Genomic DNA, 60,948 nt, shown 5'->3' with positions numbered 1-60,948 from the left:
AGAAATTTTACTTAAATCGATAAAAAAATTATAACGTGGCCAAAATATTTTTTTGCTATACATATAGATAGATATTGGCAAGAAAAATACTAAGACAGTAAAATCAAAAGTAGCATAAATCTCTAGCAACAAAAGTTAGGTTTTTTTAAGCATGTTAAAGCAAAAGTTTCCAACGTTAATCTCGTGATTTCTTTTGTGAGTGATGTTACCTCCCACCAATTTTTGTAATTTTCCTTCTTAACTTTCAGAGTTTATTGTCATGAATTTAAGTATGCAGTCCCGTGTGCTGTTGTTGTGCTAACGTATTAAAAATGTATTTTTTTGTAGAAGTGGTATTCAGAGTCAGAAAATTTATTGTGCTAATTGGGGTAAGTTACCTATTTAACAAATCATTGTAATTCGTTTTACCATAAGAAAATTTTGCCATTTAAGCCAAATGCGATTCATTTCAGTATTCAATTATTTTTTAATTATTTTAAATAAAACTCAAAGTAATGATTTACAGTTTTTTCCACAGTTGTTCTTTGTATATAACCAAACTTCAATTAGAGAGAAGAATCCCGTGGGAATCATTCGAAAGTGATTTCTGGAACAGGGCCGATAACTAAATATCTTAAGAGTTCTATATTCGTCGGTAGTTGACTAATACCTTAAATTCAGGCTTTCCCTGCATGTTAGCTCTTTATTACAATCGATAGTAATAAGTACAATCGATAGTAGAGTCGATGAATATGCGGATCGAGGAAAGGCAGAACATTTAACGTACTAGTAAATAGTACATTTAAGAGAAAAGGAAAAGGTTGCACAGTATAATTTGAGAGTGGAAAAAAGGTATTTACGGTATTTCTTATGGTGAACTGTCTAATTTCGCCGGCCTCTAGGGATTCGTTGTTCTTATCATTACCACTTTCAATTTCATTGGAGCTGGAGGTGGAGCTGCCAATGGCCAATGTCTTTTTCATGGAATTTTCGAGTACCTTGGGTACTTTGGATTTCGATATTGTGGGTGCATTAGGTGGCTCCTTACGCTTGCCTGTATTATTTTTAGGCACAAGCATTTGCCAACCGCCAAAGCCACTTTATCCACTTTATAGCCAAACAGATCGCTCGGCGTAGGTGAGAGATAGGCGGTGCTCCGGTACACAAGTAGTCGTCGTGAATTTGTCCGCTGGCACATCTGCACACTGCGAGAGTTCGATCGCGACTGACCCGGCAGATAACCATAAATTCCGAAACCCAGAAGCAGATTAACAAGTTAAATGACACCATCAATAAGGTCATCAGTGCCCGTAAAAACGACTTGGTTGACACTCCACATTTATATGAAGCATTATTGGCAAGAAATAGGATGCTTTTTACAGAAATTTAATTCTTACTATTACTTTGGCCAAATCAAACATTGCAAATCCCACCATTCTTGACCATGCCGACTTGAAGTCTCTTGTAGAACAGGACACCCCTATTGTCAGCTTAATAGAAGCATCCAAGATGAGGGTCCTCCAGTCCGAGAACAGCATTCATATTATAATTGCCTATCCCAGAGTCAAGTTCGGTTGCAAGAAAGTCGCCGTCTACCCTGTATCTCACCAACATCATCATCTTACGCCTCGACGAGGATACGCTGGCCGAATGCAAGCATGACACCTTTGCGGTCACCGAATGCACAGATACCACACACTACACGTTCTGCGAGCGGTCCCGGCGCGAATCTTGTGCGCGCTCGCTCCACGCAGGAAGCGCAGCCCAATGCCACATTCAACCCAGCTACTTGCAAGAAGTACCTCCCGTAGATGACTGCGTTGTGATTATCAACGAAGCAGCAGCTCGTGTTAGCACCAATGGCAGCCCAGAAATACTAGTCGAGGGAACCCACCTGGTGACCTTCGAGCGAACGGCAACCATCAATGGCTCCGAGTTCGTAAACCTACGAAAAGCAAGCAAGCAGCCAGGCATTGTGCGCTCCCCATTACTTAACATACTTAACACCCTGTACTCAGCATCCCTCTGCTTCACCGGATGAATAACGAGAACCTACTCTCCATCCAAAGCTTTAAGGACGACATGGAATCTGAAGGTTCGCCTAAACTCTGGTTCGTAGCTGGTGTGGTCCTAAACGTTGGGTTAATTGGCTCCTTCGCACTTTATCTGGCATTAAGGAGAAGACGAGCCTCCAGGGAGATACAGCGAACCATCGACACTTTTAACATGACCGAGGACGGTCATAAGCCTGAAGGGGGAGTAGTTAGCAACTGATAATGTAATACTTCACAGCTACTAAGAAGCTTTGTATAAACAATGCTGACGCGCTTCATTCTGCCTAACAACTTTTCAACGAATCTAGTATATCCTTTTACTCTAAGAATAACGGGCATCACAAGCAGATAGTAGTGTATATGGATGATAAAGTCGTAGCTACCACAACTGTAGAGGAATTATTTAATTATTAGATCGTATTAGTGAGAACAACAAACAGATTAACCTAAATAAATTTGAAATTTTTAAACCTGAATGAGAATTCCTTGGTTATGAAATGAACCGTACTGGTAGTGAAGCACATCTTGATGCGTTAAAAATAATGTCCTGTATCTCAAAATTTAAGCACCCTTCACTCGTTTCGAATTTCCACCTATTAAAACTAAATGTTTACATATGTATGTAATAACTGTAAGTTGTGGTGCCAATTCACATATTTTAGGATCGGCGGACACAAGCACTCACTTACAAAAGCACAGTTATTTACGTTGCATACAGTATGTCAAGAAACTGTTTACGCACTGTGAAAAAAATTAAACTTTTAACTTTAAAGGTAAAAATTAAGAGTTCTTTGCATACGTAAACTCAATTTTTTATGAAATATAATTAAACAATATTTATTTTACTTATAAATCAAAAAACAAATTAAAAATATTAAATATACAAAAAAAAATAAACAAAAAACACAGAACACTAAATACTTGGGACGACTCGATTCACGATTACATGGTCTTCAAGAAAATAAGCCCTTCTGAGCATCGTGGGTTTTATTTTTTTGTTTTCCAGATTTTTTCCAATATATATATTATTATGATTTAATTGTATTTATTTCCCATGATATCACATTTTTGTTCCAGCCTTTCTCGTTTCAAATTCTTGTCATCTTCTTTTCGCCGTTCCCTCCTTTGATGACTTGGATTCCGGGTCCGCCGTGTGTCTCCTCCAAGTTGTCCTTCTTTCGTTTCTCCTGGTCTCGGCCGGTCTGGATAAGGCGTCACACGATGGTCTGTATCTCAGTAAATTTTCTTCTGCGAAATTGTCGCACATTTATTCACAAATTTGCCTTTACTCATTGGCTTCTGCTCCCAAACACCTTTTTCTTTCTTTTTGCTTCACAAAACTTTTCGCTGAGTTTTGGACTTCTTCCAGAAGTTTCTGTCGCTATCGTTCCCACTCTGTCCCCCTATGGGCGCTTTCAATTTTCGGTTTTAGTTTTGTTAATTATCGTATGTGGCTTTCGTAGCCTTAAATCTAATTCTAAATGCTAACATGCATGCTCGGGTCGCCTAGCCTCGGCCTAAGATAATGCGAACGGGTTCGGTTACATGCAGACACGCAGGCATCGTCGCGGCAACATTGCTAACAAACTCTACAAAAATGATCGGAGTACCTCTCCTTAAACCTTAAATATAAAAAAGAGAGAATACTATAGACAAGTTCCCCGTCTATCAAATACCCGTTACACTGCTAGTGTGAATGCGAACTCTAATTTCATTATTTTTCTGGGATATCGATAGATATTGGGGGAAAAAATGAGAAAAAAATTAAAAATTGTTAAAAAATTTGGCGTGACTGGTATGGCGGCTTTAGGGCGTTAAAGTGGGCGTGGCAAAAATCGATAGAAATTTAAGCGACATATACAATTATGAAAAAATATCCAACAATTTTTTTAAAAATGTGGGCGTAGCAGTTTAAACAGTATATTTAAAACTAACTTGTATTATATGTATCTTCTCCTGGAAGTATGTATGTCTGTATGTATAACTAAAATATGAAGCAATGCATGTAGCCAATTGAAATTTGACAGGGTGCTGTAGCTGATGAAACTTCTGTTGCTTTTGGAGCTTCAGCTGAAGAAAAAATGTCGAAAAAAGTAACTAAAACAGCATCAGCTCATTTCTTTTCTAGTAGTGCAAAGTAGAAATTTTACTTAAATCGATAAAAAAATTATAACGTGGCCAAAATATTTTTTTGCTATACATATAGATAGATATTGGCAAGAAAAATACTAAGACAGTAAAATCAAAAGTAGCATAAATCTCTAGCAACAAAAGTTAGGTTTTTTTAAGCATGTTAAAGCAAAAGTTTCCAACGTTAATCTCGTGATTTCTTTTGTGAGTGATGTTACCTCCCACCAATTTTTGTAATTTTCCTTCTTAACTTTCAGAGTTTATTGTCATGAATTTAAGTATGCAGTCCCGTGTGCTGTTGTTGTGCTAACGTATTAAAAATGTATTTTTTTGTAGAAGTGGTATTCAGAGTCAGAAAATTTATTGTGCTAATTGGGGTAAGTTACCTATTTAACAAATCATTGTAATTCGTTTTACCATAAGAAAATTTTGCCATTTAAGCCAAATGCGATTCATTTCAGTATTCAATTATTTTTTAATTATTTTAAATAAAACTCAAAGTAATGATTTACAGTTTTTTCCACAGTTGTTCTTTGTATATAACCAAACTTCAATTAGAGAGAAGAATCCCGTGGGAATCATTCGAAAGTGATTTCTGGAACAGGGCCGATAACTAAATATCTTAAGAGTTCTATATTCGTCGGTAGTTGACTAATACCTTAAATTCAGGCTTTCCCTGCATGTTAGCTCTTTATTACAATCGATAGTAATAAGTACAATCGATAGTAGAGTCGATGAATATGCGGATCGAGGAAAGGCAGAACATTTAACGTACTAGTAAATAGTACATTTAAGAGAAAAGGAAAAGGTTGCACAGTATAATTTGAGAGTGGAAAAAAGGTATTTACGGTATTTCTTATGGTGAACTGTCTAATTTCGCCGGCCTCTAGGGATTCGTTGTTCTTATCATTACCACTTTCAATTTCATTGGAGCTGGAGGTGGAGCTGCCAATGGCCAATGTCTTTTTCATGGAATTTTCGAGTACCTTGGGTACTTTGGATTTCGATATTGTGGGTGCATTAGGTGGCTCCTTACGCTTGCCTGTATTATTTTTAGGCACAAGCATTTGCCAACCGCCAAAGCCACTTTATCCACTTTATAGCCAAACAGATCGCTCGGCGTAGGTGAGAGATAGGCGGTGCTCCGGTACACAAGTAGTCGTCGTGAATTTGTCCGCTGGCACATCTGCACACTGCGAGAGTTCGATCGCGACTGACCCGGCAGATAACCATAAATTCCGAAACCCAGAAGCAGATTAACAAGTTAAATGACACCATCAATAAGGTCATCAGTGCCCGTAAAAACGACTTGGTTGACACTCCACATTTATATGAAGCATTATTGGCAAGAAATAGGATGCTTTTTACAGAAATTTAATTCTTACTATTACTTTGGCCAAATCAAACATTGCAAATCCCACCATTCTTGACCATGCCGACTTGAAGTCTCTTGTAGAACAGGACACCCCTATTGTCAGCTTAATAGAAGCATCCAAGATGAGGGTCCTCCAGTCCGAGAACAGCATTCATATTATAATTGCCTATCCCAGAGTCAAGTTCGGTTGCAAGAAAGTCGCCGTCTACCCTGTATCTCACCAACATCATCATCTTACGCCTCGACGAGGATACGCTGGCCGAATGCAAGCATGACACCTTTGCGGTCACCGAATGCACAGATACCACACACTACACGTTCTGCGAGCGGTCCCGGCGCGAATCTTGTGCGCGCTCGCTCCACGCAGGAAGCGCAGCCCAATGCCACATTCAACCCAGCTACTTGCAAGAAGTACCTCCCGTAGATGACTGCGTTGTGATTATCAACGAAGCAGCAGCTCGTGTTAGCACCAATGGCAGCCCAGAAATACTAGTCGAGGGAACCCACCTGGTGACCTTCGAGCGAACGGCAACCATCAATGGCTCCGAGTTCGTAAACCTACGAAAAGCAAGCAAGCAGCCAGGCATTGTGCGCTCCCCATTACTTAACATACTTAACACCCTGTACTCAGCATCCCTCTGCTTCACCGGATGAATAACGAGAACCTACTCTCCATCCAAAGCTTTAAGGACGACATGGAATCTGAAGGTTCGCCTAAACTCTGGTTCGTAGCTGGTGTGGTCCTAAACGTTGGGTTAAGTGGCTCCTTCGCACTTTATCTGGCATTAAGGAGAAGACGAGCCTCCAGGGAGATACAGCGAACCATCGACACTTTTAACATGACCGAGGACGGTCATAAGCCTGAAGGGGGAGTAGTTAGCAACTGATAATGTAATACTTCACAGCTACTAAGAAGCTTTGTATAAACAATGCTGACGCGCTTCATTCTGCCTAACAACTTTTCAACGAATCTAGTATATCCTTTTACTCTAAGAATAACGGGCATCACAAGCAGATAGTAGTGTATATGGATGATAAAGTCGTAGCTACCACAACTGTAGAGGAATTATTTAATTATTAGATCGTATTAGTGAGAACAACAAACAGATTAACCTAAATAAATTTGAAATTTTTAAACCTGAATGAGAATTCCTTGGTTATGAAATGAACCGTACTGGTAGTGAAGCACATCTTGATGCGTTAAAAATAATGTCCTGTATCTCAAAATTTAAGCACCCTTCACTCGTTTCGAATTTCCACCTATTAAAACTAAATGTTTACATATGTATGTAATAACTGTAAGTTGTGGTGCCAATTCACATATTTTAGGATCGGCGGACACAAGCACTCACTTACAAAAGCACAGTTATTTACGTTGCATACAGTATGTCAAGAAACTGTTTACGCACTGTGAAAAAAATTAAACTTTTAACTTTAAAGGTAAAAATTAAGAGTTCTTTGCATACGTAAACTCAATTTTTTATGAAATATAATTAAACAATATTTATTTTACTTATAAATCAAAAAACAAATTAAAAATATTAAATATACAAAAAAAATAAACAAAAAACACAGAACACTAAATACTTGGGACGACTCGATTCACGATTACATGGTCTTCAAGAAAATAAGCCCTTCTGAGCATCGTGGGTTTTATTTTTTTGTTTTCCAGATTTTTTCCAATATATATATTATTATGATTTAATTGTATTTATTTCCCATGATATCACATTTTTGTTCCAGCCTTTCTCGTTTCAAATTCTTGTCATCTTCTTTTCGCCGTTCCCTCCTTTGATGACTTGGATTCCGGGTCCGCCGTGTGTCTCCTCCAAGTTGTCCTTCTTTCGTTTCTCCTGGTCTCGGCCGGTCTGGATAAGGCGTCACACGATGGTCTGTATCCCAGTAAATTTTCTTCTGCGAAATTGTCGCACATTTATTCACAAATTTGCCTTTACTCATTGGCTTCTGCTCCCAAACACCTTTTTCGTTCTTTTTGCTTCACAAAACTTTTCGCTGAGTTTTGGACTTCTTCCAGAAGTTTCTGTCGCTATCGTTCCCACTCTGTCCCCCTATGGGCGCTTTCAATTTTCGGTTTTAGTTTTGTTAATTATCGTATGTGGCTTTCGTAGCCTTAAATCTAATTCTAAATGCTAACATGCATGCTCGGGTCGCCTAGCCTCGGCCTAAGATAATGCGAACGGGTTCGGTTACATGCAGACACGCAGGCATCGTCGCGGCAACATTGCTAACAAACTCTACAAAAATGATCGGAGTACCTCTCCTTAAACCTTAAATATAAAAAAGAGAGAATACTATAGACAAGTTCCCCGTCTATCAAATACCCGTTACACTGCTAGTGTGAATGCGAACTCTAATTTCATTATTTTTCTGGGATATCGATAGATATTGGGGGAAAAAATGAGAAAAAAATTAAAAATTGTTAAAAAATTTGGCGTGACTGGTATGGCGGCTTTAGGGCGTTAAAGTGGGCGTGGCAAAAATCGATAGAAATTTAAGCGACATATACAATTATGAAAAAATATCCAACAATTTTTTTAAAAATGTGGGCGTAGCAGTTTAAACAGTATATTTAAAACTAACTTGTATTATATGTATCTTCTCCTGGAAGTATGTATGTCTGTATGTATAACTAAAATATGAAGCAATGCATGTAGCCAATTGAAATTTGACAGGTGGCTGTAGCTGATGAAACTTCTGTTGCTTTTGGAGCTTCAGCTGAAGAAAAAATGTCGAAAAAAGTAACTAAAACAGCATCAGCTCATTTCTTTTCTAGTAGTGCAAAGTAGAAATTTTACTTAAATCGATAAAAAAATTATAACGTGGCCAAAATATTTTTTTGCTATACATATAGATAGATATTGGCAAGAAAAATACTAAGACAGTAAAATCAAAAGTAGCATAAATCTCTAGCAACAAAAGTTAGGTTTTTTTAAGCATGTTAAAGCAAAAGTTTCCAACGTTAATCTCGTGATTTCTTTTGTGAGTGATGTTACCTCCCACCAATTTTTGTAATTTTCCTTCTTAACTTTCAGAGTTTATTGTCATGAATTTAAGTATGCAGTCCCGTGTGCTGTTGTTGTGCTAACGTATTAAAAATGTATTTTTTTGTAGAAGTGGTATTCAGAGTCAGAAAATTTATTGTGCTAATTGGGGTAAGTTACCTATTTAACAAATCATTGTAATTCGTTTTACCATAAGAAAATTTTGCCATTTAAGCCAAATGCGATTCATTTCAGTATTCAATTATTTTTTAATTATTTTAAATAAAACTCAAAGTAATGATTTACAGTTTTTTCCACAGTTGTTCTTTGTATATAACCAAACTTCAATTAGAGAGAAGAATCCAGTGGGAATCATTCGAAAGTGACATCTGGAACAGGGCCGATAACTAAATATCTTAAGAGTTCTATATTCGTCGGTAGTTGACTAATACCTTAAATTCAGGCTTTCCCTGCATGTTAGCTCTTTATTACAATCGATAGTAATAAGTACAATCGATAGTAGAGTCGATGAATATGCGGATCGAGGAAAGGCAGAACATTTAACGTACTAGTAAATAGTACATTTAAGAGAAAAGGAAAAGGTTGCACAGTATAATTTGAGAGTGGAAAAAAGGTATTTACGGAACTTGCAAAATGCAACTAATTTAGTGCTCTTGGAATCTGTCTTCTAACATTATTTATTAAAAACATTCTCTCATTCTAATAGACAGTTTTTCCAGTAAATATAAAAGTGGTAGTGACAGATGCCAATAAAATACTCCCAGGAGAGAAGTATGAAAAATCGTAATCAGTGCATACACATGTGTGAAATACACACTAAATGGGCTGAACTCCTAAAATACACCGGTAAAATTAGTTTCTTTAATAAGTGGATACGACTTATTGTTTTTTTAATCCTAGAAGATTACAGCCCAACACGGTTGAATATTATAAACTTAATAGACAGAGTATATATATTGCTCTGTTCGATTAAAATGAACACATATTTCATATCATTTATTACAATAATTATTTTCGCCAACGGTATAAATGGAACTTCTGTGGATACAAGTAATAAATTATTGCTGCAGAAAGCGAATGACTTCAACTTATCACAAAACTTATCAAGGCAAGTTTTCGCATTAAAACAATGTACTCATTATAACCTCATATCATAATTTCTTTAAAATATCAAAATACCATATCTCTTACATATATCGCTACATTTTTTAAGAAGCGTTCAATATGTTCATATGTATGTATATATTTCTTATATTTTGATAGCTATCCAGATATATCTGGCTGTAAACTGCTTATACCTAGACCTGAGAAACATCCATACAGTCACCAATGTTTTTATAAATCGATTACATAAGCGGTTTAATATTTTTCGTTTTCTTCACTATCAGTTGTAAATAATTTTCAATAGAAATTTGGAAAAGGCTGCAAAGAAAAGCGAAGAAATGCATACATACATATGTACTTATGTATTCTTAACTAGCCAGATATTTCTGGTTGCGAACCGCTTATTTCTAGACCTGTTCGGAATGCCGACAACCGCTTAAAATGTTAAATCGATTACATAAGTATAGTACTTATTGGTTTCTTTACTGTCAGTAAGATATAATTTTCAATATAAATTTAGAAAACGCTGCAAACAAACAAGCAAAGACGTTCGAATGCAACAAGTGTAACAGAGGAGGGGCCTGTAATTCGCAAAGGAGTAGCTGAGTTAGGAGTATCCGATAGTTGGGGAACTCGACTATAGCATTCTTTCTTTTTTTCACTCTTCCAAAAAGCGGTTAAACCTTTTTTACGGCCCATTATACAAAAAAACTTATAAAGAATGCCAAATCCGACTTTTAAAGTTAATTTACTTTAAACTGTTGATTTAAATTACATTAAAGAAATAAATACGAGTACCTTACTATTTAAAAATAATAATACCCGGTATCTTTACATTTGTTTAATTTTTACCTGTACACATATTAAGTGAGACATTTGACATTTGAATCTATTATTTTATTGCAAGGTGAAGATCGGACCAAATTACTGAAGATATACAATTTTTTTTAGCTTGTTTCTCGCGAAAACAATATCGAAACAAAACAAAATTCGAAAATTAAAGGTCTCATGGTCTCAAATTGTTCGTTTTGGTGTAAAACTTAAATTTGTAAAGTTTTAGCCCGGTCGGATAAGGTTTAGACAAAGACACTAGAATAAAAAGATGTAACTGCCATACATTGGTTTGGCACTATGCAGCCACTTTTTAGTGACGGCCAAAATTGATCTCTTTCCGCTGAGAGCGTAAGAAATCTAAAAATAGAATTTGCTTGCTTGTGTAAGTAAAAACAAGAGACGAGAACGTGTATATGTGTGCGTGTTGTGCTAGAAGATTTTCGGACCGAAATCAATTCTGATCGAAGAAACGAATTTACATTGACATATTAGGGTAGTTTTTGCCAATTTCGTAGCAATATGATAAAATAAAATAATTTTTAAAAATTCGAGCCCTGACTATTATAATTTTAAAGCCTTTTAAGCTACCGTTTACACATTTATATTTATGTTTAATTCTAATTTATCTCTCATCTGACAATTTTTTAAAGCGAAATTTTTTTTTTTATAAACACTTTTAATGTTAAATGACTTAATAAATATACTAAATAATTAAAGGAAGTACAATAGAAATTATTATAACTACTGTAATTTCATAAATTTCATAAAAATATGAGAACTGTTTATTGCAAAAGTCATATCAAAGACACTAGAATTATTCTAGTGTCTTTGCTTTGTTCATATCTTGAGGCACGAAGTGCGGACACAAGCACTCAACAATCATTGCCTTATTAATTTTTCACATGCCGCAAGATGAATATTCTAATGACAAATATTCTTATATAAAGTCATTTTTGAAATTTATTTTTGTGATAATATGTACATAGATTTGTGAACGAATTGTGAACGCTAAGAGCGTAAGAAATATAAAAATAGAATTTTCTTGCTTGTGTGCGTAAAAAAAGAGAAGAGAACGCCTATATGTGTGCGTGTTGTGCTAAAATACGATTTTCGGGACGAAATCAATTCTGATCGAAGAAACGAATTTACATATTTGGTGAGTTTTGGCCAATTTCGTAGCAATATAAAGAAATTGCGCGCTTTTTAAAAATATCAAATTGGAATATACAAAAAAAGAACTGAAACTGAAAAACAACTGAATCTAATGTGCATTTCAAATAATAAAAATTGTTCATTTACATAAGTCAAATGACTTAATAAATATACTTAATAGTTAAAGCAAATACAAAGGAAATTATTATAATTACTTTAATTTAAAACATAAATTTTTCAAAAAGAAGAGATTACATTAAGAAATAAATATTTCATAAAAATAATACGTAAAAGAAAATAAAAATTTATAAAATAAATAAAAATATGAAAACTGTTTATTGCAAAAGTCATATCTTGAGGCACGAAGTGCGGACACAAGCAATCAACAATCATTGCCTGGTTAATTTTCACACGCCGCAAGCTGAATACTCAATGACAAATATTTTAATATAGTCATTTTTGAAATTTATTTTTGTGGATATATGTACCTAGATTTGGCTATTTCTAATCTATTTTCAATTAATAATAACGTTAAGGCAATGCAAAACAAGAATCTTTGCGCATGGTGTTAATTGATCAAAAATAATATAGATTTAAAGTCAAAGAACTTCTAAGGTGAATGGCATATTTTGTCAAATTAACAATGCATGAGCATACGTGTGCAGACATACAGTTGTCTGCTATCACTGTATGCGTAGAAAAGAGCTGTTCGCTGTAGCGCTCTCCGCTCTCGAATAAAAATTCGAGAGAGCCTGGAGCCACCTCTAGAGCGACGGCGAAAAAATCGTGTGCCAAAAAATCGTATGGCGTTACGCATCTTGTTATTCTAGTGTCTTTGCTTTTACTCTACTCGGTAACGGGTATTTGGGAATGAGAAGGCTCTGTGCAAAGTGGGTGCCGCGCGAGTTTTGACCAATCACAACTAAGCGTTGATGATTCGAAGCAGTTTCTGAAGATGATCGATTTGTGACAATGGATGAAACATGACCATCACTTCACTCCGTAATTCGTCATTCGTCACGCGTTAGAGTGAGCGTGGCACATTTTTTTGCAAATCGATAGAAATATACAAGACAAATAAAAATGTCAACATATGTATTTCAAAATTGTGGGCGTAGCAGTTTTTTGCGGAATCTCTAACGCTGAATCTCAACCATCTAGCTTTTATAGTTCCTGAGATCTCAACGTACAGACGGAAATTTTTTATAGAGGAGGAGCAGTATCTTTCACATCATTAGAAAAAAGAAGAAAAGAAAATACTTTTAAAAAAATTTCATAAAAATAATACGAACATACATAGATGAAAACAAGAGAGTTCCTCGACTATCAGATACCCGTTACTCAGATGGTGTGCGTGCGAATGCGATTTCTTTCATCAATTTTCTGGGATATCGATAGATATTGGGGAATAAAATAGGAAAACATTTAAAACTTTTTCCAAATTGGCAAAAAGTTTTTTTTTTTTGCAAAACGATAGAAATTTACAAAACTAATACATATGTGAAAGAATATCAACATGTTTTTCAAAAGTGTGGGCGTGGCAGTTTTGTGCGGTTTGTGGGCGTTAGAGTGGCAAAATGGGCCAAAAAACTTGCGCTGCGCCTTTGTCAGTAAAATCTGGCTAGAATATGTATACTTTATATAGCCGGAAACGTTTCCTTCTGCCTGTTACATTATATACAACGAATCTAGTATAGCCTATAAACGAATATAGCTAAAAAAAATTATTTTTACTATGGTAGGCCGAAATCTTTTCAATTGACCCGTTTTGCCAGCTGCAATGTATCTGCTAGCTATTGCAATAATTTTGTTCAGAGATGTCATTTTGGACCTTCCTAAAGGGTGTTTATCTCGAGAAGAACTAGAAGACTTAACAGCTGTCAAGTGAATAACTTCTAGGTTCAGGTTGGTTATTCATCTTGTTTAGACTCACGTCTTATAAGCGCAATTTAATAGTTAATAGTGCAATTTTATTTCGAAATAAAAGGAAAACAATTATAAAAACTATAACAATACCATTAAGCACATAATTGTTAACAACTCAAAATATAATTTTATTATTTCAGTTCACGGACACGGCGAACCATTGCGAATTCTTTTCGTATAGTTGGAATTCGTTTGGAGGACGAAACAGTAGAAACTAAAAACGGAATACCAACTGTGTTAGTAGACAAGGAACAACAATTTCGAGTGTTTGGTAGCGGATTAGAAGAAAATACAGCTATTACGTTTACAAATGAAAAAAACGATTATGGCGGTCCATGTCTAAAGCCAGCTACTGATCTGTTTACACCGATAGAAGTATCAAGCAACGGATTTTCAGCACTTTACTCAGTAAAGTTTCCATCATTTATAAATGAATTTTTTATTTGTGCCAAAACAGCTGAGAAAACGACAAATGTAAGTTTTTAAGTTTATTTTTCTATAAGGTGGTGTAGAACTCCTATTGCCTTATATTTAATAAAAAAGAAAGCTAGCTTATACACACGCCTTAATTAAACAATTAAAATAATAAAATATACCGAAGAAGAACAAAACAAGAAAACTATGATTTGATTTCTTATTAATTCAAATATAATAATTATACCAGTTGCTTAAAAAGTAGAAGGTATACCCTATTTTTGATTCCTTGAAAAGTATGTAACAGGCCGAAGGAACCGTTTCCGACCATATAATTATATATTTATATTCTTGATCAGGATCAAAAGCCTTTCTTTTCTTTCTTTCTGGTCATATCCGTCTGTCAGTACGAACGTTTCGATCTTAGTAACAATAAAAGCTAGAAGGTTGAGATTAAACATACAGATTCTAGAGACAGACAAAGCGCAAGTTTGTTGAGCCATGCTGCCACACCCACCTTTTTGAAACATATTTAGATTTTTCTTCGTCTTATTGTTTGTCTACCAAAAACACTGGCCACGCCCTTCCTTTCACCTACAAAACGGTAAAACTCACACTTAAACAATTTTTATATTTTTTATCATTTTATTCCCAAAATTTATCGATATCAGAAAAATTATTAAAGTTTGCGTTCGCATTCCCACTTGCTGAGTGTTCACTCTATAAACTTGTGCGTACACTTAATGAGTTCAATTCGGGTGTTTGAATCTAACTGACTCGCTGCTGCGAGGGTTTCGCCTTTTATTCATTCTTACATAGGTTCTTATTATCTAATTGTATAATGCAGCGCTTGTAAGACGCCGCATTCTGCGTTGGTAAATGCAGCTGAGTTTTATTCTTAAATCTATGTTTGAGGCCTATGACACTCTTGACACTTCGGCAATAGGCCGCTGCAATCGTACTTATCTGTAGTTGCCACTTATGCTGTCCAGTGACATGTTTATTGCAGCCCATAATTAGAACATATTTATAGTTTGCCTACTTATCATGTCTAAACACATACCATATATACCATTACTCAGTGTCTAAAGTAATGGGTATCTGATAGTGAGGGAACTCGTCTATAACATTTTCCTGTTTTTTTGTAGTTTCTTTTGACCATTTTAAGAAATTGAAGACTTCGGACTAACTCAGACACAGTTTATATTCTCTTTATGGGAAGAATACTCAGCTATTCAAAATTTCTATACATGTTCTTCAAGCGCTAAGAAGCAGTAGGCGTAGTAAAATAAGCTTCAAGTACCTACAGATTTTTGAATCAGTCAATCGAGACAATAAAGCAATTTTAACTATTGCTAAACTAAAGTGGGATATTAAGAGCTATCTTCTATCTATTGTTTTTTTCTGTTTTTTCATTAATCCAATCAAATGATTTCCCGGCCTCAAATACCGTACAAAAAAAGAAATAGACAAAGGAATATTTTTCTCCACAAATTCTTGTTTTAGAGATATGTACTGAGCAGCGGATTAAAACAAATTAGGGATACGGATTTCTCGGATATATATAGATATTGGGGATTGTTTAAAACTGTGGGCGTGTTCGGCGGCTATAGGGCGTAAGCGTAGGCGTGGCAAGTTTTTGACACATCGATAGAATTTTACAAGACTAATAATATTTAAAAAACAATTTTCTATTTTTCTATATATTTTTTTTGGTCGCGGTAGTTTTGGTTGTAACGGATATACAAATATTTTGAAATTTTGTTATTTTTGTATTGATTGTTTTGACTTACTTTCGTTTTATTGTTTTTTTTTTTTTGCCAATTCCTATCGGTACTCCAAAAGCACTTTGGCCACACCCTTGTTAACACCTACAACAAGCCCAAAACGGTCACTTCTATACTCTTTAAAAATTTTTTCATGTATTCTCATTTTATTTCTCACGTTCTCATTTCCACTAATTGGTTAACTAATATTTATTATTATTGTGTTATGTTTCTTAATTCATACCGACAATTTTATGAAGAGGGATTGCAAAGGACTCCTTCCATATATGAGGGAACTGTTCCCGAGATTCCAGAGATAAGGTAAACGGTTTCAGTGGGGATTTCACAAGCCTTCCAAACACAATCTGAGCACACAGCCTGGCGAATAGACCGGTTTAACACGCTGAAGATCGTTAAGCAGTAAGCTTTCTTTTATAGTGGGTCAAAAAGTTAGATTCGACTTAGATACCGCACAAGAGTATGGCTGTTCAGAATAAGGTAAAGTTGAATATGTTGTTTGAAAAAACTTGGCGAATATATCGGCTATTGCCTAATCCGATGTTACCGTAGTGTTTAAAAAAAAATAGCGAAGAAGGGTAAGAAATTGTTTTTCGCTTAGTGTTAAAGAAATTATAAAACTGTTTCGGATTCTGTGCGAACTGGAACTTGAAACGGTTTAAATAATTCCTGTGGCGCTGAGCATTGAGCATATTTAGAAAGAAAGGACTAAGAACAGGTATTTTTAATATTTAAATTATATATATTATATTATATAATATTAAATTATTTTTAAATTAAAATCACCAGGTATATTAAAATCACCCAGAACTACCAATTGGTCCCTGTCAGATATTTTATTTAAGATGGATTGGATAGCGGACAGATGATTCAGATATTCTGGGAATTCCGAAGATGGTGGATTATACAAGCACGTAATATAAACTGATCTGTCGAAAAAAGACAGCCTTACGCATATGAATTCAGAGTTACGGGACTCGTCAAAAAGAAACTCCTCCGACGCGAGGGCAGATTTAACCGCAATTAAGACTCCACCTCACATTCTGGAGGGACGGTTATACCTATATATTGTGTACATACCTGGGAAGACTTCGGAGTTAAGTATTTCTGGCTTTAACCAAGTCTCTGTGAACACTATTATGGGATGCAAATAAAGGACTATCACAATACAATTTGGTTAATTTGCTACGCAAGCCTCTAACATTTTGATAGGAGATAGTAAGATTCGTTGTTAGTTTTTTGAAGAGGAAGAAGATGAAGAGGCGGATGGTGCAGTGGTCTGGCCACGTGAGGAAAGCTTAATTCCCACGGGCCCCTTTTTCCTATTTTTTAACCTTAGCTTAGAACTCTTTTACCACCATACTATCCGGCCAAAAATCACCCGAACATATGGTCGAAAAAAGCTCGTTTGGGACAAATATCTTGAAAGATGATATGTCCCTAGCGTTAAAGGAGGTTAAATTTTTCCACTTTCATATTATCGGCTTTTGTTTTGTCTTCTATATAAGACAATAAATCAGACGATGTTTGATCAGGGGAAAGCCGAGAAACGAAAATTTGTTTCCTTAGTGGAACCACCGCGAGGGGTTTTGGCCCTGCAGATTGTATTTCTGAAGTGCCACCTTGTGCCGGTAGTCCGGACTCAATGCTCCCTTGTGGTAAACTAATCGGGACAGGTGGAATCACTGCTTGAGAAACCAGTGCAGAAAATTCGGAATCTTTAGTAATCCCAGGGGGGGGGGGGGTCCCTCCCAAGCGGATTGATCGGATTTCTCCGAATCTTTTTTAGCAACATATGCGGATTTGCTGCGATTGACAGTGGATTCCTGTTGATCATTTGCCCGTCGTTGCGGGGCGTTCGCCTTAGGCAGCCTACCACCAGCGGCTTTTTTGCGCTTTGGAGATTTCGATTTTGACCTCTTGCTAGGTCATCACTGGTTCGGCCAATAAAACCAGCGCACTTAGTATGCACCATTCTATCACATAGCCAACAAATCATTTTTGGCTGCTCAGGTTTTATAACGTGGCAGCAATTTTTATAAAAACAGACAACATTTATTATTTGTAATAAATAATTGTGTAAAATCAGACCACGGTGCAAGAAGCTCAAAACATTCAATCGAGCTATTAAAAGAACCGCAAGACAGTCTGCACGCTCAGAAATTTTAGATTTTGTGTGGGAGAGCGAAAGAGTGAGAGAGTAAGAGCGAGAGAATAGATGCACAGTGCAGTTTATGTGCATACAAAAACAACACCAAACAACAAAGAGAACAACGCACGAAAGGGAGAGTAAACAAAACAGAAAGACAAAATATGCGAGAGTTAGTTTCTTTGTTTAAACTACTGCACAAATCACAAAGAATCACCCGCGAAGCGCACGGCTATTAAATAATTATGTTAACAATATATGATAATAAAAGAAAATTATTAAAAACCTCGGCTTGTTTGACAAACACAAAATAAATTCGGAGTCCAAAAAAAAACACGACCGTTCGCTTTGAAGCTAGGAAGCTATTTTAAACAAGAGAGATACCCGTTGAAATGAAAACCGTTTTTCAGAATTTTCGGCGTTTGTGGTCGTGCCCAAAATGCTTTTAGTATACCGATAGAAATAGATAAATAATAGAACGAAAAAAAACGGAAAACATAATTCAAAAGTGTTGGCCTTGCAGTTTTGGGATTAAAATTCCACTTTACTCTCATGTTCCCAATGTTGGACTCCTAGCCTAACACGTCTGTGTCATCGGTATATGTTGCTAAGCATATTGTCATAGTACACTTTCGTACAGCTACAGAAGTCAGGAATATCTTATGTATAATATTAGTTAAGTCTCGGCCCAAAGCACTTAATCAAGCGAAAATTGAACGTCATGACGAGTTTTTACCATAAGGAGAAAAGGTTGCGATGTCAGAAGGATATTCCGTTTCCCTAGGAGGACGTTGAGCTAATATGTTCGTTTCATAATGTAATTTATATGTTCCTACTACGCAAGCTAAGCTTATTGCAAAAAAAATGTTTTGAGAAATTCCCAATGAGAAATATAATAAAATATATGATGTACTGAGCTATGTGATTTCAAACAGATCCTTTAGAAATAATCAACAAATAAATAAGAGATACTCGCACTTCTACATAGAATGATGGGAAAAACGTGACTTTTTCCGTGAGTGATCACAAGCCTCACCTAATTGCTTACAGATAAAAATATTTGTATTATAACAGTTTTTTTTTGTAATCATGTGCAGCGCTGAAAGCATTATAGTCGTTTTTGGGAATTAGAGGGGGAGTGACCAAATTATTTTTTAGGATCGGTTGATATTGGCAAGAAGAATAAAATCCGAATGAAAACTTTTTATATTTTAGCACAGCAAAGCTGCAACGACGACGCCTCTGGAACATCAAGGAAACTCAGATTTTTTAAAAATAAAAACATTCGAACCGTTAATACCTGTATGGCTGGCCATAATCATCATCGTAACATGTTTGGGCTTTTCGGCTTTGTTTTCAGGCCTTAACTTGGGTTTAATGTCAATGGACCGCACAGAATTAAAGGTAATATCAGAATATATAATTAAATCTTTTAATATTTAAAAACTTTAGATCTTGCGGAACACTGGTACGGAAAAAGAAAAAAAATATGCGTCAAAGATTGCACCTGTCCGTGATCAAGGTAATTATCTTTTGTGCAGTATCCTCTTGGGTAATGTGTTGGTAAACTCAACTTTTACCATTCTGCTGGATGGTTTAACTTCTGGACTCTTTGCTGTTATATTTTCCACATTGGCCATCGTACTTTTCGGTGAAATAACTCCACAGGTAAGTTTTCATTAACAATAGTAATAAATATACATGCTAACGGGAAAATAAGTCAATTTGTATAGAAGAGAAAATGTTATAGTCGAGTTTCTCGACTATCAGATACCCGTTACTCAGAAAATGGGATCGCAAACTACAAATTTCACAATATATTTGGCAAATCGATAGAAAAAGTCATAAAAAGTAATATAATTAAAATAAACGAAATAAATTTTTTAAAGTGAGCGTTGCAGTAGGTTGTGAGCGATATAGTGTGCGTGTCAATATGGGTCAACAAGTCTTGCGCTGCTTTTATATTCTAGCTTTTATAGTTTCTGATATCTGAAATCAGAAGATACGGACGGAGAAACTAACATGGCCAGAATGACTAAGCTATTTATAAAATATGTTTATATAAATATCATATATTATATCAATATATGTTAAGGTAAACGATAATACTTACTCCATGCTTTAGGTTTTTAGAATATCAAAAATGAATACTTTGACATGCTTCGAACTCTTAGTTTGATTTATTTCTTTAATTAAGTACTAGTTTTTGATTTGATAATTAGCACCGCTCAGCTGACGAACTCGTCTAACTGGCCAGGGTTGTGCCGGCCGCTCCTAAGCTCAGCGGCCCAACGCTTAGCCAAATCCCACGGTGTCAGCGCATTTCGCTGCACACAAGCGTAGCGTATGATACTTCGTCAGCGCTATGCTGCAGAGCTTTTAGTCGTTGGTCTGTCGTCCGGTGAAAACGCTGCGTTTTGTCGCACTTGCCTGAATGTAGTGACCCATGTAAAAATTGATTTGCGGTCTGGGACGGGAGCCACCGGGGCTCAATTAAAGCGATTCCTAAATGACGCTATGTTTTAATAACCGAACATCCGCTTGAAAATTAGGCCTCAAAGGCAAAGGCACGTTCCTTACTATTCCAATGCATGATGGCGACTGAACTGTGTCGGGACAAAACTTTACAGTAGTCCCTCTTGAATGGGACCACTAGCGCTCCGCTATGACATCAACTAACTGAATGGCGCGCACTTTAAAATAGGAAGTTATGCTGCCGCATCCTGTATATAAATATATATGTAATATAGAAGCGTGTGATATTGTTAAGATTTCTTCAGTTCTGGAATTTTTTACTCTCATTAATTTTCTTTTGTTTTTCAAATATTGATTTATGGTAACTTATTTTGATAATAAGATCATATTATTGTATTACTGCGGTTCGTTTCTTCAAAGTGCTTATCGTTTAGCTGTTCAATTCTTCGTGGATACATTTTGTGTCGACTGGAGAATCATTTCTTTTCTCATTAAGCTGGTCGATTTTGTCTATTTTCTTTTGATATATTAGATATTCGCTGGAGATCTTTTGGTTGTGTTGTTTTGTGAGTGTACACATATAAGATTGTTTCAAATCTTGTACATCTGTCTTCTAATGATGATCAGTTTCTCGTCTGCTGTCTGATTCTGATTCTTACCAATTCTGCAAAGCTATGCACATGAAGGCTGAATCCTTCTCTGCTTTCATCTTCTGTGGTTTTCCCATGCTGTTTAATATTTTTGTTATTGCCCTTTTTGCCTCTAACCAATCTCTACTTTTTACATCAACTAGTGATGCAAATTTCGAATAGATGTCAATGCATGATAGAAATATTTGGTTTCCGGTGAGATAGAAGTCTATCACGTATGTACTTTTCTCTTACGTTGGATACCTCCGGAGTTGTTTCGAATGTCAATTTCGCATTTCTATGTTCCGTTTTCGCTATATTAAAGATTTCATACTGATTAATGATATTCTGGATTAGTTTTTGATTGTCTGGGAAATAGTAATCTTAGCGTTTAACTAATGCTAAAAGCTAATGGTTTTTTCTATTACTGTATTAAAAACTTATTTATGCTTTTTTAGTACTATGTCCTTACATTCGGCTATCGCATATCGGTTAACTTTTCGATACATTTTAATAATTTGGTATAACTTTTTAGGGCTTATGATTTAAATAAACAAGAATAATCTGAAATATTTCGTTGCCCAGACCCAATCAATGGATAACAATTCTTTTACAATTATAGCATCTGATCTCATGTTCATTCAGCGTTCTGCTCGCGTAACAGACGGGTTTATCACTTTGAGATAACACAGCACCAATGGCTAAATCACTTGTGTCAGTTGTCAAGGAGAATGTTTTAGAGATGTCTGGGTAGATCAAAATCGGATCCGAAGTTATCAAAACGTTTAAACTTCCAAACGACTCAATGTAATCTTTACATTTAGTATTAATTACTGTGCCTTTTATTCAGTTTAAGTGTCATAGGTTTAACTACCTTGGCAAAGTTAGGAATGAACTTTCGATTGAACCCACATAATCCCAAAAATAATTTTATTTGTTTTGATGTCTTGAGTAACAGGAAATTTATAAATTTGTGATTCCATTAGTTTTGTTTGGATGTTGTTTACTGTAACTTTAAAATCCCTGAGTTTTGTAAGACCTTTCTTAGGAACAGAATATATTTCTCCAATGAAGTGGAGTATATTATAATGTCGTTTAAGTATACTATGAAATCTGGGTAGATTGTCTTCCAAAACATCTTTAGAATGTTGCAGGGGAATTTTTCAAACCGAAAGGCATGCGTGTATATTCGTAATGCCCATGTTTAGTTCAAAAGGCTGTTTTCGCAATGGAATTTTTATCCATCTGAATTTGGTGAAAATTTTTAGCTAAATCTAATGTTGCAAATATTGGCATCGCCCAAGTTTATCCAATATTTCATCGATTCTGTGGGAATGGTTCATCCATTCTGTGGAAATGGGGAAGTTGTCGTCGACTGTTATTTCATTGACATTCCTATAATCCATTACCATTCTAAACTTTTGTTTCTCAAAGGCATCTGTCATCCAAATAGGAGAACAATATGTTGATTTCGATTTACGAATTATACCTTGTTCTTACATTTCCTTAATTTGTTTGATAACCTCCTGATCAATGCATTGGGGATATTTATAAGGTTTTTTGTAGACTGGATCTTCATGCTGAGTTTGGATGACATTTTTAATGGTACATGTGAAGGTCAAATTTTCTCCTATTTTGTACTGAATGTATTCAGTACACTATATACTATACTATTCAGTACACTACACTATACTATATAGGATCATCTTTAAACACTCAACTTCCTCTACACTTAAATGTTCAAGTCTACACTCGTTACACTCGCGTAATTCATTATTTTCGCGACGTTAACTAACATCATCGTCGATTGATTTGAGATCGAGATGTAAAGTGACAGTTTCCTTCTCATAATCTATCTTAGCTTTTCTATCATATCGACATATCGAAGTGAGGTTCATCATAAAACTCTTCTTTAATTTAATTGGAACTTTTATAGTGTACCAAAATCGTGATGTCTGTTATTATAGTATCTTAGATTATTATTTTGATATATTTTTCAGTGGTTCCTTTGCTTATGCCTTGTCGATCTATTAAAATATTGGCTTTCGACGTATACATTCTATCTGCCAATTTTCGATCGATTGTAGTCTTAATTGTTCTTTTCAGCATTTCTGTGTAATTAGTCTTGTCAATAGGATCGCTCTCTAGTTCTAGTTTTTTTTTAAATGTTCTAGTATTGTAATTTTAATTTTTCTATAAACTTACTTATGCTTCCAGGATAGGGGTCACGTATGGTCTACGGTCCTTAAATTATGTAGCTAGTGTAGTTTATTGAAATCCATGTTGTTGCTTTTGATTGGACTACGACTTTAAACGCTGAGCCTGGGATCAGGCGTTCCACTGCTCCATATATTACGTGTGCTTGCCCGGCATCATGGGTAGGGTAAAGGTCAGGCAGTTGCTCGACCTGGTTGACAAATCCTGTTAATTGGCTAGTGTGCCCTCATAGTCATATAGCTCTTTAATCTGACCCAATTCAAATGCATCTCTGAAAGTTGTGGGACTGCCATGTTGTAAGTTTTGGTATGTTTATAAGTATACACAGTTAAGGATGTTTTTTTTTAGTTTTATTAAAGTTCACAGAATTTCCGACCGCACAGGATTTTTTTTTTTAATCTAAAAAAAAATCCACTTCCACATAGATTCTTTTGCTGATCAATTCTTATTAGAAATCACTGATTTTAATTGGCTGATAAGGATTGCTGGTTGTATAGCATATCCAATAATTAATCAGTACCGTACTAAATTGCTTTTTTGTTGATCCTACCGACTGCGCCAATTATAAGTTTGAAATTTTCATAAGTCAAACACATGTAATTTTATTTAACTGAATAATTACAATTTTTTTCGAGCTTGTGAGTCTGGGCTTGGAAAAAGGGAACATGCTGAATTGACAAAATTATTCAACGGATGTTTGGTCTACTAGAGGGTGATTTGTTTAGGGTTTTCGGTTACAGCCCAGCCAATTTAGAGTTTATTCCATTAAGCCGTGCTTTGGGTTTATTCTATGGACAGACTTTGAACTTATGGATGTCACTATATATATATGTATTATATAATAGTTAACCCGGCAATCGTTGTTTTGCTAATAAATAATTCCCTAGTAATTTCTAGTGCAGACAAAATTAGCTTACTTATTGTAAGTATGTATGTATGTTAGAATGTGTATATTGTTTGTGTGTAAGAATGACGTATATGCGTGAAATAAGCATTGAGGGCTGTGAACGATGAGGGAATATAAAAATAACAAAAGGCAAACATAATTTTTAAGTTGTTATAATTTATTCCTTAAAATTATATTTCATTAATTAAACAATTAAAACATAAGCACTATTAAACAATATCAATCTCTTAATGCTATAGCGTGAACAATATTATTTGTTCGTCCATCTTTAGCTAACACAAACAACTCGAGAGCAAACCACGTATAATTGTTCGTGTGAGAAACATGGTGTTCTCTAGTCTAATCCACAAACAGACATCGTTTAACCTTGGGATTTGTTGATAATCATTGCAAATGCCAATCTAATCGGAAACTGAATACGTTTGAATTGAATTGGCACATCTCTAGGTATAACAGGAATTCGTGGTATGAGTATATTTTCACCTCTGAACTTGCCATTTAAAATCCTGGCTTCGATGACGGTTTTCATTAATTTTTGAATGCCTAATGGTGTACCGTTGCACAGCCGGGTCGTGTTCAAATTGCGAAGCAGATAATTGGAGATCTAACCATTAAATTATTATTATGCGGTGGCATGCCTGGCAAATCCAGTGAGCTCAAAAACTCTGTGGAATAATTAAGTGCTTCGCTGCCGTCGCAAACTGTATCAATAGATTTATACGATACCAAGTTCCCTGGCACCTTTGTATCTTCAAATTTAAATTGTCAACGTTTACATTTTTTGCCGCTAAAATCGCTTTTTCTGAAACCAAACATGATTTATGTACTGTGTGTGAACATCGGCAAATATTTGTTCAATGAGAGTATCTTGCGAATCAACGATTGTGCAGAAATTGGTAGTTAATTGTACGTATCCAGTTTCATCTATAGCAACTTTTCAATCACCAATATCTAAGAGTACTTTTGAAAAGGTTTCAAGCGGAGGGATCTTGAAGCATTTGAACGAATTTTTCAACATTACTCCACAATGTAGATGATTTTAAGAAATCGTTGATCTCATCAGCGTATGTTGAACGTGGAATGGCTGAAAGTGTTTGTCTGAAATCACTTGAAAGGACCAACAGAGTTTTGCCAAATAGTTTGTCACTGTTTTTAATATTTTTCTATGTCCTGTTCAACGCTTCAACTGAATGTTGTCCCAGCTGGCTCATTTTTGAATTTCTCAGTATGACAATGCGGACATTCCTTGTCCATATCACCAATTATCACTTTTGAATGAGCATAATATTCAATATCGGGCTCATACTGGAATGCTCGACGCAGGAATGAATCAGATATAAATGATGTACCTGTTGTTGTTAGTCATTGTTCGTTTATTGTCTGTGAAACGGCGTAATTGTCGTTGTTCTCAATCTTCTGACTTCATTGCGTTCAGTATGTTCTGGCTCTTAATTCTTTCGTATCTCCTATTTTGTAAGTTTCGAGCATAACTTGTACTGCGACTCTAATTAGCCTTTTGCGTTTTCTTGGCATTGCTCACTTTCACTTTTTCAAATAAAATTAAAGAATTAAATTTTATGAAAACATTGTCTGTTATAATTTTTTCATACAACAAATATATCCATTGTCATGCTCTGAAATTCAAAAAACAGATGTATGGGCTCGCGCCAAAATAACGAACATAGCGAAGTTGTTTTCTACATTCGTACACAAATATTCAGAAATGCCATTGCTGCTGGAGACGCAATTCAGCGGAGAATATCGAGCAGCTCCGCGATCGCAAGAAACGCAGGCAGGAATCATTTCACGAATGAAGATGAAAAAGATTGCTTCACTTGGCAAGATTGAAGAACACTCGGTGATCCGCTATGTTGTGTACGGCCTAAACATGAGGAGTGATTTTAGATACTCTCTCTACCGTTGTAAGTCCTCTAAAGAGCTATAAGAGTAGAATGAGGTTGCAACAAGAAGGGGCACATTTCAAGAGATTGTTATGAGGCCGTTGCTGGCGTCCAAGTTGTACGTAGCACAAGTCGCTTGAAAAAGGTCACCATCAACTACGTGGCAGTGGGAACTGATGTATCCATTATGCGGAAGTACTTCTTCAACAAAATACCAAATGTATTAGAGAAATGTGTGCCGAAGCTTCGTAGGTTGTGAAAGAAGATCACATACCCAGTTCGCTGAGGTTGCAGTTGATAAGGAGATGATGCCACACAAGTTCGTCGTAGTTGGGGAAAGGACATCGAGTATGACGCACTGCTTGTCACTGATTTCCTCTCAAAGTTTGACTTTTCGCTGTCGGTCGACGGTTTCAAGTTTTCTTCCCCACTGGGGGAGATGGCTTTTAAGGTACCAAACCAGATGAGTATATGTAACATAAGTAATACAGATGATGAAATCGATGTTCCTCCGCAGTATGCTGAAAAGATTTCGCAGCTGATCCAGAACCACAAGGCGGTGGATTCGGTAGCAGAAGTAACAGTCAAACTGAGAATCGTCCCGGATGGTGAAATCTTCCCATTACATCAATCACCATGCATATGCATATCCAGCACATCGCTGCAGAAGTGCAATATTTATTCGTCTATATCTTTTAACTATAATCATATCAATACTAAAACTATATAATATATATGTATATATATATATATATATATATATATATAAATTAAACCAAATACGTTTGTATTATTAAATGGTTCTGTTATTAGAGCCAACTGATCTTAATTCTGGTTCTGTTACGAACTGACTACAAATCAAATTTATTAAGGCCGCCAAGTCTTCGGTTGGATGCAGCGGTCTCAGCAGAGCGCTTAGTCGGCGCCTCGTGCCGTCTGGAGTTACATGCCTTCGACGGTCACCCAACGCGCACATGCCCTTCTCGCGTCACGCTGACCCCTGCACATCGCTTTCGCTAAAGCGAAATGCGTTCCTGGCCTGACTCAGCGTCGTCGATGTTGTTGTTGGCACATCCGGTCTTGGATGGCATTTCGGCGGGTCGTTGCAACTCTCTGACTTGGTCGTGTTAACTCCTCCTTGTCTTAAGATGAAGACGTCCCCGGATTCAATGGTCTTAGACGGTTGTTGACCTTCGGCTTTCAGACGGTAGATAAGGAAGATGATGACCACGGTTATCGAGGCTGTGGAGGAGACAGAGCAAAAAATCCAGGTGTTGTCTGATGGCAGTCGGGATTGAAGGTGGTTGATGTGCTGCAGATTTTTAACGCTCATTCCGTGAATTGATGACAGACTAAGGCGCTCTAGATGTCTCAGAACGTTTACTTGGGCCATGGCTGAAACTGCAGTTTTCTTCTTTGATTTTCCGATATTGTTGAAGTAAAGGGTGCCGTTTATTTTAATTTTTTCGGTATATGATACCATGTAAATTCTGATATCATCCCGCTTTTCCCTTTCCATCGGTGAGATTTATTCTATTTTCATGCTGTACCGGGAATATTCTTATTTTTCTACTTTGTTAAGGCTTCGGAAATTTTATTAAAAAGTACATTAGGTCTCGATTTTGAAAAGTTTTTATGCTAGCTACCTCTAAAATATCTGACACGCTAAAGTTTGTGGGATGTTTACTTTCAATCTCCCTTACGTCAACGTCTTTCAAGACGTACCTTTAGTGTGTCCATTCGTGTGTCTCTATTCGTTCCAAGTCCGTTTTAAGTACCCGTCTCATGTGCTCCTTCACGAAGAAATCCATCGAGTGTTTCGTCTCGTCCGCGTACGTCTCGTACGACGTAACGTTCGTCCCATGTAACCGTACTCGTCCCATAACGTAATGTCTCCGTCCATTATTGCGTCTGTTGGTTTTTAACCAGACTTTTTCGCCTACTTGGTACTGCTTATTGCCTTTGTGTGCATTTGAGTACCTAAGTGTTTTCTCTTGAGCCTCTTTGGAATAGCGTGAACTATTTCATGAGGCTTTTTATTTGTAACCGATTGGACAGTTCTGTTATATTCTATTGTTGCGAATAGAATAAGGTCGCTCGTCTCGGTTATGTTTTGATCTATCTTGATGCACCGTGTGATTTCACCTAGGGTCCTATGAAATTTATCAACTCGGCCATTAGATGTGATGTGCAACGGGGGCGCATTTGAGACCTGTATACCATACCTATTTTCTAGGATGGTTCGTATTGTTTGTGAGTTAGGCTGTGATTGTCGCAGTAAACTGTTTTTATTTTGGGGAACAGATTTATTAGTTGTAGTATCGATGTTTTGATATCTAAGATTGCTCTTGAATCGATTGGTTGAACTATAGCGAATTTTAAAAACAAGTAAGAAAATGCTTTTTATCAGTTGAATAATTTCCCCAGTATAACCGGGAATTGGTGTTTCCGCTATGGTTTGTTGCACTGGGTGACGATTGTATTTTTTGGAACACGTTCTGCAGCTTGCGGTGATTTCCGCCGCTAGCTGGCCCATTTTGGGAAAAAAGTAGTCTCGAAGCACCTGTTTTACGTTTTCCTGTCCTGCTCAATGGGCTCTATTGCGTGGTCATAATTTCCCTTTGTTCGGTACTGTTTGTTATATCAATAACCAAGTTGTAACAATGCCTAAATGTCGGCTGAGCGAAAAAGCTGTCTTTTCTCGATCGCGCTCCGCCAGCTAAGTTCGATGGAAGCCCGACTTCAGATCAAGAGTCGTGAAGTACTGAGCTTTTCCAATGTTCGACAGTATGGTCGATATGGATGGTATAGGATACTTGTCATCAATTGTTTTCTGATTCAGTTTCCTGAAGTAAATAACGAGACGTTTCTTCCTATGACCTTCTTCGTCAAAACCCTTCTTATCAACAACCCAATTTGTGTTATTGTAAGGCGACCGGGATGGCCATATTATTGTATTGTAGTATTGACGAAATCGGCTACACCCATCGGATATTGGGTAAAGTTTTGAATATACAGGTTCCCCGTCAGTGCGGAAGAGAATTAGTATGACTTAACATTGAATAGATGGATCAGACACTTTTGTTCTATTTTTGTATGACCACCAGTTTCCACCGGTTTGAAGTGATTTAATTCTGTTAGAGGTTTATGTAATTTTTGGAGGCTCCTGTAACCAACAGTAACCTAATTTCCCGCCCCGCTATCGTACGAATAATGTACGGGAGCAGGGACGTTCCCCTAAGAAAGTACATGATTCGGAATCGTACGTGTTATCTGCATCGATTTCCGCTGCTTCGTAGGATGACTTTACCCTATACCCCTGGTCATTTGACTGCTCTTAACCCTGGGAGTTGTGGTTATTACCTTGTGGGGTCTTATGAAAAACCCTGGCGGCGGTTTTCCGAATTGTAAGATTTTTCTTCTAAATTTTTATTAAAGCTTGCAGGCTTGTTCATTGCAAGACTCTGCCCGTTGAGCCACGGCCAATGCTGATGGCAAATCTTTGGGCGCAGCTGAGAGAACTACATGTCGGACTGATTTTTTTAACCCGGTCACAAAAGCGTTTAAAGCGTCGTGCCGTGATCTATTATTTAAGAAAGCGGCAGTATTTGTGTCATAAGACAACAAAGTCTCACTAATAACAAGAGTTAGCTTTCTCTCGATTTCATTATAAAAAGTCATTAGAGGAAGCTCTCCCTGACGCATAGTAAGCATTTGCTGCTGCGTTACCTCGATTGAAGTTTGTTCTGCATATGCGCAGTCCATTTTAGCTATTATAGCATCGAAATTTAGTACTGTTATATGTGACGTAAGCATTACTCCCGCGGGGCCTATTACCTTATTACGTATGATTCCTACAGCCTGGTAGGTTCTAGAGCTACCCAAATATGGTTTGTAGATTTCGTAGGCGTTACCTACCTGCTGCTGTTTGCCATGCCACATACTCATCTTGTTTTCCGTCAAAACTTGGTATACTTGGTACCAATTCTAGTGATTCATTACAAGGGATAGCTGCGTTATGTGGTATTTGCTCGTATACTACTAAGTGTCCACCCTCGTTTATTCCTCTTCCTCTTTAAGCTTGTCTGCGAATATTTTTTGTGGATGCTCTAGTGCGCCATTTACTTCCATGAGTCTAATTACATCTTTTTTACTAATGGTACCTGAGGTTTGTGTTGTTGTTGCCTCTTGTTGAAGGTCTTGAGGTTGATTTTGAAATTCTTGATCGTTAACAATTTTTACTTTGTCTGTAAAGCCGTCTATTAAGTTTTTTAATTCTATATCTTCGTCGGTCTCAGTACCGTCAATGTAACCCCCTTGTTGGTTATTATTTCTTGTCTTTATAGCTCTGTTTTAAGTCCTCGTCACTGTCGTTGTTTTCGTTACTGTTTCTATACATCGGATAATGATACGTTTGTGATTTTATATTTTATAATTTGTATGAGAAAGAATTACTTTTTAGGAAAGACTTTAATTTTCATTCTTCATTTTTTTTCTTCTAAACAATTTGTATATGAAAATCACTATACTTGAACTTTTAAGTGTAATCACTCTTTTTATTTGTTTTATTCGTTATTTATTATGAGTTTTTTTTTTTTTTTTTAAATGGCACACATGTGTGGTTGACGTTAAAAGAGGTAAATTGAAAATAAAGATCAAGCTATTAAAGCTATTTCACTTTGGATTAAATTTGTCAGGGGTTTTGCAACCGTAACATAGTCTTTTTTTTAGAGATTAAATCATTTATTATTATTCATTAGTCAGTAGGAATCGTTCAGCTTATAAGATATTATGGATTCTGTTCCTTAATTATAGTGTATACAAATGTACCGTGGGGAGATTATGCTATCTTACGTGTAAGGACTTCATGGGGATGTATGCTCTTCAGACGTCCTTGATAAATTTTCTATAATAGCACGTCATACCCAGGAAACGCTTTTGCTAAGGTCGTTTACGTTGCTAAGGGGCTTCATTTTTATGTCGCCGTGTACCCTTTTTTTGGGTCTTATTCCGTCCGCGGCTACTACATACCCTAAGAATACCCTAAAAAATGGCACGGTAAGGCGGTAAGTGATTTTATGGCGCCCGCTGTGGATGGGACGGATTACGTTGTTTCTGGGGCTTATGCAATTCTTGTGAGCTCCAGTGTTGCACCTCTGAGGATACGATGATTTTAATACGATTCATAATAAAGGAAACATGGTTGTTAAAATGAAGTCCTCAAGTGGTTGGTTCCCTTGAATTTTGTTTAGATTGGGAATTTTGCTGTTTCTGTGTGTCGGGCCACGCAGCTGCCAGTAATTCCTAAAATTACTTTGCTTATTGTGATTCCAGTTTATGAGAAACAATTTAGCGGCACTTCCTTATCGAAGCTCCCATCTCTTGGGAGCTCTTTCTCCTCTACTCTCGCAGTTATACTTTTGGCTTAGCGGTCTGCTGATTGCTCTGCAATTAAGTCGCTCATTCGCTTTCGTTATCTTGTACATATCGTATCAATGTGATTGTGACTACCAGCAGCTTTCACTCAAGAGTAGGGCACCGTCGCTGCCCCTTATTGACCTTCCAAAATTCGCTGGAGGCTATTCTAACTTAGTCAACTTGGGTCTATCCACCGCTAAGCTAACGCAATCCCAAATGCTTCAGGACGGCCAGGGTCAGGGACAGGGTGCAGTGGCGCACCGGAAAACGGTGGACCGGAGCAAATATCGCAAGACAACGGAATAAGCTTCTGGGGACCAGGCCACGGTATGCCGTCCCAGCAGCAGCAACAACAAGGAGGAGTTCAGCAACCACCGCCGCAAATAGCATCCCACATGGGCGTTCCATCTCAAAAATTGTCACAAGTATGACCTGGTGTAATGGTCAAACTGCCTTACGCCTTGCACCTTCACAGGGTATGGGTCAAAAAGTGAGCCAGGACCACTCAGCGGCATGATGTCCGATGTTTGATGGTTCATTCTATGGTCCAGTTCTTTGACTCTTTAAGCCTGCACGGCCTGTTGACTTGCTCCTGGAATACCTTTTTGCCGATATTTTCAACGGCAAGCATGTACCCGAATTGCTACGGGGCGGTCGCTATGTACATAGCTGTAGCATCTAGTCCGGGGCGGTTGTCTGGCGTATCCATACACATGCATCATATGCTCAATTGTGGGTGTCGTTGTTGTAATCTCTTCAATGTGGAACACGCCACGTAAAACCAGTTCAGAGGGATCCGAAAGTCATACATTGCCACCTAACGTGTGTTTCAATAAATCGATTGCGGCACGAGCTAAGTGGTATGTTCCGACGTCTTGTTGAAACTCTCACTCCTAGACCAAAGACATTAGAATAACAAGATGCGTAACGGACATACATTGGTTTGGCCAAAGACACTAGACTAACAAGATGCGTAACGCCATACGATTTTTTGGCACACGATTTTTTCGCCATGGCTCTAGAGGTGGCTCCAGGCTCTCTCGAATTTTTGTTCGAGAGCGGAGAGCGCTACAGCGAACAGCTCTTTTCTACGCATACAGTGATAGCAGACAACTGTATGTGTGCAAACAAATTTGACAAAATATGCCCTTCAGCTTAGAAGTTCTTAGACTGAAAATCTATATTATTTTTTAACACCAATTAACACCATGCGCAAAGATTCTTGTTTTGCATTGCCTTAACGTTATTATTAATTGAAAATAGATTAGAAATAGCCAAATCTAGGTACATATATCCACAAAAATAAATTTCAAAAATGACTATATTAAAATATTTGTCATTGAGTATTCGGCTTGTGGCGTGTGAAAAATTAATAAGGCAATGATTGTTTAGTGCTTGTGTCCGCACTTCGTGCCTCAAGATATGACATCAAACTTTAATTCAGGATTGAAAAAGTTAGCAATCATGGCTCTAGAAACATGACGCATCCCAAGTTTGCTTCCAAATGTTGCCGCGCCAATTCCAACGCTCCATTCAACAATCCATCCAAACCTGTCAATCGATCCAAACCCTACACTTTTGGGAAATTTTTTGTTACTCGTTTATTTTCTTATTAGTATTGTTTCTGTAAATTTGCCACCATTTCTATCTATATACCAGAATTTGATGAACTTGAAAATTTCTAGTTCGCGCTTTCACTAGCTGACTGACGGGTATCTGATAGTCGGAGAATTTTTGCTTATTTACTAAATTTTTTTTTTTTTTTTATTACAGGCAGTGTGTTCAAGACATGGATTGGCGATTGGAGCCAAAACCATTTTAGTAACAAAAACAGTAATGGCTATAACAGCACCATTATCTTATCCAGTTTCGCGTATTCTTGATAAATTGTTAGGCGAAGAAATTGGTAATGTTTACAATCGAGAACGTTTAAAAGAACTTGTTCGTGTGAGTACAAATATAGTTTTGTTTGTCAATACTTTTTAATCATTTATAAATATTTGAAATGTAGGTTACAAACGATGTAAATGATCTTGATAAAAATGAAGTAAACATAATATCCGGAGCTCTAGAATTGCGTAAGAAAACTGTTGCGGACGTCATGACGCACATAAATGATGCCTTTATGCTTTCATTGGATGCCCTACTTGATTTTGAAACTGTGTCGGAAATTATGAATTCTGGTTATTCTCGTATTCCAGTGTACGATGGTGATAGAAAGAATATTGTGACTTTACTTTATATTAAAGATTTGGCATTTGTTGATACTGATGATAACACGCCTTTAAAAACGCTTTGCGAATTTTACCAAAATCCTGTTCATTTCGTATTTGAAGATTATACCTTGGATATTATGTTTAATCAATTTAAAGAAGGAACAATTGGTCACATTGCTTTTGTGCACCGCGTGAATAATGAAGGAGATGGTGATCCTTTTTATGAAACGGTCGGGTTAGTTACTCTGGAAGATGTAATTGAAGAACTAATTCAAGCTGAAATTGTTGATGAAACCGATGTTTTTGTTGACAACCGCACAAAAACGAGAAGAAACAGATACAAAAAAGCTGATTTTTCAGCATTTGCTGAACGTCGTGAAGTGCAAACTGTTCGGATATCCCCTCAATTAACACTGGCTACTTTCCAGTACCTTAGCACTGGTAATGCATATTTTAAATTAATCCTATAATGATTTCACTTAACAACGAATCTTTTAGCTGTCGATGCATTTAAAAAAGATGTTATTTCTGAACTCATTTTACGGAGGTTACTCAATCAAGACGTGTTTCACAACATAAAAACAAAAGGAAAGAGTAAAGATGATCCAAGTCTTTATATTTTCACTCAAGGAAAAGCTGTCGACTTTTTTGTACTTATTTTGGAGGGTCGTGTAGAAGTCACAATTGGCAAGGAAGCGCTTATGTTTGAAAGCGGGCCCTTTACTTATTTTGGAACCCAGGCGCTGGTCCCCAATGTAGTTATCGGTAAGAAAAACATTATTACTTATAAAAATTGTATTTTTCTTTATATACAAATTTATAATTTTACATTTTTCTGGGGATATCAATAGATATTGGGAAAAATATGAGAAAAAACGCGAGAAAATGATATAGTCTAGTTTCCCGACTATCCGATACCCGTTACTCAGCTAGTGTGAATGCTTACGCGAAATTTTACAAATTTTCTGCGATATCGATTTCCCAATATAGAAATAAAATGAAAAAAAATTTAAAAAATATTCCAAAGTGTGGTTCGGCGGCTTAAGGGCGTTAGAGTTTTTTTGGAAAATCGATAGAAATTTACAAGACTAATAAAATTAAGAAAAAATATAGAAAAATGGTTCAGTAATGTGCGCGTGCCAGTTTCGGGCGGCTTAAGGTCGTTGCAGTAGGCGTGGCAAAGAATTTGTTTTGCAAATCGATAGAAATTTACAACACTAATAAAAATGTGAAGAAATAACAACACGTTTTTCAAAAGTGTGGTTGTGTCAGTTTTCTGTGGTTTGTGGGCTTTAGAGTGGGTCAACACAGTTGCGCTGCGTCTTTGTCTCTAGATGCTGAATCTCAACCTTTTAGATTTTATAGTTCCTGATATCTCGACGTTTATACGGACAGACGGACATGGCTAGATCGACTCGGCTATTGATCGTCATCAAGAATATATATGCTTTATATAGTCGGAAACGCTGCCTTCTGTCTGTTACATACTATTCAACGAGTCTATGCATTTAAAAGTTATCTGGAAACAGCTATCAGCCTGGATATCTCGCGAAAATCAGGAGAGGAGATAGACCATGCTGTGGAGCTACTCACAAACAAGATCCATAAAGCAAGCTATATATGTACGAAGCTTCCAGCCAGAAACTCACAATCAAATCAGCTCTATCTCCCAGCTGAAATCCGACAACAAATACAACACAAGAGAAATTTGCGTAAAAAGATGGCAAGAAACTCTCTACCCTGCCGACAAAAGATCGTATAACAAGGCTGCAACTGATCTCAAAAAACTACTGTCAACTTTAGGAATTGAATCTCTCGCTGAATATTTTAAAAATCTAGATCCACATTCTTGTAACCACAAACACAATTTATGGAGAGTAACCAAATATCTCAAGCGACCTGCAAAAAGAAACACAGTAGTCCGAAACTGTAATGGCGAATGGTGTAGATCTGATGATAAACAAGCCAAAGCATTTGCTCAACACCTGCACTCTGTATTTTAGTCATTTGATATTGATAACCCGAAAACAGAAAGAGAAGTAGATAACTTTCTCGATTCACCCTGCCAAATGAGCTTACCCATTCGTAAAATCAGTATTAATGAAGTTTCATCAGAAATTAAATGGCTGAATATTAAAAAGGCTTCAGGTTCGGACAAAATAGATGGCATAACCTTGAAAACTCTACCACCAAAGCGTATACGATTTTTAACGTTTATATTTAATGCGATCTTAAGAGTTAATCACTTCCCAAGCCAATGGAAATGTGCAGAAATTATAATGATCCTTAAACCAAACAAGGCAGAAACTGAAGTGACATCGTACCGTCCCATTAGTTTGTATTTTCTAAAGTATTTGAAAAAATACTTTTGAAGATAATGTTGGACGAATTCGCTATCAGACCCGAACACCAGTTTGGATTCAGAAGAGCCCACGGAACCCCTGAGCAATGTCACAGGATTATAAATGAAATTTTGTCAGCATTTGAGAGCAAAAATACTGCACTGCAACATTACTTGACGTTTAACAAGCGTTTGATCGAGTCTGGCATGACGGCTTATTATATAAAATCAAAAAGTGGTCACCTGCACCATATTTTTTATTATTAAAGTCTTACTTAGCCAATAGACACTTTTACATGCATCAAAAAAATGAATACTCGCCCGTGCATTTTATAAAAGCTGGAGTCCCACTGTGGCAACATACGCGGATGATACAGCTATATTAGCTACCAGCTCATCTAATGAGGAAGCCTCACAACTCCTGCAAGCAGAGCTACGCCTTATTGAAAGCTGGTTTCTTCTTTGGAAAATTGAAGTCAAATAACTTCTGCATTAAGAAGAAGGGACTGCCCAGAAGTGTGATTTAATGGATCAGCAATCCCACAAAGTAATTGCATATAGTACCTTGGCTTGCACCTCGATCGCAGACTAACGAAAACGGAACTAAACGGACTAACGGGAAAAACACATTAAAGCAAAGCGCCAGCAACTAAATTTAAAAAGTTTGAAGATGACCTGGTTGCTTGGCCGAAAATCTGCAACCACTCTGGAAAATAAAGTCTGTTTATACAAAGCTATACTAAAGCCCGTGTGGACTTATGGCATACATCTTCGGGGTACTGCCAGCAACTCATATATTGAGATTCTACAACGCTACCAATCAAAAATATTAAGACAAATTGTTAGTGCTCCATTTTATATTTCAAATGCAAGTATCCATAAAAACTTGGGAATCCCTTATGTTAAAGAAGAAATAGCAAAACATATTAAAAAATATATAGACAGACTAAGAACACATGTTTGGTAAATAATAATAACAACGTCAGAAGATTTAAAAGATTTACCTATAGTCATACTTTTTTAAGATGGATTGTAAAAAAAAGAAAACTATATCAGAGAATACCCCCATTACATCTTGCACATTAGGAGTTTTATCTCAAATCATACGATTGAACATTAATTCTGAAGAGGCTGTCCCAGTGGTACCGCGAGGAGTGACGTTGTGCTGAGTTATTGATTGTAAAAACTTTACTTCCATGTATCTCAAAAAAAAAAGACTCTATGAATACGATAACGTATTTTCCATTTGGTAATGGACCCAATAAATCACTGGCTATTGAGTTCCACGCGCTTGTAGGAAAAGGTGTTCTATGCATTGAAGCTGGGCTTAAAGGTTGTGATACCACTACCTCTACACGTTTTAACGAAACTTTCCTTCGTGCGCTAGTTCCAACACTCTTTGGCGAAGTGTTGTCGGAATAATCAAACGTGTTCCCCTTAGAATAATTTTCCCAAGGGTCGAGAGCTCATACCGAAATGGATATTAGCTACTAGATTTACAGGAATTCCAAGTGGCGTTTTCCCGGCATGATATGGCGTCGATGATATCCTAATCACGTTCATTTGCTTGGGATATTTCGGATATGTTCAACGCATCAGGAACCGAATGCTCGATGACGTTTGTTTATGACAACTCGCAGAGCCGAGACAGACCATCCGAAATATTTTCTCTACCAGCCTTGTAGATGACTTTGAATTTGAATGCTTGTATCCGTAGGAGCCACCTTTCATTTCGGGCTGGAGGTTTCGGGGTTGGTTTAAATATTGTTTCTAGTTTTTGTGATCTGTCACCAGCTCAAATTCCACTCCACACTAAAGCTAGACTTTATTTTTCAGTCTGGGATTATCGCTTTTTAACGTCCGATAAACTTCGACTAGCAAACGTGATTACTTTAAGTTCGTCGTCTTCTGTAAACTGTATTAGCACGGCTCCCAGCGCAACAGTTGAGTTTTATTATTAGGATCGAAATAGGACAAGTTTGGTATTTTGGCCAAACAAGACTTAAGACCTTCGAAAGCTTTTCTCTCTGCTTCACCCCAATCAAATTTGCAGTCCTTTTTTAGATAGAGCCTTAAAGGCTCGGTACGATTAGCTAAATCTGGTATGAATTTGCCAACGTAGGTGACGAGGCCCAAAAAACTACGATTCTCTTCTTTATTTTTGGGATTTCTGAATTAGAGAATTGTTGCGCTCCAGAAATAATGTAAACAAAAGGGCAGTATAAGAAAGATTTTTGTCACTAACATTTAGTCTTAAGCTGAGATATAAAGAATAAAAACGTGATAACTATTTCTCCGATAATTTTTTATTTCTTAACGTTGTCCTTAGTTAACGGATGGGACATTAGTTCGACTAAAAAAAAAAATAACAACTATTTTACTGGCGCAGTGGGTAGGATACAAAAAGTATTCGAATAAAAAGAACAGAGAGGAGAAAATAATTAGATACGCAACACGATTTGTGATTCGGTAGTCCAACAAAAAGTGGAAATAAAAGAAGAAAATTAAACAATCCAATAAGTTGAATAACATTTAACATAAGTGAATAAATATTTGAAATAAAAACTATGATAAGTGAAACAAGTTTAAATAAACAATACAATCATACGTTAATTATTATTCGAAATAAAAACTACAAGTTAAAAGAAAATAAAACTACAACAAAATACAATTGTTACAATTTACAGAATTTTATATTAGTTTTAAAATTTTAAGAGACTATACCCTGAAAACTCTCGGAAAATTCTGAAAACTTTAATAAAAACGGAGAAAAAAATAAATAAAAAATTACAATGGCACAACCAATTATTGCCGCACCCCAAATCGTTTGATTTCGAAATTATACCTGGAAAGTAACCAACCGAATTTTCTTATTTATATTCAGGCTATTAAATATTCTATTAAAATACTGATTGGAAAACTACTAATGCAAATATTCACTATTTAAGCTCGTCATGATATTACAGACTAAAGATCTTTGATTACTGTTTAGCTATTTAGCTTTTTCAATAGCTGTTGTGAATAATAAATAGCCGAAGAAAGTTTATTTATTTTACGATACTGTTTACTTTGCGAATGGTTTACGGCAGCTAGGGCCGACAAAGAGCTATATCGAATGCACAAGTTTAGTCTTTTCCAAAAAACGAAGAAGTGGCAATTGGCGGTATAGACACCCTAAATGCAGCGCCCAAGCTTAACGTAGGTAGATAACAAAAAGAACAAGGAATGAGCGCCGTACAGATAAATGCGTGCGAGAACAGCGGTTTGCACTATGGGCCTCGCAACTGCTACGACTGGCTACTTCGGCTTACAATATTAAAGAGTATGAGATTAGTCTACTGCACAGTTTTGGTGGCTGCATGACCCAACATCCTCCCCCCGTTGGAAGCTTGGCTTCCAACAGAGTCCTCAAGGGGAAGCAGACACAGCTTGTTCACTGCCCGCCTTATTAATCCAGACGCGGTCCTCAATTCTGCAACTCGAGCGACGCCGTCTCTGCCAGGAATCAACTGCATGACTCTCGCCAAAGGCCATCTCATTGGGGGTAGATTCTCGTCCTTAACAAGAACGACGTTGTCCACGGCTACGCCAGGCTTTGGGGTGCGCCACTTGGAGAAAATATTTGCTGAAGAAAGGAGATGCGCTGCCAAGAGTCAAGCCGATTATAGTTTAGGCCCGTTATATCTGGCTCGTCAAACGACGAAGGCGGACCACCATTGAGGAAAGGCGCCGGAGTGAGGACGTCCAGATCGGCAGGGAACTAAAGGTCTGGAGTTAATAACTGCCGAGATGTGGCACACCAGTGTCCTCAGCTCGTCGAAGGTCAGAACCGCCGTACCCACAGCGCGGTAGAAATGATGTTTGGCCGTTTTCACCGCTGCTTCCCAAAGTCCACCGAAATGGGGCGACCGTGGAGGGATGAACCGCCAGTCAATCGTCTCCGAAAGGCAAAAATTCTGAACGGAGCCTTGATGCTCGCTGCTGAGAAATAACCTTCGAAGTTCCAGAAGTTTATTTTTGGCGCCGACAAAGTTGGTGGCGTTGTCTGACCAAATTTGCTTCGTCTTCCGCCGGGTGCATATGAACCTCTTGAGTCCGCACAGAAACGCAACTATCGAGAGATCCTTGATCAGCTCCAGGTGCACTGCCTTGGTTGCAAAGCATATAAATACGCAGACGTAGCATTTAACCGCGGGCTTGTTGCGAGTATCCGACTTGTGAAAGAAGGGTCCACAGAAGTCTATACCAGCAACCTCAAAAGCGTGAGATCCTTCCAAGCGCTCCTTGGGAAGGTCCGCCATTATGTGCTCTATCAGCCGCGGCATAATCCGAAAACATCTGATGCACCTGTTCACGGCCTTGGTAATCGTCTTCCTCCCCCCAATAGGCCAATATTGTGATCAAATTGCACCCAGAAGAGCTCGAGGTCCGAAAGGATTTTCGGGTGGCGGCCATAAAAGTCCAATGACGAATTCCAGAGGCGACCGCCTACTCTAAGAAGTCCAAATTGATCCAGGAACGGCGAGAGCGAGGATATGGGACTAGACGAGGAAACTCTTCCCAGCGTTTTTAGGGACTGCAGGTCCTCCCATAACTGCGCGCGCTGCATCAACCGCAGCATCATATGAGTACCCTCTTGAATGTGTGCGACTGTGAGCCCAGGATGACGAATTCCATTACAAAATTTGTAAATGTGTGCAAATTTGGAGCTAGCAATTACATCCACGTACGGCGACCTTACGACGAACACACTTCGACGAAGCTCAAGCACCGGTTTGTCAGGACAAACAGCTTTTGGCCAATCTCTTTCAGGCTCCGTAAGATAGGCGGGTGAGTGACGATTCGCTAAGCTCAGACGGCAGGGATCCTCTGGATAAGATGTCAGCCGGATTTAACGCTGTTGGAACATAACGCCAAGCCGTGACATCTGTCAGCTCCCGAATGGCAACTGGGTGTGAGCGAAATCGAATTAGGATGTGAAATAGCTTGGGCTGGATAACCGGGCTAGCCATTAACACATCGTTAAGCGAGTAAGCAGTGGAAGTGGCAGCTGATCCGTCAAAGACAACGCGAAGCTTGGTGGTAGTGCTATCCTCCTTCATGACGCAGTGATGTGGTAAAAAAATATCGGGACGAGCTGACCTCGGAGGCAGGCACAGGCGACATATGTTCCGGATCACGATATTCCTTCATGAACGCCGAATATTTAACCCTCAAGCCAGGGTGCTTTATAAGCTTCCTTTCCAGCGACAAGAATCTCCGCAAAGCCTGAGGATAGGAATCTCCTAAAGACTCCAAATGGAGTTTTAGCGGCAACCGTACCGAGTAATCGCCAGCTGGCAGTCGGGTGTAATTTATAACAAAGTGGGCCTCGCAATCTAACTCCTCCTTAGTGGCTTGAACTATTGGGCCGGGACACTTTTCTACCTCCCAAGAGCGCTGCAGAAGTTAATCAAGTTCAACATCAATGCTGTTTTCCTTGGCTGAAGAAGGAACGCGTGAAGCTATTAAGGCGCTACCGCAAGGGCGCGCGCAGCCTCCAGACACAACCCAGCCCAGACGAGTTTTTTGAAGCAGGGGCAGTCCGGGCAACAACCTTATCTGACCTACGCACAGCAGTTCATAAAACAAGCTAGCTCCTATTAACAGGTCAACACGCTGAGCTATATGAAATTCCGGGTCGGCGAGCTGCAGGTTTTCTGGAATCTTCCAGTCCCCAATGTCCACATTAAAACTTGTCTGGCGATCCGTGATATTGGGAGCGATAACTGCTGTTATGCTCGTTGAGAAATCCGAAGTGACCGACCGAAACAGTCGCGAAATTGGAATCCCCGATTCCAGTGACGGAGCCGGACGACCTCGACCTCTTAAGTTGCAGTTGGTTTGCAAACCGAGAGGTGACCAAGTGTAGTTGAGAGCCAGAATCTAACAAGGCCCTGCAGGGAACGAACAGTCCCGACCGATTCTGCACTAGAACGGTTGCAGTGGCTAGCAGCACAAGGTCACTACCGAGATCCTGGGCAATTAGAGTAGAAGAAGTCGAAAGAGGGGCAGAAGGCTCAGTGTGGGAGCTTGAAGACACCGGAACATGTGGCTGCGAGGAAGGCGGACCACCTAGATGGAGCAGCGTATGATGCCTGATTCCACAGGTGCGTTAGCGGCTCGAGCTGCATTGCCGTAGCTGATGACCTGCCTTTAGGCAATTTAGGCAAAGTGATAGTCTGTTTGCCTCGCGCAGACGATCTACTGGCGCTAAGTCTCTAAATTGCGGGCAATAATATATGGCGCTATGGCAAAGCATCCAACCAAAAGAATTTTGGGTGGTAGCAACTAGCGTCGAACGATTTCTGCCCACCTGAACGCCTGGCGCATAGGTTGCCATGGCGCAATCCACGGCCTCCAAAGTCCTACATCGCTACTCCAGGAATGCAGCCATCGATTCCACGACGGAATAAGGTTGGCAAAGATCGGATCCTCCAAGCGCTCCTCCCACTTAGCTTGGCTCGCCGCATCCAGCTTTTGCAGCAGCACTTGCACTATGATGCAGCCAGCGATTTGCTCAGTGGTGCCCAAACCCTTCAACGCACGAATGTGAGCGTTAAACTTGTCCGACAATTCCCGAAGCGATGCCACTGAACCATTCCGTACTACCTTTAAACCCAGAATCTCGGTGATGTGCGCCTGAAAAACGAGACGCCGATTATCAAACCTTTTTTGAAACAACTCTAAAGCCGCTTCGTAATTGCTGTTTGAAATATCCAATGATCGGATAGTTTCCAGCGCCGAATCCCTCAAACATGACCGCAGATGTTAAAATTTCTCAATGTTGGAGAGGTCCGGATGGCTGTCGATTATGCTCGTGAACACGGAGTAAAAATCCGCCCAGTTTGCGTAGCCTCCGCCAAACTTTGCACTTTTGCAAAGTGCTCCAGCCTCACCGTAAGAGTGGGTTCATCGTATCCGCTTAGCGTCTCATTAGACAGCGACGTTTGTAGCCTCTGCAACCTGCTGAACAGCGCATTGGCTTTGCGCTTTAAAAAGGTCACCCTGTTTTTTTTTACCTTCAGCGGGCATGGCAACAAATCGCCTTTAATTCGGTTCAGCGGGAAGATGAGCACAAAATATATGCCGAAAATGCCAGGGGAGTCAATGCACGTAACGATATATGTAGCAATGTATGTATATACATATGTAATGCTAGCTCGCTCAAACACAGCCACTATCACCGAAATCACCACTCACTTGTCCAACCGATTGCGATTTAATGTATTTATATTTATTTATTAACGGGATAAGTGCATTAATTAATGCATGCAAATGAACACTATCACGTCGGGGTCACCAATGTTTAGCTATTGAGCTTTTTCAATAGCTGTTGCGAATAATAAATAGCCGAAAAAAGTTTGTTTATTTTACGATACTGTTTATTTTGCGAATTGTTTACTAGGGCCGACAAAGAGCTATATCGAATGCACAAATTTAGTCTTTTCCGAAAAACGAAGAAGTGGCAATTGGCGGTATAGACAGCCGAAATGCAGCGCCCAAGCTTAACGTAGGTAGATAACAAAAAGAACAAGGAATGAGCGCCGTACAGATAAATGCTTCGGCTTACAATATTAAAGAGTATGAGATTAGTCTACTGCACAGTTTTGGCGGCTGCATTACCCAACAATTACTATTGCACAAAATCAGGGAATTTATAAAGAACATATTAATTTTAAATTAAATAAAAATCCAGAAAACCGTAATAAAAACTTAAATCTTAATCAGAATTCTAAATCACACAAATTCAATACAAATACCAAAAACCCAATACCTACCAAGTTACCTACAATATTCTCAACCCTTCCAACCTAATTTTAATCAATACATGCAACCATTTAGACCCACCTACACACAGCAGATGACTAACAACAAACCTATTTGGCAGGTACCTACCTATTTTAGACCCAACCAACATAAACATACACCCAATTATAACAAAACCCAAAATCACCAAACAGGACATTTTAGCGAGAATACATACCCTCAACTACAAGAACCCTCTACATCTAAAAATACTAACTTCCCGATTACTAAACGACTAAGACCATCGGACAGTGAACAAACAAATATATCTATTTCCGAAATGAGATTTCAAGACGCTCATGCATTCCAACAATTTAAACCTAATTATTATAAACAACGATATTATGACCACAATCAATACAATCCATGCCAAAATCATGGCTGCATTAATTAAGAGCAACAACATGTCCAACGGCCAAAATTAATGACGAACGAACTGAAAATAACTCTGATCCAAATAAATAAATAAGAAATTATGTAAAAAAAAAATTTTTTTTAAGTCCGATTAAATAAAGTAAGGCATTCAATAATATTCCATTACCACATTTCAATATTATGTAATGAGATTCGAAAAGGCCAAACAAATTTTACTTGATCATTTTATTCATAGTAACATTACTATTAATATTGAGAGCGATGTGCGATGTAGATTTTGAAATTATTCAAAGAGCACACATAGAAATTATTAATACCCCCTACACAAAAGTAATTCGCAGTCTCTTCTTATTAAAGAACGTTCAATCACAAGTATACAGGAATGTACTAAATTATTTAAAGAAAATCACTTCTTTCCAAATAGCCAACTACTAATTCAGAATATAATAAACGTATGCTAAATATGCAATTTAGCTGAAACAGAACATAGAAACACAAAAATGCCTTTTAAAATCAAACCTTGCCCTAAACATTGCCGAGAAAAATTTGTGGTTGGCATTTATGTGGGAATTGGTTCGAGTAAGAATACTCGCAGGGCTAAAGCTGAACGGTAAATATTTAGGCCCATATAGAGTGGTTGAGATCAAAGATCATGGGAGATATGAGGTTGAAAAGATACAATGAAGGTCCTATAAAAACAATTACAGTTCCAGAGTATATGAAACCATGGCTTGATCCATTCGAGGCGAATGTCCTGTCAGGAGTAAGAATACTCTCAGTGGTAATACGTATTAGATCGATACTTCTACATTGCAGCCCTTATTAAAATGCAAACCTAGACAAGAGCAAGTAATCGTTAGAAAGGGAGCGAGGGTAGAGTTAATGGGAGTCGAGTGAAAAAGTTGCCACGAGCGGTTATTCCTAAATCTAAATAATAAATTTCGTCATAAGTCTAAATAGTTAAATGTGAAATCTTGAAAAACAAATAATTTGTTACACTTAAAAGCTCTACTACTTGTCTAATATAAGCTACATAAATAAAGAACAATAAAGAACAACATTTATTCAACATCACATCAGATTCATTGACATTTATTCGAATTTCGGTACACTTTAGCGAATTAAAATAGGGGACTGGATAGAATGCAGAAACTCATACACATTTTTAATCAGTTAGGTAAACCCAAAATACTAAAGGCAGTATTATTCGAACGAATTACAGCTTAGTACAGCAAAAAACGGGGTAGCAGACAAAATTCGTAAATCAATTCATCTGATGATGAATAAGTAAAATTAAGCAAGATAGAAATAATCCTTTACAAACACAACCATAAAATAAAACATGAGACTACTGGACAAACACCTGTTCGCATTTTCTTATACGCTGGGCATCCAATATTAGATACTCCAAAAATTAAAGAAGGGAAAATATATAAAATAAATGAAGACCGACAGAAATTTGATATATTGATATTGACACCAAATACACAAGAAGTCCGCTACAGAAAGGCAAATTAGAAAATCCATTTAAACCAACCAAAAATGTAAAACAGACAGACACTGACTACTAAAAAAATCACTAATAGAAATAGAGTTACGCACTACTATAAAGTACAATTAAAAAACAAAAAATACATAATCATCTTCCAATCCGAAAATAAAAGAAATAAACAATGAATGTGTCACGAATATTATTGAACACTAAACCAATTTGTAATTTTAAGCCATTGCGTGGCGGCATCACTTGCAGTCACCGCCTTCGTACCTCGATACCGGGCGGTGCGGGGGACCGCTGGGATACCGTTATTTCTCCTTTTGCGCATAGCCCGCTCGGGTCCCGTTCAAGGTCCAAGGTCGCGACCGTTACCGTTCGACCGCTGTGTCCTTGGCCGTGTAAAGTCCAAGGTCCATAGCGGTACCGTTAGTTCACGGTCTATATTACCCGTTCGACTCCTCTGGCATACCAGCCATCTTCGCTGATTTTACGCAGCTCTCCTGCGATCTGATTTGTGGGGAGTTTTAAGACTCCTCACGGTAGATATATATGTATATGTAAAATGCGCTTTTAACAAAGATTAAATGCAATTCAGTTTTGCTAATACTGTTTTGCACAAGATAGTTTTGGCTTGAAAAATTTTGCTGCCGACTCCGCACTTATGTTATTTATGTATGTTCGTGTGTTTTTGACCGAATTCGCGCAAACGTCAGCGAAAAAATGCGTTTTGTTTAAACGATATTATACAATAACAAAACCGATTTGCATTCTCCGATAAAAACTGAGATCACGTCGTGGTCACCAAATTTTTATGGGTAAGACTAATATGCCACCCTTATTATAATTAATAAGAACGCACGCAGGCGACTTGCTGTGCTGGACCATATGGACGCGGAAGTGAATGAAAAGTCGCGCTCCGCTTCTCCGACATTAGAAGTGGGATCGGCCTTTTCCCAAGACTTTTCGAGTGATCAGTGGCGTGTATTATTAGAATCGCAAAGCAAAAATTTCATGGAGTTGATTAAATCTATGCAGACTTCCAAATGGGGACGCAACCCAGCAAAGTGACGCTACCGAAGTTTACCCCAGACACTGCAAATGCAGATGCAGCTGCATGGCGCAAAACTGTCGATATAATTATTGCAGAAAATGTGTTGAAAGTAAGCGCTTTGGTTTTGGCACTAAGCAACTCATTAGAAGGAGGAGCGTCCGAATGGTTATCCCAGATTTGCTACCGTGGAATTATTTAGAATTATTAGAGAATTATTTACACAACGATATGATAGTGTTATATGTTTTATAAGAATGCGTTATGTGTTATAAGAAATTGCTGTATTTGTCGTGCTCAAACATGTAGCTCAAATAGACCACCGACTGCAGCGTATTTTATTCACAACGAATATCCAGACACGAAACGAATTGGAAAAACAACTGCGTGCCTTTGTTTTTGGTAAACGCAATGACCAAAAGTCACCAGATTGTGCTAGTGCTTCAGAACATAAGATGCAGAAATTATCATCGCGCATGAACCTGGCCATAAGTTCGCAGAGTGCCGAACCAGAATGGCTGAAGAAAGAAGAAACCCTACACACAGCAACTCTACACCAAGTAGGGACATGTCAACCATAAAGTGCTACAAGTGTGGCCAGCTGGGGCATATTGCAACAAGGTGCACAAAATCGTCAAGCCAGGCTGAGAAGCGAGTGGATTAGATATCTGCGCCGTTGTCGATCCAAGAGGGAATGTGTACCAAATGGGTGAGCCCGTTCCATACTTTTTTTTGATTCCGGAGCTAAGTGTTCCTTATTGAAAGAAAAATTAGCAGATAAGTTCATGGGAAAAAGAATTTATAAAACTGTGCTTATAAGTGGTATAGGTGAAGGCTTCGTGACATGCACAATGCAAATTCAAGCTACCGTAAAGTTTTATAATTTTAATCCTGTTCCATGTAGTCATGGACAAATATATGAAATACGATTCAATGTAGGCGACCATGTCTTGCTCAAGAGTGAAGAACGGCATCAAACAAAGCTAAACCCAAAGTTTGGGGCCATTTGTGATGGCGGAAAAGATTGATGGTGACCGATATTTGTTGAAATCTCTAACAAGGAAAAGAACGTATAAGTACGTCCACGAACAGTTACGGTCGATGCTGGTGTGGCAAGAGATACGATTGGTCAAAAGAAATGTAGTCAGAAAATGTAAATTGCAAAAAAAAAGCTTGAGCAAGGCAAGGGATGCCTATATGTTGTTTGATAAAAATTGATTGAATATTGTGTAAAATGTAAAGAACTATGTAATGCGATACAACACACGAGGTCGTGTGTATGTCAAAAAGGCCGTGTCGGAAATCGAGTAGATCTAACGTATTATTTGAATTATTATTTAAATGTAACCGAAATGTTATGATCCGTTATGTTAATAATGAGCAGCGAGTAATGAAATTCACGGAAAGCGTTCCGTTATTGAGTGGGCATCATTTGTGTGTGTATTCAAATGAGCATGGCGCCTGTTGTTGTGGTAGAGTTTCGTGGAAAGGAAGTAAGGATAAAGCAATTGAGTGAAGTTGAGAAATAGTTGAGTTGAGAAATTAGTCTGAAGAGAACTGCCGAAGGGACAACACGCAGGCGACTTGCTGTGCTGATCAATATGGACGCGGAAGTGAATGATAAGTCGCGCTCGGCTTCTCCGAAATATGCTTTATGTGGTCGGAAAAGTCTCCTTCCTGTTACATACAGTTTGTCAAGAAATTGTTTGCACAATGAAAATAAATTGTATTTTTGACTTTAAATGCAAAAACATAAAGACCTTTTATTTAAATTCATGATTTTTTTTATTAATAAACAAATATAATAATATATGTTTTTATCGATATGCAAAAAAATAATAATAAAACTATTAACAATGAACGAGAAAATGAACTAAATCCAAGTTTGCACAGTTTTGACACTGTCAAGAAATTGATTTGCACAAAGTACTTAAGCTATCTTAGACTTATAATTTATAACAAAGAATAATAACTTGAGGTAATTCTTATACTTCATATGCATACCCTTAGTATTAATAACATATTGTAGGCGTTTTTCATTGAAAAAATATCTTTTCCATTTCATATTGTTGTGGGATCTTATGCCATTCTTCTAGTATAGCAGCTTTCAGTGCTGCTCGGTTGTTTGGTGACCTTTTTGCATCATTTTTCTTCAAATGAACCCAAAAATTTTCTATATCGATGACCTTGCCGCAGTTGTAAACGAGCCAGTTCCGCACATTAAGCGCCTTATGCTTGAGGTCATTGTCATGGTAAAATTTAAAATCAGGTCCATTGTTCTTATTAAAACCGAATTTTTTGGCGCTGGATGTCAGATTGCATTTCAAAATGTTTAAAAATTGTTCTGCATTCATTGTGTTCTCTATGAATGCCAAAACTCCAACTCCTCGACTAGATATGCATCCCCAAGTCATAACCGACAGTTTGCCAAATTTGACTGTCGGTATGATGTTGCGGTTCTTTATCGTTTTAATACAACATCATCTTGGTTTCGTCGCAGAAAATTACGTTATTCCAGTAATCTTCTGGTTGATGTTGCATTTCGATAGCGAAAGTAAGCCGTTTTTCGATGTTAATTGCCTGTAGGCAACCGATGCTGTAGCATCGGTTTCTTTCATGCTACCCGTGAGTGGTACTTATGCCGGAGTATGGCTTGGACCACTGTTTCGTGTGACACATCCAGATCGCACACCTCCTTAAGCTCCTTAGCAACAGTTCTTAAGGATATTTGCGCTTTTTTTTTTATAAATTTTTCGCTTAATAAGTCGGTCTAACCGGTTGGAAATTTTATTTTTACGTCCTGCTCCAACGCATAAAGCGTAAATGACAAAGACACTAGAATAACAAGATGCGTAACGGCCATACATTGGTTTGGCACTATGCAGCCACTTTTTTAGTGACGGCCAAAATTGCTCTCTTTCCGCTCGCTCCCGCTGAGAGCATAGGAAATCTAAAAATAGAATTTGCTTGCTTGTGTAAGTACAAACAAGAGACGAGAACGCGTATATGTGTGCGTGTTGTGCTAGAAGACGATTTTCGGGCCGAAATCAATTCTGATCAAAGAAACGAATTTACATTGTACATATTAGGGTAGTTTTTGAAACACTTTTAATGTTAAATGACTTCATAAATATACAAAATAATTAAAGCAAATGCAAAGTAAATTATTATATAAAATAAAAAAAAATATTAAAACTGTTTATTGCAAAAGTCATATCAAAGACACTATTCTAGTGTCTTTGCTTTGTTCATATCTTGAGGCACGAAGTGCGGACACAAGCACTCAACAATCATTGCCTTATTAATTTTTCACACGCCGCAAGATGAATACTCTAATGACAAATATTCTTATATAGTCATTTTTGAAATTTATTTTTGTGATAATATGTACATAGATTTGGCTATTTCTAATCTATTTTCAATTAATAATAACGTTAAGGCAATGCAAAACAAGAATTTTTCGCATGGTGCCAATTGATCAAAAATAATACAGATTTAAAGTCTAAGAACTTCTAAGGTGAAGGGCATATTTTGTCAAATTTACAATGCATGAGCATACGTGTGCACACGTACAGTTGTCTGCTATCACTTTATGCGTTGAAAAGAGCTGTTCGCTGTAGCGCTCTCCGCTCTCTCGCTCTCTAACATAAATTCGAGAGAGCCGGGAGCCACCTCTAGAGCCACGGCGAAAAAATCGTGCGCCAAAAAATCGTATGGCGTTACGCATCTTGTTATTCTAGTGTCTTTGGTTTAATTATCGAAATCCCTCGGAAAAGGAGCAAAATAGAAAACAAAAAAAAAATTGTGCAAACAATTTTTTGCCAGTGTCAAATCTGTGCAAACTTGGATTTAGTTGTTTTTCTTGTTCATTGTTAATAGTTTTGTTATTATTTTTTTTACATATTGATAAAAAACATATGAACAAATAAATGTAAATAAAAAAAACCATAAAAGTAATCAAAAATCCCTTAATTTTGCATTACATTTTAAAGAATCTAGTATACCCTTTTATACGAGTAACTGGTATATATAATATATATATATAATAATATTAAAAACATTCGGTAATTTAGATATTTTTACGGGAAATCCGAAATGCATGTTTTGTCCTGTCGTCTCACGTTATCAGAAGAATTACAGGCTACGAATAAGCTGAATCAAAATCTGATCTGCAGTCATTTAGCCATTTTAAGCGCGAAAGTATCATTGCTGACTCACCGAATCAAATGTGTTGTCTGTCTGGCGCCGTCGTGTTTAAAATATTCTAAAATTTTTAAACAAGTATTTGGTCAAGCTTATTAATGCTTAGTAAAATATAATTTCAAATACCCGTCAGCCGATTGCATGCTAAAGCATTCGTATTTTGTGTTTTTCAACCCAACTAAATGGAAGAGGCGTGGAACTCGACTTTAGCGATGTCTTATTTTATTAATAACAAATTAGAGGCCAATTCTTATAAATCTTTAACTTCTTTTCAGACTCTCCCACACAAATGGGTTCTTTGCAGTCCCTAAATATGGACTCAAAAATACGACAATCCTTTGTACCTGATTACTCAGTTCGTGCTATATCGGATGTGATTTATATTACAATTAAAAGGGTCCTGTACCTTACTGCAAAAAAAGCTACATTGTTGGAAAAAAGTCGAAAATCTGGAACATTTTCCAGTGAAACATTTGATGACGAAGTGGAACGTTTATTACACTCTATAACAGAAAACGAAAAACCTTCTTGCTTTGCACAAAATCAAAGTACTAGACGTCTATCTAACCGAAGTATAAATTCTTCCCCAACAAATATGAATAGGTCTCCCGATTTTGTGTATAACAGTGTCGACGAAGCCATCCAAGACGACACAAAATTAAAAAACATAAAACATGCGGACAATGTCACAACAAGTATAAGTTTAGTTGCTGCTGAGTTGGAGGACCTTCACAGTGGAGAACAAGATACGACAGCTGCTTCCATGCCCCTTTTGCCAAAGCTAGATGACAAATTCGAGAGCAAGCAAAGTAAGCCCTAAACACAAAATGCAGGCCACATTTATATATATGCAGTTAATAAAATAATAAAACATAATTTGATGTATAAAAAAGCTAAAACAATTAATTACGTTAAACTAATATTTGGACATTTAACAATTTTTATACTATACCATAGGTTTTCCCATATTAATTATATTCCTAAACATCTTAAACATAAAAAAAAATAGCTTTTCCAAAACTGTGTATGAATTTATATATATATATAAATGTATGAATTTATATATATATATATATATATATATATATATATATATATGGATATGGATGAATTTATATATATCTTTAAAGTTGCCTCGTAAACACGTACTTAAATTATTTCTTTCCTTTAGTTAATCTTCCTTAGAAATGGTTTTAGAAGGGCTAAACTCGATGTTAAAAAAATAAACTGCCTGTTTAACTGTATTCCTTATTAAACTTAAATGTGTTTGTGAACACAGCCAATCTGGTGTATATTATTTTCATGTCGTGAATTAAATAAACAAATCAAAAACTATTCTTCGGGTGTATAATTTATTAATTAGTTTAACCATTGTGAAAAATATGTTAGTACATACATACGGAGGAACATATTATAATAACAAAAAAATTATAATAACACAGCAAAAATTACAAGAAATTAAAAAAAACTTGATTATCTATTTTTCTCAGATAAAAAGTAAGGTTCAAGATATAAGAACATATGTGACGCTTCGATTCAAATTTTAATTTTAAAATTTAAATTTTTAATTTTAATTTGCATATGAACTAATCTTCTTAATTATGTGTTAATTATTTGGCACTTAAAAATTGTAAATATTCATTAAGTAATATTATACTAGTTAGAGTAAAACGAAAAACGAAAAATTAGGTCACAGATAGAGGGAACCGTATGTGTCCATTTGCGTGTATGTGTATGTGTCCATATGAAAGAAACAATATAATGATCGGTGACACATTGTGCAAGTGGAAATGGATTTTTTGACATCAGCCCAATTATTAAATGAGTTACCTTTACATCTTTTCCGAACGGAAGGGCGCAAAAATCGTGTTCTATGTTCTAAGTGAGTTAATCATGTCTTGCTTAGAATGTTTAACTGGGCAATAAAAAACATTCTATGCTTAATAGCATAAGGTTATTAATAGGAAACAGGCGGCAATTGTGTCCAATTGTGTATTAAATATTCGTAGAACTTCTATTCTCCCTCCTTGTTGGTAAACTTTCTGGATCTCGCGCCCTGGTCGGGTCACCGATTCACCATCACTTTTGGATCTCAACACTCCACCCCTTTGCAGTAAAGACGTCACGAAATAAATAGCATATAAGTTAACGTGCAGCACTTGCTTTCCTCTACTAACCCGCTTGCTGCCCACACTGCAGCTGCAGACATTAATCTGCAAGGGGGGCGTTTCCTACCCCACCTCCATCACTGGGAATGGCGGTGTTATGTCGCAACGTCAGCACCAGACGACAGGCCAAGGAAGAAACGAGTATGGCTGTAGCGGAATGCGGAATACTAGGCTTGTAATGTCTGTTTTTCAAGAGTTGGTCGCTAGTGGCATTGTAATACCAAAGACACTAGAATAACATGATACGTAACGCCATACGATTTTTTGGCTCACGATTTTTTCGCCGTGGCTATAGAGGTGGCTCCACGCTCTTTCGAATATTTATTCGATAGCGGGAGAGCGGAGAGCGCTACAGCGAACAGCTCTTTTCTACGCATACAGTAATAGCAGACAACTGTATGTGTGCACACGTATGCCCATGCATTGTAAAGTAGACAAAATATGCCCTTCACCTTAGAAGTTCTTAGACTTTAAATCTATATTATTTTTGATCAATTGGCACCATGCGAAAAATTCTTGTTTTGCATTGCCTTTACGTTATTATTATTTGAAAATAGATTAGAAATAGCCGAATCTATGTACATATTATCACAAAATAATTTTCAAAAATTACTTTATATTAGAATATTTGTCATTAGAGTATTCAGCTTGCGGCGTGTGAAAAATTAACAAGGCAATGATTGTTGATTGCTTGTGTCCGCAGCTTTAGTTAGTGAGCCAATATCCAGTATTAAAGCTGTATAACCCGAAGTTGCGAACAGAGATTCACACATGCTTCGAAGTACGGGTATGGGGCAGTATTATTACAAAAAGATCCAGAGAGCCATATGGGGAAAACTACAGCTCGTATGAGCTAGAGGTTTTGGCAATATACAGAATCGACCATACAGTGTATACGCGATTCGGTACCACCCGCCAAGCCACCTAGAAGCAGTTCATAGCCCAGCGATCTCAAGTGATCACTACACTTTGTTGCAATGCCGACTCAGAATTGGATAGGATGTCAATTGCGACAGTTCGGAATAACAACTGGAACTGCCGCAACAGCATTTTCGCGGACACAATTTAGACAACATAAGCATTCTTGTAAACACTTGTAGCTTAAGCTCTTATTCGAGAAATAAAATACAGTCAGTTCATTTTTTGACCTCGAAGAGAAATGTCGCTTGTCTCATTATTTAAATACTTGGGATCTGATTTAAAACCTACAGAAATATACCCATATTTGGACGAGATTAAAACACTTGAGAGGGACACTCACACCAGCTGCCGGAGGCACTGGTAACTCGCGCGAAAGTGCAAAAATAAAAAATAATTTTACGAAGCTGCGGGAGCTCTTCGGCCAGCGGCGTGTCGCCAGACTAACGTGCTAGTTAGCTGGTCAGCGGAGACTGCAGCGCGGGAATCGAAACCAGTTCAGCATCAACAACAACAAACACACAAATCATTAAAATTGTAAGTGGGCTTTTTTACTCAAACTGTGTTGTAAGTCTGTAACTGTGTTGTAATTTAAATATAACTAAGTATAATTGAACGCGTAGTTTTGCAAGAATCACCAGCAACAAAATACAGAAAGTTTAAGCAGGTATAGTGGCTTGAGAGCTGGGTTGACATAAGAGTGTTATTTGTTGACTAAGCATTACGAGCGCCGCATGAAATGCATGTGGGCATAAGTTTTTTTTCCGTTTGCCTTTGTTCCGTTCGTTCTGGGTCATCGCTCAGTGTAACACGATCCGCTCAATTTTGCAACTTAGTTGCCTTGACCTTCAAGCGGCTCGCTTCAAATCGCTTTGGCTACATAGAAGCCTATGTCTCCACCCTTCAGCTGCTATAGGAACCCCCGTCAGCCAAGTGACTCAGACTCCGATAGTCGCATTCGTGTCCCAGGCCCAAGGCATACAGTTTCGTCCCCCACATCACCATCAAGCATGGACGCTGAGCAACTCAGACTGGTGGTGCAAACGGCTGTTTCTTCTGCCTTAGCAGAACAAGCCAAGGCATACCAGCCCTTGGTAGACAAAGTCTACCATTGCTATCACAGCAAATGACAGGAACGTATATCGTACCACCGGTACTAGAAAGTTTCTCTGATATCGATGTAACGAGCGATGCTGGGTGTAACGAGCAATTAGATGCCGTCAAGAGCTTACCCGAATTCACAGGGGTACAAGAAAAATATGCTTCATGGCGACGGGCAGCCCTCATGGCTTACCGCGTCTTCAGACCACACTACGGGACCGCGCGCCATTACCAGGCGGTCATAATCATAAGAAACAAAGTCACAGGGAGCGCAGATGATGAACTAGCTTCATTCGACGAAATCATAAGTCGTCTCGATTTCGCTTACAGCGATAAGCGGCCGACTCACGTTATCGAACAAGAGTTGGCCACGCTCAGGCAGAATGGCGCGCTTCTGCTGAAATATTATGATGAGGTCGGCAAAAAACTGACGCTGTTGACAAATAAAGTCAACATGTCATATGAGCCAGCCTTAGCAAAGGCAAAGGTAAAGGCGAAAAATTTCGCGAAGATGCCCTACGAGTCTTTGTGTCAGGGTTAAAGCGCAGCCTCACGGACGTGCTCTCTGCAGCTAAACCGAGGGATCTGCCGTCGGCTCTGGCACTCGCCCAAGAGGTCGAGTCGAACCACGACAGGTATGCCTTTGCGGCCAGCTTCGCGAAAGGCATGAAGGAGAGAGAGCAGATGGCTAATGCCAATCAGCGAGCTAAACCAAATCAGCACGCCGAAGCGCAATGAAGCGGAAGAACCCGCACATTAGCACTCAATAACAAAGTCGCGGTAGCGCACCGCAACCTATGGAAGTCGATCCGTCGCTTTCAAGGCTCAGGCAGCCCGCTCAAGCGGGCCAACAAGCGGCCAGCCACGTCCGATAGCACTTACGCTAGGAATAAGAATCAAAGGGTGAATCATGTCACTCAGGGTGCTGGGCAGAGTCGTACGCCGCTACTGCCAGCGACGCGATGGCACAGATCAACGATGATGGACAGAGCGACTCGGACGCCCTCAATTTTTTAGGGGTAAAGGGGGCACGGAAGTTGAGGAAATATCCTTCCACACATGCTCTGACGTAAACTTCACGGACATTGACTGTTCAGACGCGTCCGCTTCGGTGCAGAGAACTTTTTTAAAAACGTTAAGAATCAGAAGGAAGGCTTTCGCAAGTCCCAACGAGGAACTGCCTTACAACACGTCAGTGGTTGCCACAATTAGGACAGTGAGCGCCAAGCTTTACCCCTATCCCATGGGTGTAGCTGATTTCGTCAATAAGGAGATACAAGACCTTCTTAAGAATGGCATAATCCAAAAATCGGCTTCCCCTTACAACAATCCCATATGGGTTGTAGATAAGAAGGGAATCGATGAGGCGGGTGTAACCGGAATAGACGGCTAGTAATAGACTTCCGCAAGCTCAACGAGAGAATAATCTCCGACAGATACCCTATGCCAAACATTTTAATGATACTAGGCAATTTGGGGAAAGTCCATTATTTCTCGACCCTGGATCTTAAATCCGGGTACCATCACATCACGCTCGCCGAACGCGACCGTGAAAAGACATCAAGAGACTGCCTTTCGGCCTTAAGAACGCCGCCAGCATCTTTAAAAGAACCATTGATGACATCCTTCAGGAACAAATAGGCAAATTTTGCTATGTTTAAAGCGTAAACTTCTGGGTTCATAGTCATTACTAACGGTGCAACAACGGACCCAGATAAAGTCAGAGCCATTAAAGAATTCTCAGAGCCAAAGACGATATATATATATATTTTTTTTGTATCGCACGGGTCTACGGCCACACCTCCCGCCCAACCGACCGAGGGGCGCTGCCGTGTATCGTACGGCTCGATTCGCGAGAAGATATAAAAAAGAGAATAGGAACGAGGAAATGAATATAATGTAAAATAACTATATTAAATATTACTGTTAGTAGGATCTAATTATGTAATAGAAAAGTTAAAATCGATTGCTTTAAGAGCGGCAGAGAGTCAAGATTACAGATAATAGAATAAAGTCTATTATAGTCAGAACATAAAACTCTGTAAGGGTCATGCAACTCATAGTTAGATCTACAATGATTTAAGATAAGGGGTATATAGTTAAAAAATAATTAAAAGTAGTCTACTAGAATAAGGAGGTAATATACGGTTTGCATCCCAATTTAGGCGCCGCATGGCAAAAAGTAAGAATTTTTTATTGGACCAATTCAATGAGGTCCGAGTGGACTGCGTATTGTGGACTCCAAACAGGTGATTCGTACTCGAGAATCGGACGGACTAACGAAATAAATAAGGTTTTAGTCAAGTAAAGATCGTCAAATTCCTTAGACCACCTCTTTATAAAACCAAGCACACCCCTGGCTTTATTGACAATAGACGAAATATGGTCAGAAAATTTTAGTTTTGGGTCCAGAATAACACCAAGATCATCAACTCGTGTTATTCTGTCCAAGGAGCACCCACTTAGAGTGTAAGTCATGCGTATTGGGTTGGCATGACAAAAGGTCATAACTTTACACTTGGAGCCTTTTAAGTCTAAGTCACGGCACCATATTTGAAATCTGTCTAGATCGGATTGTAAGTCCAAATGGCACGAAATGTCCTTGTGCTGGAGGCATAATTTAACATCGTCTACATAAGTACACGCGAATGTTTTATTTCTAAGGGGAGGTCGTTAATGAATAAGGCAAAAAGAAGCGGACCAAGATGGCTCCCTTGTGGGACATAGGATGTGACTCGGAGAATACAAGATAAAGAATTTTTAAAGAGGACTTGTTGTGTCCTGCCATTCAGATAGCTTGAAATCCAATTTAGAAGATCTACAGGGAAACCTAAACGATCAAGTTTTCTTATTAGAAGGTAATGATTAACAGAGTCAAATGCTTTACTAAAATCAGTGTAGATGACATCTGTTTGAAGATTATTTTTGAAACCCTGTATTACGAAAGAAGTTAGCTCCAAGAGGTTAGTTGTTGTTGATCTGCGTTTCATAAAAACGGTTTGATACGGTGATATGATTGATCTACAAAGGTGCTGCAAATGAGGAGTGATAACATTTTTAAAAAGTTTTGGGATAGCCGACAATTTAGAGATTCCTCTGTAATTGCTTGCGTCCAGTTTGCTACCTTTTTTATGAAAAGGAATCACAAAGGACTCCTTCCATATATGAGGAAATTGTGAAGATTAACCGAGCGCTTAAATATTTACAAAGGATGGACTGAGAACCGGTATTTTTAAATTTTATATAGATTCTGGACTTTACATTTCTTAGGTGTGTCAACTCTTTATTAAACCAAGGAGGTTTAGAGGTTGACGGATAGTACATCGGAACACAAGAGTCAAAAAATGATTTAATTGCGGTATGAAACATATTAATCGCATCCGCCATTATGTTGCAGGAGTAAAGATCGGACCAATTAAAGCCAGCTATAAAATTGTTTAGCCTTCGAAAATTTGCCTTGCGAAAACAGTGAACTCGTTGACTTCTCTGAATTTTACTTTTACTAGAAAGTTTCTCTGATATCGATGTAACGAGCGATGCTGGGTGTAACGAGCAATTAGATGCCGTCAAGAGCTTACCCGAATTCACAGGGGTACAAGAAAAATATGCTTCATGGCGACGGGCAGCCCTCATGGCTTACCGCGTCTTCAGACCACACTACGGGACCGCGCGCCATTACCAGGCGGTCATAATCATAAGAAACAAAGTCACAGGGAGCGCAGATGATGAACTAGCTTCATTCGACGAAATCATAAGTCGTCTCGATTTCGCTTACAGCGATAAGCGGCCGACTCACGTTATCGAACAAGAGTTGGCCACGCTCAGGCAGAATGGCGCGCTTCTGCTGAAATATTATGATGAGGTCGGCAAAAAACTGACGCTGTTGACAAATAAAGTCAACATGTCATATGAGCCAGCCTTAGCAAAGGCAAAGGTAAAGGCGAAAAATTTCGCGAAGATGCCCTACGAGTCTTTGTGTCAGGGTTAAAGCGCAGCCTCACGGACGTGCTCTCTGCAGCTAAACCGAGGGATCTGCCGTCGGCTCTGGCACTCGCCCAAGAGGTCGAGTCGAACCACGACAGGTATGCCTTTGCGGCCAGCTTCGCGAAAGGCATGAAGGAGAGAGAGCAGATGGCTAATGCCAATCAGCGAGCTAAACCAAATCAGCACGCCGAAGCGCAATGAAGCGGAAGAACCCGCACATTAGCACTCAATAACAAAGTCGCGGTAGCGCACCGCAACCTATGGAAGTCGATCCGTCGCTTTCAAGGCTCAGGCAGCCCGCTCAAGCGGGCCAACAAGCGGCCAGCCACGTCCGATAGCACTTACGCTAGGAATAAGAATCAAAGGGTGAATCATGTCACTCAGGGTGCTGGGCAGAGTCGTACGCCGCTACTGCCAGCGACGCGATGGCACAGATCAACGATGATGGACAGAGCGACTCGGACGCCCTCAATTTTTTAGGGGTAAAGGGGGCACGGAAGTTGAGGAAATATCCTTCCACACATGCTCTGACGTAAACTTCACGGACATTGACTGTTCAGACGCGTCCGCTTCGGTGCAGAGAACTTTTTTAAAAACGTTAAGAATCAGAAGGAAGGCTTTCGCAAGTCCCAACGAGGAACTGCCTTACAACACGTCAGTGGTTGCCACAATTAGGACAGTGAGCGCCAAGCTTTACCCCTATCCCATGGGTGTAGCTGATTTCGTCAATAAGGAGATACAAGACCTTCTTAAGAATGGCATAATCCAAAAATCGGCTTCCCCTTACAACAATCCCATATGGGTTGTAGATAAGAAGGGAATCGATGAGGCGGGTGTAACCGGAATAGACGGCTAGTAATAGACTTCCGCAAGCTCAACGAGAGAATAATCTCCGACAGATACCCTATGCCAAACATTTTAATGATACTAGGCAATTTGGGGAAAGTCCATTATTTCTCGACCCTGGATCTTAAATCCGGGTACCATCACATCACGCTCGCCGAACGCGACCGTGAAAAGACATCAAGAGACTGCCTTTCGGCCTTAAGAACGCCGCCAGCATCTTTAAAAGAACCATTGATGACATCCTTCAGGAACAAATAGGCAAATTTTGCTATGTTTAAAGCGTAAACTTCTGGGTTCATAGTCATTACTAACGGTGCAACAACGGACCCAGATAAAGTCAGAGCCATTAAAGAATTCTCAGAGCCAAAGACGATATATATATATATTTTTTTTGTATCGCACGGGTCTACGGCCACACCTCCCGCCCAACCGACCGAGGGGCGCTGCCGTGTATCGTACGGCTCGATTCGCGAGAAGATATAAAAAAGAGAATAGGAACGAGGAAATGAATATAATGTAAAATAACTATATTAAATATTACTGTTAGTAGGATCTAATTATGTAATAGAAAAGTTAAAATCGATTGCTTTAAGAGCGGCAGAGAGTCAAGATTACAGATAATAGAATAAAGTCTATTATAGTCAGAACATAAAACTCTGTAAGGGTCATGCAACTCATAGTTAGATCTACAATGATTTAAGATAAGGGGTATATAGTTAAAAAATAATTAAAAGTAGTCTACTAGAATAAGGAGGTAATATACGGTTTGCATCCCAATTTAGGCGCCGCATGGCAAAAAGTAAGAATTTTTTATTGGACCAATTCAATGAGGTCCGAGTGGACTGCGTATTGTGGACTCCAAACAGGTGATTCGTACTCGAGAATCGGACGGACTAACGAAATAAATAAGGTTTTAGTCAAGTAAAGATCGTCA

General features: G+C 38.1%; 1 protein-coding gene and 1 non-coding gene across 10 annotated transcripts, besides 2 other annotated features; one reads left to right on the top strand and one right to left on the bottom strand.

Annotated features, from left to right (window-relative positions):
* Positions 1 to 2,845: 2,845 nt before the first annotated feature.
* On the bottom strand, positions 2,846 to 9,174 carry asRNA:CR45139 (antisense RNA:CR45139). 6 transcript variants are annotated; one of them, NR_125318.2, is made up of 4 exons: positions 8,993 to 9,174; positions 8,721 to 8,929; positions 8,553 to 8,640; positions 2,846 to 3,281 (listed from the first exon to the last, which is right to left on the bottom strand). The 6 variants fall into 6 exon arrangements; NR_125412.1 differs by lacking the exons at positions 8,553 to 8,640; positions 8,721 to 8,929; positions 8,993 to 9,174 and adding exons at positions 4,382 to 4,469; positions 4,550 to 4,758; positions 4,822 to 5,003; NR_125319.2 differs by lacking the exons at positions 8,553 to 8,640; positions 8,993 to 9,174 and having other exon boundaries at positions 2,846 to 3,755; positions 8,721 to 8,890.
* Positions 3,178 to 52,318, top strand: uex (unextended). Of its 4 annotated transcripts, NM_001110920.4 has the most exons (11): positions 3,178 to 3,257; positions 4,421 to 5,003; positions 9,268 to 9,407; positions 9,462 to 9,669; positions 13,718 to 14,051; positions 19,140 to 19,328; positions 19,377 to 19,592; positions 33,245 to 33,418; positions 33,483 to 34,128; positions 34,186 to 34,452; positions 51,273 to 51,852. In NM_001110920.4, exons 4-11 carry the CDS (start codon positions 9,536 to 9,538, stop codon positions 51,815 to 51,817), a joined length of 2,505 nt encoding a protein of 834 aa, NP_001104390.2. In that variant the 5' UTR covers positions 3,178 to 3,257; positions 4,421 to 5,003; positions 9,268 to 9,407; positions 9,462 to 9,535; the 3' UTR covers positions 51,818 to 51,852. The 4 variants fall into 4 exon arrangements, with proteins under 4 accessions (NP_001104390.2, NP_001104391.2, NP_001288144.1 ...); NM_001110921.4 differs by lacking the exon at positions 4,421 to 5,003 and adding an exon at positions 8,592 to 9,174 and having other exon boundaries at positions 9,268 to 9,669; positions 51,273 to 52,318; NM_001301215.1 differs by lacking the exon at positions 3,178 to 3,257 and having other exon boundaries at positions 4,888 to 5,003; positions 9,465 to 9,669.
* Positions 39,014 to 43,699: a mobile genetic element.
* Positions 49,622 to 50,542: a mobile genetic element.
* Positions 52,319 to 60,948: the final 8,630 nt, after the last annotated feature.

Source organism: Drosophila melanogaster, chromosome 2R, assembly GCF_000001215.4.
Source record: "Drosophila melanogaster chromosome 2R".
NCBI classification, from domain to species: domain Eukaryota; kingdom Metazoa; phylum Arthropoda; class Insecta; order Diptera; family Drosophilidae; genus Drosophila; species Drosophila melanogaster.
Note: the sequence above shows the minus strand (reverse complement) of the source record. Positions and strands in the feature narration are given on the sequence as shown.

Coding starts and splice junctions, on each gene's coding strand:
- uex (NM_001110921.4), top strand. CDS start 9,536: ATGAACACATATTTCATATCATTTATTACAATAATTATTTTCGCCAAC. Junction 9,670..13,717: donor TTATCACAAAACTTATCAAG/GCAAGTTTTCGC, acceptor TTATTATTTCAG/TTCACGGACACGGCGAACCA. Junction 19,329..19,376: donor TGGACCGCACAGAATTAAAG/GTAATATCAGAA, acceptor TAAAAACTTTAG/ATCTTGCGGAACACTGGTAC.